This window comes from Nylanderia fulva, unplaced genomic scaffold (assembly GCF_048542155.1).
Source record: "Nylanderia fulva isolate GAGA-0341 unplaced genomic scaffold, ASM4854215v1 Scaffold55, whole genome shotgun sequence".
NCBI classification, from domain to species: Eukaryota; Metazoa; Arthropoda; class Insecta; order Hymenoptera; family Formicidae; genus Nylanderia; species Nylanderia fulva.
In genome coordinates, this window is record NW_028190643.1 from 739,758 (window position 1) to 811,846 (window position 72,089).

Consider the following 72,089-nt stretch of genomic DNA (forward strand, 5'->3'; position numbering starts at 1 on the left):
CGACAACCCGTTTAAGAGTCGTGTTCGACGCTTCTGCCTCACATCAAATGGAACGTCTCTCAACTCTCACATGTACACCGGCCCAAAACTGCAATCCGATCTACAAGCAGTTATATTGCGCTGGAGGCAATATAAATATGTATATTCTGCGGACATCGCTAAAATGTATCGCCAAATATTAATCGATCCTAGAGATAGAGATTACCAACGGATACTGTGGGTCGACCATAACTCAACTATACAGGAATATCAACTCCTTACCGTTACTTACGGCACTGCGTCAGCACCTTTTCTTGCTCTTTGAGTAATCCAACAATTGAACTGTGACGAGGGAGATTCATTTCCGTTAGCCTCTCCTATCCTAAGAGAAAATATCTACGTCGATGATGTCTTATTTGGCGCAAACGATATCACACTGTTAAATCAAGCTCGCACTCAACTCTGTAGTTTGTTGAACCGTGGTGGTTTTGATCTCCGGAAATGGGCCAGTAACAACTCAGAATTGCTTTCAGATATTCAGCCCGACAATCATGGATTGGCTTACCCTAAAAATTTGGAGACTGATGATAGTCTAAAAATCCTCGGTATTGTCTGGAACCCGAAACATGACTGCTTTCAGTTTCAAATTACATTATCTGAAACTGTTCCTAACACCAAACGAGCAATTCTATCAACAATAGCAAGATTGTTTGACCCGCTCGGGTGGGTCACACCTGCGATTTTAAAGGCGAAAACTCTCATGCAGCAATTATGGCGACACCGTATCGGATGGGACGACATTATACCGGACGAAATCTTATCATCCTGGAAGTCTATCTACGAGTCATTACCTTATCTACGAAAAATTCAACTGAGTCGTTGGACAGGTTTTGAGTCCGGCACGGCAACTGTGGAATTACACGGGTTCGCGGACGCATCCACAATCGCTTACGCAGCAGTGGTGTTTTTACGCGTGACATCTTTCTCTGGGAAAATTACGGTCTCGCTCATTGCTGGGCGATCTAAAGTCGCGCCTCTTAAACCAATGACGGTTCCTCGCCTCGAACTTTCTGCTGCAGTTCTGCTAGTTCGCTTGATGGACTTTATCAAGCAGTCACTTCATTTAAGCGACATTGCGATTTATTGCTGGACAGACTCCACTGTAGTTCTCGCATGGCTCAAGAAGCACCCCTCAAATTGGAAAACTTTTGTAGCTCATAGAGTAGCCGAGATCCAGACACGATTACCAACCGGTCGTTGGCATCACGTAAACACTAATGAAAACCCCGCAGACTGTGCTTCGCGCGGATTACTCGGCCGAGATTTGATATCCGTCAACCTATGGTGGCATGGGCCGTCATGGTTGCATCTTCATTCTGATGAGTGGCCTCATCAAATTCTATCAGAGCACCACGAAACTCAGTTGGAACTGAAGGCATGTGAAGCTCATCAAAACAGTACTCGTGAAGATTGGAGTATTGCTGCACGGTATTCATGGTGGCCAAAGTTGATACGCGTCACTGCATATATATACCGATTCATAAACAAATGCCAACGGAAGCCCGCGGCAGATCACAAAGATCACGTCCTGTCTCACGCCATTACAGCATCTGAGTACATGCACTCTCGTAACTTTTGGTTGCATATGATTCAAGCAGAGGTGTTCAAAGAAGAACTTTACTTACTCAAGTCAAACAAGGAGTTATCAAGAAACAGCGCTCTGATATCGTTAAATCCATTCCTAGACGCAGATGGTCTACTCCGCGTTGGCGGAAGATTGGAGCATTCTCATCTACCATTTCAATCCAAACATCCAGTTCTACTAGCTGATCATCCAATCACTACAATGCTCATTCGCTACACGCACATAACCTCTCTGCACGCCGGTCTTCAATCTACCTTGTCTAAAATTCGCCAAGAATTTTAGATTATAAAATCCAGGACGTTAGTTAAATCAGTTATCTACAGGTGCGTTCGATGCACACGAGAAAGAGCTCAGGTAGCCAATCAGTTAATGGGTCAACTCCCATCAACTCGAGTCTCAACGCCAACGAGGGCGTTTTTGCACTGTGGCATCGATTATGCCGGTCCAGTGCTCATTCGAGCCTCTGCTGGTCGAGGAATCACTTCACGAAAGGCTTACATAGCCGTTTTCATATGTTTGGCAACTCGAGCCATTCATCTCGAGTTGGTCAGCGATTATTCAACGCCAGCATTTTTGAACGCATTTCAACGATTTTGCGCCAGACGAGGCTTGCCAGCAGTTATGTATTCAGATAACGGTACAACATTCACAGGAGCCGATAAAGAGCTATCCCGCGCGTATCGGGATGCTCAACGTGATACGGATTTTCTCAATTTAATCGCAACAGATATGATCACTTGGAGCTTCATCAAAAAAACTAGATATTGTTATTAAACCCCGAAAAGACAAATTACCTAAAGCCGATATGACCGAGATAGTTTATAAAGTTGACTGCAACGACTGTGACGCCACATACATTAGACAAACTAAAAGACACCTTAATACTCGGATTAAAGAATACATGAATAATATAAAAATGCGTCAGCAACCCGAATGTTATAAGCAAACATAGAAATGATTTTTCGCAATGACTTTAAATGGACAAACTTAAATATTTTACATCGAGAAACAAACACTAGGAAAAGAGAGATTGCTGAAATGTTTTTTATAAAAAAATTTAATAACACGATCAAAACCTACAGAAAGACACAGAGAATTTGAATCCGATTTATGATAGAATAATCAAAGCTGTTTAACTTATTGTTAGTTCGCCTTTACCATCCATACTAAACGTTTTACTTGACACAGTATTTATATTGAAATGTGTAAAATGAAAAAACTTAATTATATATTGTACTAAAGATTTTGTAAGGTACATTTTAATTTGTTATTACAATCTTGGTTTACGCTTTGCTTTCTTAAAAATCAAAATTCTTGTATGTACATTTATTGTATTTTTTAATTTTTAATTTTAGACTTGATAAGGACCTAAACCTAAGGTTGAAACGTTGTCTTTTCTTGTAACATATATGACATCAAACTAATAATAAGAATCAATTTAAGCCAGTTGGGTCGTCTCACAGTTATTTTTAATTAAAATATTTAGTGTTCGATAATACTTTTATGTATAGAATAATTATAGACAAATAAAAAAAGATACACAGTAAAAAAAAATATACAATTTGCTACATGCAGCTATTGATATTTTTTCGTAAAAACAACATGTTTGTTGTTTATACCAATTGTTTCGTCTAATTATTCTATACATAAAAGCAAGATCATTGAAAACTAAATATTTTACGAGATATTTTGTATTTTATATCAAAAATATGTCAGATTATGTGAAATATCTCGGAAACTATTCAATTCTTGGCTACATTTCCTTATATAAATCTAAATCATAAGGAAGGCGTAAAGAGCCATACGCGGATGTTTTCTACATACATTTCCAACGAAACTAAATTTTCGTTGAAAACAAAGCGTGCGCGAGGCACGTATTATTCTCGGTGTACCAACCAAGACTTTAATATATATATAGAATATATATTACACACACACATGTGAATTCTCAGTAAATATATTCATACACACATGTAAATGATAAGTAATTATATTCATACATACACATGTGAATGATATATATATATATATATATATATATATATATATATATTATATATATAAGAGAATTGAATGTAAATATATAAGCAAAAAACAAATATATATATATATATATATAATATTATTGTGTTCAAACTATGTGATAAAGATAGACACAATTATGTATGTATGTTTTACTGTCATTGACACGCTTAGATAAAAACGCGTGTGCGAGATGATTCAACAGTAAAAATATATTATATTGTCTAAAAAAATATAATATGTTGAACACAATAAAATTGTTTTTTTTGACATGCATGTAAATTATTAATATATGGAAACTGCCGATAATAGCGAAATTAAAATTGTCGATAATTATCGACAATTTTATTTCCGCTTAGATGAGCTAACCCGTCGGAGTTCGGCCAACGCTCCGGCTTCCCCTTAAGAACCTAGATACCGCCATAAAATACTCCTTCTTCCGCAGAGATTCCGGCAAGAGACGGGGATGGCCACACTCTCGCGAGAGGCGAGGGAGCCCCGGACACAAAGGCGCAGGAGATACATTGCCTCGAGCCTCAGCCTATCCGGATATACAAAAAATTGGAGTTCGATCAATCAATCGATCGGGCTGATTTTTGGAAGGGACCGCAGAGACCGTAGGATTCTTCCCGACGAGATGTATAGAGGAACAGCGGAACTTGAGGCGGGAGAACAGAGGAACGGCGAGAGAAATTATCGTCGAGCGAATTCGCAGGGCCCCGCGGGACGCCCAGCGGTCCTGCCAGGATAAGGAGCGCTACGGGTGGAAAATGCCCAAATTCTTATCGGCGTGATCCCGGCAGGCCTCTCGCTCGTCACTGTCTGGCGGAACGTAGCCGAGAGCAGAGGTTCCTGACGGCGGATGCCGAAACATCGACGAACACGCAGAAACCGGTGAGACGAACGGCCCTAGACTTGTAAAGCCGCTAATTTTCGCGTAGGTTGTTCGGGAGAGACACGTGTCGTGCCCGCGGCCGATTAATCATTAGTATTCGTCACATCTTCGTCGTTTCGAGAGATTGAGAGAAAATTTCGAAGTATTGTAAGACTAGCGTGCGCATGTCCGGTACCGTTCGGTGACGGCCCGTCAGCTGCTGCCACCAATACCGGGTGTCCGTGGAGCATGCGCAGCTCCACGAGAGCGAACCACCTCGAGACCGGCGGGAGAGCTGACACTCTCCTTCGGAAAGTATAACGAATCAGACGCGTTCGGTGTACGGGAGTCTTTTGGAATTCTTCTGTTAAATCAGTTACTTATACTTAAATATATCTGTTTTACTTTACTTTAATCCACGGTGTTAAATATTCTACTCCGATCTGTTAATCCCTAATTGGTCCAAATGATCTAAACTGCGCGCCCGCTTGCCACCTTTCCACGTCTCCTTTATTATCACTCGATATTAAATGGAAACGCGTAAAACAATTTCTGAAAGTAATTCTACCTTACATCTCAGAAGTGGGATTCTAGTGGATCATAATGATCAATAGTGAAATTAGTGAACAGTAGTGAACGGTTAATTAGAATTATTAAGAAAACCGAGAATAGAAGTAAGCGAGAAAAAAAAAATCGGAGCAAAGAAAACAAAAAAAAGAGACATTTTTTAGAAGAAAACAAGAACGACCTTTATTCAAGGAACTTCTTTGTTCGGTAACATATGTGCATGGTGAGAACACGTGCTCGTTTAACGATGGAGAGAGACGGCCTGGAGAAACTCAACCTTGAACAGCTAAAAGCAGAAGCGGCGAGATTTGGACTGGCAACCACGGGTTCGTGGAGTGACATGATTGATCGGATTATGTCTCACCTAGAGAAACACGGCCCGGCACTGGAGTTGCGTCAATTAGCGGCAGGCAGTCAGTTGTTGGGGTCCGCTCCAAAAGCCAGTGCTCCATCCGTCGCGACCGGACAACAGGCAGTAGGGATTCCAGAACTGTCCCAAGGACGAAAGACGTCAGTGACAGGTGCTGGGGATCCCTCGACGATCGCGTTGCAGCAGATGCTAGCGGCGATGCAGCAGCAGCAACAGCAACTGTCGCAGATAATGCAATTGTTGATGGACCAGAGAAGTGTAGCAACGAGGCAACCGCATTCGGAGCAGCTTACCGAAAGCAATCGGAGTTCGGTGCGATCATCACCGGCGGGCGAGTCGGAGCGGCGATCGACGGAGTCCTGGTCTTCAGGGTCAGTAGTGCAAGCGTTGGCCCACCAGATACCTGAGTTTGCCGGGGCTGACGACGACAACGTTCAGGCATGGGTCCGTCGGGTGGACAAAGTCGCCCAGGTGCACGGAGCGACAGACGGCGCAACCCTGTTGGCAGCATCCAGTCGGCTGTCCAAATCGGCGCGTCGATGGTTTGACACTCAAGGTGACGTAGCAGTAGAGTCTTGGAGGAGCCTATGGGCTGAAATTTTGAAAATATTTGATAGAAAGGTACTCTTTTATAGATCTATGCAGAAGTTAGAATCAAGGAAGTGGTTTCCGGCGAAGGAGTCCTTCGACGACTATGCCATCGACAAGCTGGCGATGATGCATAGATTGGACCTACCCGAGAGTGACCGGATCCAGCTTCTGATTGGCGGAATCCAGCAGACTCCGCTGAAGGCGACGGCGTTGTCCCTCACGGCCGACACGATGGACGTCTTCCTCGAAAAGATGAGGACCATCGCTTAGGGCACGGCAGAGGCAGACCGCAGGACGTTGCAGTTGCATCCGCAGGTCAAGGATAAGCAGGCCAAGGATACCTGCAAGAACTGTGGGAAAAAGGGTCACACATACAAGGAGTGCAGAGGAGAGCCAAGCTGCTTTTACTGCAAGGAAAAGGGCCACCGCAGATTTGATTGTCCGATCCTGAGGAGGAAGGAACCCAGAGCGGCCCCTAAACCTACCGGTGCGACATTGGCGGCGGCGACCGTGTCAGAAAAGACCCAGGAGTCCACAGGGATAGCAGCTGTCCAGGAAACATCCACAGAGTTAGTGGTAGACGATCCCCTGATCCGAGTAAGTCTACCTGAGATTAAAATAGAATTATTAGCGTTGATAGATACAGGCAGCCCTGTATCTTTCATAAAAGCGAGCGTATTTAATAAATTCGTTAAATCAGACGCGAAATCGGTAATTGCCACTAAATGTAATTTAAGAAATTTGTCAGATCAAAAATTAGATGTTATTGGCATAACTAATATAGCGTTAAATTTTGAATCTCTAAAAAGAAAAGAATTTAGGGCAAATTTGTATGTTTTGGAAAACGAATCATTTCAAAGCGACGTTATCATAGGCCGCGAGTTTTTGCGGGAAAACAAACTCACGTTAGTTTATAATCCTGTGGCGAAAATACAGGAAGAGAAGATCAACTTGTTTGCGATGCTTCCCTTGTGTGTCGACGAGGGGCAAACAGAAACGCTGGAACAAATAATAAAAGATAACAAAATTGACTTTGGTGAAGATACAAAAGTTTGTTTAGAAAAACTAATCTCTAGAGTTCAGACACAAAATGTTTCTAAAGTAAATGATGATTACCGGGGAAGTAAATATAAAGGATCCATCGATATACGCGTATGCCCCTAGGCGATTCGCAATGGTGGAGCGGAAGCAAATCCGAGATATTACCGATGATCTTCTCCGGCGAAGTATAATTAAAACGAGCGTATCACCGTACTGCGCCAGGGTCGTACCGGTGAGAAAAAAAGACGGTCGATTAAGGCTCTGCGTGGACCTCCGACCCCTGAATAGCCGGGTGCACAAACAAAAATATCCTTTCCCTATAATTGAGGAATGTATTTCTAAGTTAAGTAATAAAAGAGTCTTTACTCTACTAGATCTCCGCGATAGTTTTCACCAGATTAAAGTGCACGAGAATTCGTCCAAATATTTTTTATTTGCGACCCCGGATGGTCAATTTGAATTTGTTCGCTTACCGTTTGGTTATTGTGAGGCACCGGCCGAATTTCAGAAAAGGCTTATTCAAATTCTAAACTCTTTGATTAGGCAGGACAAGGTCATTGTTTACATCGACGATGTTTTAATCCCAGCTAAATCAGTAGAAGAAAACTTAGACTCCTTAGAGAAAGTCATGTTGATACTTAGAGAATATGGATTTGAACTTAATTTCAAAAAATGTAAATTTTTGAGAAAAAGTATAGAATTTTTAGGATATATAATCTCTTCAGAAGGAATCACTTTAAGTCCGCGGCACACGGAGGCAGTACACAATTATAGACAGCCGAAAGATAAAATACAATTGCAAAGGTTTTTAGGTCTCTCCAATTATTTTCGTAAATTCATAAAAAATTATGCTTTCAAAGTCAAACCTTTGCAAAACTTGCTAAAAAAAGATGTAAATTTTGAATTTGATGACATGTGTATTGAAGCATTCTCAAATATTAAAAAAGAATTAACGTCTTACCCGGTGTTAAGACTATTTGACCCCGCAGCTGAGACTCAGTTGCGTACCGATGCATGCAGTGGAGGTATAGGAGCGGTCCTCCTCCAACGTCAGAGTGACGGTCCATGGGCCCCTGTGGCTTTCTTTAGTCAGTCAACGAATGCGGCTGAGTCGCGTTACCACAGTTTTGAACTGGAAATGTTGGCGATAGTTAGATTGGTAGAAAGATTCCATTTATATCTATATGGTAATAAATTCAATATAATTACAGATTGTAATGCGTTAGTACACGCAGTCAAGAAAGCTGATTTGAACCCTAGGATAGCTAGGTGGACGTTAGCTTTACAAAATTACACATTCGATATTACTCACCGGCCGGGTAATAGGATGGTACACGCAGATGCCCTCAGTCGTAGTGTTGCACTTGTGGATGAACTTCCACTAGAGCGAAGACTCGAATACCTCCAATTAGCAGACCCTGAAATTTTAAAATTAAGCAACAAATTAGAATTAGAGGAGAATGATAAGTTTGCGCTGATAGATGGGTTGGTTTATAAAAAAATAGATAATGAAATGAGATTTGTCGTGCCTGAGTCAATGGTCACAAATATACTTAGAGCGCACCATGATGACATGGCACATAATGGTTATGAAAAAACATTGATCGGTATTAAACAAAATTATTGGTTTCCGAGGATGAGGAAACGCGTTTTGAACTATATTGAAAATTGCCTAATATGTCTTACCGCGAACAGTTCCTCTAATAGACTGGAGAGCGAGACTCAATTGTATCCGTTGCCAAAGTCTTCCTTGGAATTGATACACATAGACCACTTCGGTCTACTCCAGGAAACTGTAGACGGCTATAAACATATTTTTCTTGTAATAGATGCATTCACTAGATTCACGTGGCTATATGCAACTAAATCTACCGGTGCGAAAGAAGCAATGAGGCTTCTGGACAATCTGTTCTCTATTTTTGGAAAGCCAGTAGAATTGGTTTCAGATCGAGGTTCCGCTTTCACTTCGAATGAGTTCATTAATTACCTATAGAATCAGAATATTAAACATAGAAAAGTAGCTGTAGCGACTCCTTGGGCCAATGGTATGATAGAGAGAGCGAACAGATTTCTAGAAACTTCTTTGACAAAGCACATAGACTCTCAGGTAGAGTGGAAACAAAACTTGAGCAAAATACAGTACGTTATAAACAATACGCACCATTCGACAATTAAGGCCACTCCGTCAAAACTCCTGTTGGGATACGAACAGCGTAACCATAAAGACCATGCAATAGCTCGTCTCACAAAAGCCTTGCACAATGTTGATCATGATCTAGAATCAGATAGGAGTGTTAGTCGCGATACCGCTTTACAAACGACCGATATGATTAGGAATTATAATAAAATGTACAAGGATAAACATAGCATTAAACCAACAAAATATAAAGAAGGTGATTATGTGATGATCAGAAATGACCGGAATAAAGTAGGGGTAAGTTCTAAATTGAAACCTAACTATAAGGGTCCATACTTGGTGGCAAAAAGTTTAGGATCAAATCGATATGTAATAACAGACGTTTCAATTTGAAACAAAAACCCATGAACACCGTCATGTCATCTGACCGCATAAAACCTTGGATAAAAGTTACACCACCTATAAATAATTAATTAATTTTATGATAGTTTGCAATATTTGAATAATTACTAGTAATAAGATATTAGCATAATAAATGTAAATATTGTCGTCTATTAATTTTTGAAAAGAATGTTAGCATTAAGATACCGAGGCGCACGCATACCTGCGTAAGTGCATATATTACTATGTAGAATAATTGCGTTAAAGCGTACGTACCTGAGTTGAACTAGTCACAGTTTAATAACAACGGTGCAAATGCAGCGCGCTCACTTACTTTAAAACATATATATTGTAAGAAATCGAGATTATTAAAAGAAGAATTAAGTAAAGTATTTAATTACGGATGACCGTTAAAAGTTTTAACTGTTCTTAGAAAGCGCGGAAAGTACGAAGGTTCGAGAAAGGTGTTTGAAAGTCACTCAACAAAAATATTCACGTAAAGACAAAGACTGCTATTTATTTTGTAAGACTCCCGTATACAAAAATCAACTATCTTTTAGGTATACTGCTCGAAGGAGAGTGCCGGGTTTCTCAGCTCGCTAGCTTAAATACCCTTTGACTCTCCCGCGCGCGCCGCTTTAGTTTGCGCCCTTTACGCTTATCGCCGAGGGCAGCAGTTATCGGGGACAGTTAGCTGTCGTATCGGCGCGTGCGCAATCAGCCGATCGGTGGCGATTGCTTTCAGCTCGGCCATGCTGCAATCAATTTCGTCTCGAAATTATAATTTTTTTTTTTCTCTAATATTAAGTAGTACCGCTTATTATTTTAACAGGTACGTATTCTATTTATTTTACGCAGGTACGTATTACATTAATAAAAAAATTTTTTTTTCATTACACTTATTAACATTAGACTATAAAATACAGATTATTTACCTTGGCGACTACCTATTAATCGTTCTCTTTTTTCCCTATTTTTATCCAAGGTTTTATTCTATCTGCGGAAAGGATCGTATTCAGGGGTTTCTGCTTAATATTAAAGCCTGGGATGTCCTTAACGACATAGCGACTATTGCCCAGACTTTTTGCAATAAGGTAAGGCCCCTTATAGTTTGGTTTGAGCTTTGAGCTCGTACCTATTTTGGGGGCTGTGTCCCTTATCAAAACGTACTCCCCTGGTTTATATCGCGTTGGCTTGATACTGTGAGTATCCTTGTATTCTTTATTGTATGCTCTCACAAGGTCTGTTGCTCGTGAAGCATTGTCCCTATTAATATCTCTCTCTTTTTCTAGGTCCTCATCGACGGTGACAAGGGCCTTCGTGAAATTGGTTAGAGAGTGATCCGAATGGCTGCGTTGGTCAAAACCTAACATTAGTTTTGCTGGACTTGATTTAGTCACAGCGTGGTACGTATTGTTGATCACGTATTGCATTCTCCCTAAATAATTTTTCCACTCATCTGGCGCATCGATGAGCTTGGTTAGCGATGATTTTAAGAATCTGTTCACCCTTTCAACTGTTCCATATGCCCAGGGTGCTGCTACGGCCACCTTGCGGTGCTTGATACCTTTGTCCGATAATAACTCTATAAATTCTTTAGAGGTAAAGGTGGTTCCTCTATCCGATATCACTTCCATAGGATTGCCAAAACTTGTGAAAATATTTTCTAAGCATGTAATTGATTCTCTACTACTGGTTGTTTTGTTGGGAAACAACCAGGTGAATCTGGTGAAAGCGTCTATCACTACTAAGATATATTTGTATTTTTCTACAGTTTCCTGCAGTGGACCGAAGTGGTCTACATGCAACGTATTTAACGGAACCTTGGGCAAAGGATGCAGTTGAGTTTTCCTTTCGAACCTGTTAAGCGCGTTATTGGCTGTAAGACAGGTAAGACAATTGTCTATGTGTTCTTTTACGCGCTTCCTCATGGTGGGAAACCAATAGTTTTTTAAGATTCCGTTTACTGTTTTTTCTACTCCGCAATGAGCCATCTCGTCATGATAAACTCTCATTATATTGGATATCATTGACTCCGGAATTACAAATTTTAGTTCGTTATCGATTTTCTTATAAACCAATCCGTCTACTAATGCGAATTTATCATTATGCTCTAGTTCTAACGTTTTACTAATTTCTAGGATATTCGAATCCGCAAGCTGAAGGAACTCAAGGCGTCTCTCCAGCGGAAGTTCGTCTATGTGTGCGACACTTCGACTAAGCGCGTCTACATGTGCCATGCGACTACCTGGACGATGTATGATGTCGAACGAGTAATTTTGCAGCGCGAGAGTCCATCGAGCTATTCGCGGGTTTAGGTTTGCTTTATTTACGGCATATACTACTGCGTTACAATCTGTTACAATTGTGAACCGCGTGCCATATAAGTATATGTGAAACCGCTCAACTGATTTAACGATTGCTAACATTTCCAGCTCGTAGCTGTGATACCTGCTCTCTGCTGCGTTCGTGCCTTGACTAAAATACGCAACCGGACCCCAGGAATTATCGCGTCGCTGGAGAAGGATCGCTCCGAACCCTAAGCAACATGCGTCTGTGTGTAACTGGGTTTCGGCCGCCGGATCGTACAGTCTCAGCAACGGAGTGGAGATCAGCTCCTTTTTCAAAGTTTCGAATGCTTGCGCGCAACGTTCGTCAAAATTATATACAACGTCTTTTTTCAAAAGATTCTGTAGTGATTTAGCTTTCAGCGCGAAATCTTTAACAAATTTTCTGAAGTAACTCGCGAGTCCTAGAAAACGTTGTAATTTTAATTTGTCGGACGGTTCTTTATATCCTGTGATCGCGTCCACGTGACGGGGGCTTAATGTAATCCCGTCCGCGTTTATTATGTATCCCAAAAATTCTATCTTCTTTCTTAAAAATTTACATTTTCCGAAATTTAGCTCAAAGCCGTGCGTTTTCAATATAACGAGAACTTCTTTTAGTGTGTCAAGATTTTGCTCTATTGTTACAGACTGTATTAGCACGTCGTCTATATAGACTATTACCTTGTTTTCTCTGATTAACGAATTAAGGATGCTAATTAGTCTTTTCTGAAATTCGGCCGGTGCCTCGCAATAACCGAATGGCAACCGGGTAAACTCGAATTGACCGTCCGGGGTCGCGAATGAAAAGTACTTCATGGAGTCTTCATGGACTCTGATTTGATGAAAACTATCTTTTAAGTCCAATAATAAAAAAACGCGACTTCCACTCAATCGCGATAAGCATTCTTCGATTACCGGAAACGGATACTTTTGCTTGACCACGCGATTGTTCAACGGTCGCAGATCAACACACAAACGCATCTTACCATTTTTCTTTTTCACAGGTACGACCCGCGCGCAATAAGGCGAGACGCTCGGCCTAATAATACCTCGCTCTAGGAGGTCGTCTGTGATTTGCCGGATCTGCGTTCGCTCTACATTTGCGAAGCGCCTGGGTGCGAACGCATAGATCGACGGATCTCTCAAATGTACATGCACTGAGAAGTCGTCGTTTACAGGTGACGTGTCCTGTTCTTGTATCTCTAAAATAATTTTTTGCAACTTTATTTTTGTTTCGCGCCCGAAGTCTATTTTATGTTCCTCAAGTATTTGTTTTAAACTCAAGTCCTCGTCGATATACAAAGGCAAATTCGCAAACATGTTTATTCGGTCATGTTCACCTTGCGCCGCAGGTTCGTATATTAGAGTAATATTGTTTTTCGACAAAAATTCTCTCCCAAGTATAATGTCGCCCTTGAACGCGTCGGAGAGCAAAACATATAACCGTATTGAAAATGTTTTGTCGCTAATTTTTTTCAAAGTTATCTGAACATCCACCGACCCGAGTACTTTCAACGGGACGTTCGATAGATTACGTAAATTTGTTTCAACCGATTTGAGAACGCAAAATGGCGCAATAAATTTTTCATATACGCTATTTTTTACTAGCGAAACCGGGCTACCCGTATCTATAAGTCCTAACAAGTCGCATGAATTTCCTAAAATTTTGTTTATAGAAATCAATGGGTCGTCGACGGTCGACTTGCACGCTTCCTGTGTTGCCGCCACGAAATCGGATGCTACCTCGTCCGCGGTCACGCTGGCTGCAGTGATCCCGATGCAGGCTGCGCCCTGGTCGCCGACTTCGACTCCTTTTTCTTTAATGCGGGGCAATCAAACCGACGATGCCCCTTCTCTTTACAGTAGAAACATGTGGTCTCACCTCGACAGTCCTTGTGCGTATGACTTCTTTTACCGCAATTTCTGCAGGCTGACTCCTTGCCGCCCTTGCTGGACTGACCCTGCTGCGCTGGTTTCCGGTCCCACTCGGAGGCGCCCTGAGTGATACGCCGCATCCTCTCCAGGAAGCCGTCCACCGTGTCCTCCGATAGTGACAGCGCGGTCGCCTTCAAAGTGGTGATGGTGATTCCGCTCACCAGCAGATGCACCTTGTCCGCCTCGGGAAGGTCCACTCGATGCAGCATTGCCAGTTTTTCTATGGCATAATCGTCGAAGGTTTCTTTTGCAGGAAGCCATTTTCGTGCCTCTATTTTTTGCATTACACGAAAGAACGAAATTTTCCGGTCGAAAATCTTAACTAACTCTGTTCGCAGGCCGCTCCAGGATTCCACCGCAGCGTCTCCCTGCACGTCGTACCACCGGCGAGCCGATTTGGTGAGGCGGCTGGAGGCTGCTAAGAGAATCGCCCCGTCTGAAACGCTGTGGACCTGGGCGACTTTGTCCACCCGTCGGACCCACGCGTGCACGTTATCATCCTCTTGGCCCGCGAATTCCGGGATTTGAGAAGCCAGTGCCTGGATTGAACCTGTCGGCGTCCAGGACTCCGCCGTCCGACGGTCCACGTCGTCCGTCGGTGACACTCTCGGGGCCCTAGAAGGACCCGGCGGAGAGACAGACTCCGCATCTAGTGGCAGAACCGGGACAGCGGCGGGCTCTCGTCGCTGCTCCATCACAAAGTTAAGTAGCATGTTCAATTGTTGCTGCTGCTGCTGCTGCTGCTGCTGCTGGATAGTCACCAGCATCTGTCTCATCATTTCTGTCATTTCCAGAGACTCTGTGGCCGTCGCCGAAGTTTCTGACGACCCTGCGGCCCTAGCCGGTGCCACCTTTTTATTCTGGGGCCTACTTGGTGGTGCTGCGAGCTGAGCCAACTCCTGGACCGGCCCGTGCCGCTCTAGATGACTCATAATTGAGTCCACCAAGTGGCTACGGCCTCCCGTTGTCGGGAGAGCGTATTTATCCGCTTCCTTGCGAAGCTCCTCCATCGTGAGGTTCTCCAGAGAGGCCCTGTCCATTGTAATTCGCGCGCGTGTCCGCATACACGAATCTAATCGAGCGAATAAATCGACACTTTGTTTTAAGACAAAAACTGTTCTTATTTATTCAAAAGAAACACCCGTGTCTCGATGGATACTCCGCACGTATCCCACTTCTGATGTTGTAAGAAATCGAGATTATTAAAAGAAGAATTAAGTAAAGTATTTAATTACGGATGACCGTTAAAAGTTTTAACTGTTCTTAGAAAGCGCGGAAAGTACGAAGGTTCGAGAAAGGTGTTTGAAAGTCACTCAACAAAAATATTCACGTAAAGAGAAAGACTGCTATTTATTTCGTAAGACTCCCGTATACAAAAATCAACTATCTTTTAGGTATACTGCTCGAAGGAGAGTGCCGGGTTTCTCAGCTCGCTAGCTTAAATACCCTTTGACTCTCCCGCGCGCGCCGCTTTAGTTTGCGCCCTTTACGCTTATCGCCGAGGGCAGCAGTTATCGGGGACAGTTAGCTGTCGTATCGGCGCGTGCGCAATCAGCCGATCGGTGGCGATTGCTTTCAATATATATAACTTCGAGACGAAGTTAGATGTACAGGATGGCCGAGCTGTAAGACTAGCGTGCGCATGTCCGGTACCGTTCGGTGACGGCCCGTCAGCTGCTGCCACCAATACCGGGTGTCCGTGGAGCATGCGCAGCTCCACGAGAGCGAACCACCTCGAGACCGGCGGGAGAGCTGACACTCTCCTTCGGAAAGTATAACGAATCAGACGCGTTCGGTGTACGGGAGTCTTTTGGAATTCTTTTGTTAAATCAGTTACTTATACTTAAATATATCTGTTTTACTTTACTTTAATCCACGGTGTTAAATATTCTACTCCGATCTGTTAATCCCTAATTGGTCCAATTGATCTAAACTGCGCGCCCGCTTGCCACCTTTCCACGTCTCCTTTATTATCACTCGATATTAAATGGAAACGCGTAAAACAATTTCTGAAAGTAATTCTACCTTACAGTATTTCGCGTAGAATTTTGTCCCGGCGCCCGGCCGACCGCGTGTTCTCTTTCGCGCGCACATTAAGAGGGGCTCTCTCTCCCGCGGATACGCCGATAGTCGCCGCGATTTCTTTATACCGATATCTGAAAATAAATTCGTGTCTTTGTAATTATTGTGCCGTCTCTAGTCTGTTAGAATTTATCCGTCTTATTAAGTATTCGTCTCTACAGTCGCATATGAGAGATAGCGTATTCTTTCTCGCGCTTACGATTATTCGGGTCGTTTAGTTATTTTTGTGTACTTGCGCGGAGGACGTCCCGCGTTATAGATATCAGATGAAAATCGCGCGGAACCTTCTATAGTTTACGGGAGATTTCGTAGGGCCGCGGTTATTAGAATTCCTTATTTCGCACGGACATATGAAGTCTCGTGCGTGAAGAATCAGTTGCCACGCATACGGACCAGTACTCCCGGGTTCCGCGCGTAACGTGATATCTCCGCGTCGGGTCGTCACAAAGTCACGAGACCATAACAATGCGCCGCGTTTCGGTCGTACTTTCGCCGCACATTATCTTGACGAATGTAATATCCGATTTCGATTTCTTTGCGTTCCGACGTCGTATAACACTCTCCGCCCGCCACGAACGAGTGCGCGGATTTCAATTAGTAGCGTATCGACATAATATTATATTAAAATCTTTCTTTTGTACACCAGATTACTCACACTTTTATTTTTTTTTGTCTACTTTTCGTTCATCGTATTGTTAAAATATATTTCATCATTATTACATTGGAGTATTCTAAATAGCCACTCTCGAACTCCGTTCTCTCTCCCGTCCGAACTCCCCCCTCTACCCCCTGACGCTCTGAGCGAGTCGATTATTGCCGTCGCGAAAATTTGCGGGATGATTTACGATTTATGAAGGTTCTCTGCCGATTTGTGAATTTTCAGAATGGCGCGAATCTCGCGCCTGGCGCCCAAGCAAACACAATTTTATGATGTCTTCGCGAATTTCCCGTTTCCGCGCCGAAGGTGTGCCGTCGGTCAATTACATCGGCCCTATTTCTCGGATCATTATCTATCCGACTGTATACCAATAATTAACGGTTACAGTACATAATAGAAATTCGACAAATTAGAATTATGAACGTATAATAAAAATTCACGAATAAAAATTGTGTATATAATAGAAATAAGAGAATTAAAATTTTGGACATAATAGAAATTTGGTGAATTAAAATTATGTACATTACGGAAATTCAGCGAATTAAAATTATGTACATAGTGAAAATATAAGATTAAAATTATGTACATAATAAAATTTCGGCGAATTAAAATAAAAATAACGCTTCCCTGTTGCGATAGCCCACAACAGTGCAAAAAATAATTATATATATTATTATATATATTATTTATTGCCTACAAAATCAATAAATAATATATTATTAATAATATATATATATATGTATATTCTGTTTTTTTGTTTATCTTTTGTTTATAAAGCTGTATAAAGGAGAATTCTAACTGTCAATTAAAAAAAAACTAATTTGGAATAGAGGAATTTTAGTAAATAGAAAAAATCGATAATGATTAAAATATAAGGCTTAATATGCCTAATAATGAATTATAAAGATCAAATGTTTAACTCATATAAGCAATAAATAATATATTATTAATAATCATTTTCTATTTTCTACAATTCCTTTATTCCAAATTAGTTTTTTTTTATTTACAATTAGAATTTCCTTTACACAGCTTCCTAAACAAAAGATAAACAAAAGTAAAACAGAATAACATTTTCGTCCTGCACATTTATGCTATTAATATAAAAATATTAGACAAGGGAAATATTTAGTCTTTAAAAAATAATCCTAAAATGAAGCAATCGACTAATATAATACATAAAATTGGGTATTTAATCATCATATAAATTATAAAGTTCTGCAAGTATTTTACCCGAGAAGCAAGCTTTTGCATCGCCAGATTCAGAATGCAAACTATCATTATTTAATTGTGAACAACTAAAACGTTTAATATTAAGTGTTAGTAAACAGCTTATACGTGATTTTAAAGCCAGGTATTCCCTCAAAGGTCTGTCTACTTTCTTGTCAGTGCACTTATGTTGAATTTTTATTTTGTCTCGACATAATAAAAATTGTAGAATTATTATTATGTCTCGACATAATTTTAATACATCGCATTTTTATTATGTCTCGAAATAATTTTAATTCATCGAATTTTAATTATGTCGCGACATAATTCGCGCGCGCCAAACAAATTTTTGCTCCGCGAGTGTACATACAAATTTTAATTAGCTGAATTTTAATTATATATACATAACTCTAATTCCCGAATTTCTATTATACATATACATAATTTTAATTCGCTAAATTTTTATTATAAACCTAATTTTAATTTGCCTAATTTTTATTATGCACAAAATTTTAATTGTTTATTTCTTATTATGTACATAATTTTAATTTTTGAATTTCTATTATGCACATAATTTTAATTCGCCGTATTTCTATTATGTAAATAACTGAAATTGTACTTAATAGAAATTCGACAAATAAAAATTAAATACATAATAGAAATTTGGAAATTCAAATTATATACATAATGGAAATTTAAGAATTAAAATGAAATGTAAACTAAATAAGAAATTATTAAAATATAATAATATATTGAACATTTAAACAATTTAATAAAAATTTTATTACCTAATATTGTATTCCTCCTTCTCTCTTTTCCTTTGTCTTCTTTTCTGTTCGTTTTTCTTCTCCTCTATTTTAAATTTTAAATAAAACTTTCTACGTTCTTTATCTCTCTCTCTCTCTCTCTCTCTCTCCCTCTCCCCCCCCTCTCTTTGCTCCTTTTTCTTCTCAATAAAAATCTTTTTTTTATCTTCTTTTTTATTCTATTTCTCTTTCTTTATTTTTTGTTGTTTATAATTCTTTCTTTTTATTTTTTAACTATTTATAACCTGAAATATATTATTTATTCATTATTTTTTTCGTAATAATAATATTAAGAATTTGAAAGAAGACATCTGCTTGGCAGCAAAATGTTGTATAAACAATATACTTTTGAAATATGGAAAATATTAATTTATCGCTCGTCTTCGAATATTAATACTAATTTAATAATCAAGTCGGCGCCATAAACATACTTTTTTGTCTGTGTATCTTCTCTCTCTCTCTTTCTCTTTTGCTCTTTCTCTCTCAATATTCAATATTTTACTAACTCCGCTCACGAAATGTCATCAAACTGTCACCAAACTTTTAGCAATTACATTTGCACCTCTTTCTCACAATATCATCGATCGCCAATGACTAAAATTAATTAAAAAATTAAAAAGCGGGCTTTAAAATATGGGAATACGTCCTTGAAATTGTCCTCATTTTGATAATAAAAAATATTGAGAAATGACGTGTCAATATACCTAACATATTGATCTGTACATATTGAGTCATAAAAGTTGGAAAAAATTAATTATAGATTTAAATGACTGGAACTAATTAATAAATAAAAGAGCTGGCCTCAAAACATGGAAATACGTTCTTTAAATAGGTCTCAGTTTGATTATAAAAAATATTAAAATATGACATGTCAATACCCAACATAATGATTCTTATAAAGGGTCCTAAAATTTAGAAAAATTAATTATCGTGTTGAAGGACAGAAACTTATAAAAAAAATGAAACAGCCGGCTTCAAAATATTGGAATACGTTCTTTAAATGGTCCTCAGTTTGATAATAAACAATATTGAAATATGACATGTCAATACCGAACATATAATGATTCGTATATTGGGTTCTAAAATTTGGAAAAATTAATTATTGCCTTAAATGACCGAAACTAATTAAAAAATGAAAAAGTTGGCTTCAAAATATGGGAATATGTCGTTTAAATGGTCCTCAGTTTGATAATAAAAACTACTGCAAAATGAAAAGTCAATACCTAACATAATCAATGATTCGTACATTGAATCCTAAAATTAAATATTGTTTGAAATGATTGAAACAAATTAAAAAATGAAAGAGAGGGCTTCAAAATATGGGAATACGTTCTTAAAATGATCCTTAAATCGATAAAAAAATATTAAAATATGACGTGTCAATACCTAACATAATGATTGTACATTGTGTCCTAAAATTTGGAAAAACTAATTATCACATTAAATGACTGAAACTAATTAAAAAATGAAAGCGCGGGCTTCAAAATATGAGAATACGTTTTTGAAATGATCCTCAGTTTGATAATAAAATATATTGCAAAATAACAAGTTAAAATCTATCATAATGATTCGTACATTGGGCCTAAAATTTGGGAAAATTACAGCTATTATATAAAGTTCCACCTTCCTTTCTCATTTCCTCTTCCTTAATCTTCTTTTTTTTCAATTCTTCGTCTATAATTTTTAGGTTTCCTCTCTATCTCTTCTCTCTCTCTTAAAAAATTTTTTTTTTTTTTATCTAAGTTTGTACTTAAATAAGGTTTCATTAAATTTTTCGACAAAGGAAATGCATCATCTCCAATAAAGGAAAAATTAAAATAGTTAATTCATCATCTCCTGGTAGTTCTTTTTTTTGGCAAATTCAATCTTTCTTCTTTTAATAATGGCGTGGATGATTTTACAAAGGTGTGACGTGTGTATTTGTGTATAAAAATGAATGCGTGTCGGGTTGATTGGCGCGGGTCCTGTTGGCGGTACGTGTGTCGGCGTTGTGTATTGGTGCTGCAACAGATGCGCCGATTATAATTTCCGTGGCATGTAATGCACGGCAGAAATAATATCTTTATTTCGCGTCGCGATCGTAATTCGGGACTTTAAAGGCACGGCCCTTTAAAGTCTCACGGTCGTGTTTATATTCGGTTGCCTGGCGCGGCGTAGTCCGGGGCGCGGTGTAGTCCCGTGTTGTTATGATCGCGTATTCGCCCTCTCTTTCTCGCGCGCGGACGGGTAAGAGAGTTGACGCTCGGTTTTTCCCTTCGGTGAAATCAATGTTTGTTTCGGAGTATCCGCGTCGCGGGGATTCGGTTATGATTTATGTTCGGAGTAGGCAATCGGCCGCGGGAGCTCCCGACAGAAGCGGAGAACGCCCAACCTCTGGTTTTCTTAGCCGATCGTATAGGTGGATAATGTAAGGAGTGGGCTTCAGAGAGGAAACGCTCGGAGTAGCTTAGTAAGTGGGAACGCACCCACACGAGACAGGGTACCCCCGATCTCTTCTTTCTAGCTTGTCTTGGCGTTTTCCGGAGCGGTAGACGTCTTAAGACGATACGGAGCAGAATGTCTCGTTTCGATTTTTCCCGGTCTTTTTATACGGCCGTTCGTGTACGTTCGGGATTTTCCGTCTGTCGTCGTGATCTTTCGATACCTTTTTAATTAGTACGGATCGTGGGGGAAAGTATTATTCGAACGTCCTTCCCCGCGCTATTTATCGGGTCTCTCGGTGTTTTCGTATCGTCGGCGCGGGCTGTATTGTTATAGGTTATATTACATGTTTTTTGTACCACATAATTTGTTTGCGCGAGTTAGTTAGAGTTTTTCAAAGCTCCCAGGATTTGCAAATGAACTATATGAGAATCCACGGTCTCACTGGAGACATCGAAATTAACCAAACGGTAGGATAGAGGAAGGATGAAATATCGGTACTTAAGAGAGATGACAAAAATGAGTTGATTGTTTAAGAGTTCATTTGAGACACATAATTGAGATGGAGACGAAACCGAGCTCGAGACACGCAGCCTTCGCGCGACAACCTCGCTTGATCAGAGCCCAGCTTAACTAAACTTGTTGACGATGTGCCGAGAGAAAAGAATTCCCCGTTGTAGGGGTGAAAGGGGAGAGTAATGACGTATGTTTACTTGAGTGCGAATCAGCTGATCGGAAGCTGATCGCCAGCTGATCGGCAGCAAAAAACAACAAGGAGTGTCACGGTCTCGGCACCGTAACAAAATGAGTCTCGAAAATAATATATTTTTCACGCTGAAATAATTGGCTATACAAAGACGTGAAATATAACTAAAACGATCGAAAACTTTAATGCCGAAATATAAGATTAATTGATAAGCAATAATTTTCACTTTGTCAAACTCCAAACATAATTGTATATAGAAAAATTATATCTTAAAATTTTTTAAATTTGTTTTTTTTCGTCTATCTAAAAATGATTTTTGATTGGTCGATTTTACTTATACTTAGGGAGGATTCAAACCTTGGCAGAAAAGCAGAAATCAGAAAAGCAAAAGCCAATCAGAACTCGCGTTGGCAGTAAGTTTACTACCACCGAGTTTACAATCTAGTAAGCTTACTACCACCGAGTTTACAATCTAGTAAGCTTACAGCCAACCCGAGTTCTGATTGGCTTCTGCTTTTCTATTTTCTGTTTCTCTGCCAAGGTGTGAATCCTCCTTTACAGTTATAATTTTAGCTTATGGATTTATTGCTATTGGCTGACATGTTACGCTACGCTCCTATTAGCTAAATCCTTATGATGTCTTAATGTTACGGCTATGGAATTTGTGTGCTATAGCCTTAACCCCGCACGCTGTTAATATCGTAGAGCACTAACGTCATCTGTTGTAAAACGTGACAATATTACCACTACATGCATTCAAGGTCCGTAGATAAACGACGAGAGGGGAAGGAAAATCCTCGCATGAGCCGCCAATTTGGGGCCGCGAAGTTATGTATGTTATATGTCGATGTGTGTCGTACGAAGTACTAATGAAAAAAAACTGTAGTTGACCAGCTTCCGGATGCGATGGCTGGATTGGCGGCGCCATTTTGGGGCCCAATGCTAAAATATGAATGCGATGACCTTCCTTCCCCTCCCGTCGTTTATCTACGGACTTTGCATTAATTCAAATAAAAATCACATCGGATAAGTAGATATATACAAGACATACGAGGTATTAAATCCAAGAATGTAAAGTTTAAAGGTACATATATTGAATCAATCACAGTATCAACATCAAGGCAGCTCAATTCATCATCCTACTAAACGTTACATAGATATTTGTTAATGACTCCGTAATCAGTACGTTAAAAATTCCATCTGTATTCTACATCCGAGGAAGAAGATCAAACCGATAATAACGGCAGACACCTCAATTGCCGGATGACAACGATCATATGAACAGAGAGATTCCGAGATTATTGTTCCTGCCAAGCCACTCAGTGCAAAGACAACCCCGTACTGCAAGACAGTTCGTAAAAAATGACTATTACTAGAAGGATCTGGTTAAACAATCTCAGAAAATTCATCCATACCGCTCAACGCTGCGTGAGATCGTCGCACATACGTCAGGTTTTTGCCTATGCATGTGAAAGCAGGATATTACGTATTGTGTAATAGTTAGCATGTTAGACTAAAAGCATTATGCATCAATGCCGTCTATGTTAGTAGACAAATAAGCCCATTGTTCTATGCAATGAGGGAATCGAAAGTCGGTTTCATTTAAAAACCGACTCCCTAACACGGGTTTGCACCTCATAAAATCCATAGAATAACAGATTTAAACATACCTATGTCATTTGTGAGCGCCAATGCCCAAAACGTTTGTTCATTAGTCATTACCATGTTTTTGCGCGCGATGGAATCCTTTTTCCCATTTAACTCGTTTTCCGAGCTCATTACATTACAAAAGTCATTGGCATCCTGGAGCTAGTGTAAAAAGTTAAGTTTTTGAAGGGATCTTGGGTGTAATACTCGAAAATCATGTTTCAACCTTAACCATATAAGCTAAGAAGTTCACTCCGTAGATCATATTACATTACACTTAATTATAAACAATACATTACCATATTTTAATATATACGATATTACATCATACATGATACGAAAATACCAGAGTTATCTGGAGGGGAAGCTGGGCCCGGCGTGTGAGCTCGGCCGTTTGGAACTAAACGATCTAAACTTAAAGATCACTAACAGCATTAAATCTGCAGCAAAGCGAACATGCGCACTCAAAAACAGAGCCAACCCTAAGATCACCCAGGCTACGGAGAGACTCATCGAAGAAAGAAGGAACACTGATAGAGACTCTATAAGATACACGCAGCTCAACAAAGAAATAAAGAAGGCGATCCGAAGGGACGTAAGAGCAAATAAAACGAGGGAAATTGAGCAATCGAGGACAACATGAACCTCAAATCTCTCAGATCAAAACTAGCCAGGGAAAGGGCGAGAATCAACTGTATGAGAAACAACGAGGGGGAGATCGTGCATGAGAGAAATGATGTGGTGACCGTTGTCCGCGACTTCTACAAGGAATTGTATAAAGAATCAAACACTAAACCCTTACATCTCAACAGGAAACAAGTAATTAGAAATGTAGGTTCGGAGGAGATCCCGGAAGTATCAAGAGACGAGCTCAGAGTAGTGCTGAAAGAGTTAAAAAATCGCAAAAGCCCGGGTCCGGACCAAATAACTGGTGAAATGCTGAAAGCTGGAGGAACTGGACTGGAGGTAGCACTTTGTGCACTGTTCAATAAATGTTTGAAAGAAGAAAAAATCCCAGAGGCTTGGCATAATCCCGAGGTTATTCTTTTGTTTAAAAAGGGAGACCCTGCCGACATTGCGAATTACAGGCCGATCAGCCTACTTAACATCCTTTATAAAGTGCTGACAAAGATAGTCACGAAGCGCCTCACTTACAAATTGGACTTCCTCCAATCAATTGAACAGGCCGGATTCAGGAAAGGTTATAGTACCATCAATCACCTTCAGGCTATACGCACGCTGGTAAAGAGATGCACAAAATACAATATAATATTCCGCTTAATATGGCATATGTGGACTACCAGAAGGCATTTGACTCAGTGGAGACTTGGGTGATAATGGAGGCAATGGATTTGGCGAGAGTCGACTCAAGATACTCGAACTTATAAAATACATCTATAGACAAGCCACACTGGAAGTCAAAATCAACGATGACATGTGCACCGAAAAGGTTCAAGTGAAGAGAGGAGTTAGGCAGGGTGACACAATTTCCCTGAAACTGTTCACTCTGGCACTTGAATACGTTTTCAAAGAGCTGCAGAGTTGGAAGGGATGTTACAAGAGCTGAATTGTGCATCCAGACAGGTGGGCCTAAGTATGAATTTACAAAAGACCAAGATCATGTCCTCTAAAAACATAAAAGTGACCATCGATAAAGTAACCATCCAAAATGTAGAGGAATATGTGTACTTGGGCCATACCATCAAACTGAGCAAACAAAACCAGACGGCGGAGATTGCAAGACGGGTCAGTTTGAGTTGGGCAGCTTTTGGTAAGTTAAGGTATATTATCATCAGGAGGATGGGACTCAAAGTGGCGCCCCAGAAAACCGAGGCCATCTTTTTACACGATGGCTCTCGCGGGGCGCCGCCGAGAGTCCACATCACAGTGGAGGACACCCCAATAGAGGTGGGGACCTGTATGAAATACTTGGGTCTCCACCTCGACAGTAAGTGGACCTTCAAAGAACACTTCCGCCGCATATCCCCCAAGGTGGAAAGGGCAGCAATGGCACTACAACGCCTGCTGCCCAACCTTGGGGGACCTGGTGGAGGTGTAAGGAGGTTGTACGTCGGGACTATACATGCCATGCTGCTGTACGGAGCCCCAGTGTGGTCAAGATGCCTGGAGGCTGCCCGCGGTCCTAGAAATACACTAAGACAAGTGCAGAAGCGGGTGGCTAACAGGATTAGCAGGGGCTACCGTACGGTCAGCTGGACGGCAACGGGGGTACTCTCCGGAGTGCCCTCCGTCGAGATGCTCGCCCGCATGTATGCGGAAGTGTACACGCGCACACGTGCGTACCAGCGGGCGGGCATCACTTTGACGGATAGTCTCCGGCGTGCTGTGAGGGTCCACTCCCGACGGGCGCTGATCCAAAATTGGAAGGAGTTCCTGGCAGACCCAACACTGCCGGGACAGTGCACCGTCGGGGCAATACGGCCCTGTCTAGAGAACTGGCTAGACAGGGCCAAGGGTGGGGTGTCCTACCACATGACGCAGGTGCTCACCGGGCATGGTTGCTTCGGTGAGTACCTGCAAAGAATCGGGAAGGAGCGCACGACGCGGTGCTATCACTGCGGCCACGAGCGCGATACCGCCCAGCACACACTCGCCGAGTGTGTCGCCTGGGCGGGTGAAAGAGTGGAGCTCGTGGCCGCAGCAGGGATGGATCTGTCATTGCCCTCAATAGTGGGGGCAATGACAGATAACGAAGATGTTTGGAGGGCGTTCTCCTCCTTCTGCAGCAAGGTTATGCTGCAGAAGGAGGAGGCCGAGAGGGAGAGGGAGAGAGAAGGAAGGGCAGAGAAAGGGGACGTGCCCCCTCTTTCCCCGGCACCGGCGGGCCTGCCCGTTTGTGGTGTCGGGGATCGGGGGGGGGGGGCGCGCCCCCAGCGGAGGAGAAAAAGAAGGAGAAAACACGGAGGGGGGAGGTGTGCCCCCTCCCCCTCCCTCGCCCTCGGCGGGCTTGCCCGTCGATAGCGGCGGGGGTCGGGGGGAGTACAACCTCCGAAAAAGGAGAGCAGACGTGGAGGGCGGGGCCGGGCCTTCCCTTTTCGCGCCGTCGGCGAGCTCGCTCGTTTGCGGCGGCGCGGATCGGGGGGGGGGGGTCCGCCCCCAACACACCTGCGTCAACTTTTGACGCAGGATGAGGTTCCCGGGGGGGGGGGGGCGGACACAACTAAGTCCCTAATGCCCCCCCCCTGGAGCTTTACGAGAACCGGGGGCGTGGACGCATCACCCCACCGGGGGGGTGGGTCTACGCACCCGGAAGGGAAATCCCCCGGTTGCGACCGAATCCCAACTCCTAAGGGAGCGGAAGGAGTCGCAGCCGGGGGGACCGAGGGGGGGCCACGTGTCCCCGGCGGGTGGGCATTGCTCTCCCGCTCGGGGCGCCTGGGTCCCCCTCTTTGACGAAGACGTGACGCACGGGGCCCTCTCACCGGAAGCCACATGGCACCGGTGGGAGGGCAACGTCGTCCACGGAGGGGGTTTCTCTCCTTCTGAGAGGGACCCCCTGGTGAGGGCCTTCGGAGTGAATGCCGAATTCCCCTCTCCCTTCGGAAGGGGGAGGAAGCACCACTCTAGAGGCGGGGGGTGGCGGCTCGAGCGGGACACTCGAGCCGTGACCCCGCCCCCCAAACTCTTTGGGAGGGCGCGACGTGGGGTTGATACCGCCCTGCGTCGCAACCGCGAGGACCCCGCACGATGCAATTCGCAGGGGGGAGAGTATTGCCTTCTGCAACACTCTCCCAAGGAGGGATAAGGCGGGGGGGCGGCGAGACGGCATGGGATCCCAGCATCCTCGCCGTCCCCCTTAAACGCCCGAGAAGGTATCCGCAGTGGGTTTAGTGAGGTATGTCTTGAGCCCCCTGACCGATTCATTCGTGGATCGGCCGAGGGGAGCAAGAAGTCCCACATAACCATCCGCTCTCTTCCCGGAGAGCGGTGGTATCCATGAGGATTCCCACTGCGTCAAAAAAAAAAAAAAAAAAAAAAGTTAAGGTATATTATCAAAGACCCTAAAATTCCCATAAACCTCAAGCAAAAAGTATATAGATCATGCATACTGCCGGTGACAACTTACGGCCTGGAAACTATGACACTGACCCAGCGCAGTGCAAATTCACTTAGGGTATGCCAAAGAGCAATGGAAAGATCAATGTTAGGGATCAGTCTTAGAGACAGGGTGAGAAATGATATCATAAGATCGAAGACAGGAGTCCCCGACATCGTCGGACAAATAGCAGCGCTGAAGTGGAGATGGGCGGGCCATGTGGCCAGGTGCAGGGATGAAAGGTGGAATAAGCGTCTGGTGTGTTGGAGAACGAGGGCGTCGACAAGGAGCGTGGGTCGACCGCAATCATTTGTGGTCAACCGCATTTTCTTGCTCGCTTGTCATGCATACTGGCAACGGATTTCGACTCAACGCGTCTACATGCGTCATCGCTTTTCTCGGTCGATGTTGAATGACGTAATCGAACTCCTCTAATTGCAGAGCCCATCTTGCTACTCGGACACACAAGTCTTTCTTACTCATTGCCAGACTGAACGCTTTGCAATCTGTAATAATTTTAAACGAGATACCTATTAAATATACGCGAAACTTTCTCAAAGCTTTTATGATCGCGAGTACCTCGAGTTCGTAGCTGCTGTACTTTTCTTCGGCCGCGGTTGTACGACCGCTCGCATAATACACGAAGCGCAAGGTATTATTGTTCTCACACTGTAATAAAATAGCGCCATAGCCGTACTTCGACGTGTCGGTATGGAGTTCGGTGGTCGTATTGACAGTATATATTTTTAGAACAGGATTGTTCACCAAATTAATACTATTTTGGTGCTTAACTCGTTAAACGCATTTCTCTTTTCCTTCAAAACGAAAAGTTACATTTTTTCTTAATAAATTTGTCAACGGCCGCACGATAAACAAATAATTACAAATGAATTTTCGGAAGTAACCTGACAGTCCCAGAAAACTTTGGAATTGTTTTACATTTTCCGGCTCTGGAAACCGCGTAACCGCATCCGTCTTCGCTTCCGACGGCCGCACACTGCCCGACTCTATTACGTGTCCCAAGAACTCCACCTTCGCTTTCAAAAATTGACACTTTCCCCAGTTTATCGCCAAGCCCGATTCACTCGCTCTGTCAAATACTTGCTTGAGTCTCTCTAGCGCCTCCTCGCAGTTTTCCGACGGCACGATCAAATCATCCATATACGTTAATACGGTCCCGTCGTTAATCCAGTCTTGAAAAACCGCGTTCACGAATCTTTGGAAAACGGCCGGCGAGTTGCACAAGCCGAACGGCATTTTTAAAAATTCGTATTCCCCGTCGGGCGTAATAAATGCCGTATATTTTCGACTTTCTTCGTCTACCTCTACGTGAAAGAATCCGTTCTCAAGGTCTAGCGTAGTAAAAATTTTCGCGCACTGCAGCCGGTTTGATCGTCAATAAGCGGCAAAGGATATCGATCCTACACAATCTTTTGATTTAATTATCGAAAATCGACGCACAGTCGATACGCGCCGTTTTTTTTTTTTTTTTTTTTTTTTTTTTCCACTAAAACTACAGGGCTCGCATACTCCGATAACGATGGTCGCACAATGCCGTCGCGTGTCCATTCATCTACTTGTTTTTTATAATTTGCTTTTCTTGTTTGGAGCATCTCCGCGTACGCTGATATACGGGCTCCTCGTCTTTTAAAATCAATTTTATTTTTACGTCTATATCCCGCGTTCTATTTGGTGTATAATTTTAAATAAAATTTTCTAACGAGTCTCTGTGATTATTATTAAAATGCGCAACGTCTAACTCGTTTGCTTCGAGCACGCAGTCAATTTGAAGTACCTCCGGTAACCCGGTCAATTCCGAAGCCGGACTAGATTTTACGACAACCATTTTGCCGTTCCTTATTATAATTTCAACGGTTCTTAAAAAGTCGATGCCAATAATTAAGTCATACCGCATCAGCCCGTCGGATACTACTCGTATTCTTATCGGATATACGTTCTCGTCGATGCAGACGTCAGCATGAAATTCGCCTAATGTCTCATTTCCGTCCGAACCAATACCGCAAAAATATATTTTATTTTTTTTCAGCGGAATATCTAATTTATTATGACAATCCGCGCGCATCAAGCACATGTCGCTACCCGTATCTATCATGGCTTTAACTTTATACGCACGTCTTTATAATATTTTTTGTCGTAGATTTCACAGTACAGCTGTCTTTGGTGTTCGCTTTGCCGGTGCACCTCGCCGCCACGTGTCTGCGTCCGCCGCAGCAAAAGCATTTTACGCCGCTCTCCTTCGTCGGACAGTTTGCCCCCAGGTGGTTCTGTCCTCCGCAATTGTAGCAGCGACTGGGTTTCTGCTCTCCTCTGTCGCTCCTCCGCTGCTTCGCTCCTCCGTGAGGCCTCGTGTCGTTGCTCGCCTGTGCCGTCGGGGCGACGGCGCCGTCCTTATGTATGTCCCTTTGGCCGGAGGGTCACTCTCTCGAACGCTCGCAACAAGGATGCCGTCGTCTCGAATCCTTGGATTCTTGCCTGATTCTGCAAGTTCAGGTCCGTTATCCCGTCGATAATATAATCGACGAGATCATTCTCTGCTACTTGTTAGCCAGAATAATTTTTTCGTGCATATATGCGCTGAAAACTTTGCCTCTCCTCCAGACTCGTCCTTCGAATTCTCTTTTTCGCACCAATTTGTTCGGACGATGATCGAACATGTCCTTCATCTTTTGCAAAAAAATTATCCATCAACATCTCGATATATTCGGGCCTCGATCAAAACCATTCGGCCGCCTTTCCCTTGAGTCGCGATCCTATTAATATCTTTGTCATCTTATCTCGCAGTCTGTATGTGGTCGCGAAGAGACGCACCTGCTTCTCACATACGTCCCAGGCCTCACTCGCGGCAATAACTGTTATGCCGACCCGCGCCGTCGTTTCCATCGTCTCCGTCGGGTCCATCTCCTAATAAGCTCTCACTTACTGCACCCGCCTGTCAGTTCCCGCGCCACGCTCAGCCTCTCTCTCTCCTCTCATCCCTCGAAGGAGCTCGGTCTCTCGCCGCGTCAACGCGAGCTCTCGCTCCAGAAGCTCCTTTTCTTGCCTTAAATTCTATATATAAATTAATCTCGAACTTACATATGGAAAAATAGGCGAGAAAAATATAGGTCCGCAAAGTCGCTGAAGCGGGAATCGAACCCGCGTCTTTCACTTTCCGGGCGACTGTTCTTACCAACTAAGCTATTCATACCCTTTCGATCCAATATTTTTCATTTGCCTTATAATGGATGATAATAAATAACGCCTTATAATGCCTTCTAATAGATGTTAGTAAATAACGCTCAGTTGGTAAGAGCAGTCGCCCGGAAAGTGAAAGACGCCGGTTCGATTCCCGCTTCAGCGACTTTTCGGACTTATATTTTTCTCGCCTATTTTTCCATATGTAAGTTCGAGGTTAATTAATATATGGTGTGCAATATTCGGTGCTACGCGGAGTGATTATAGTTAGTGCGCGGACGCGAGTGTCAAGTTTAGGACGGCACAGAAAAAAAAAAGAAAATAAAGAAAGTTCACGGCACACAATATATTTTACAAATAATTATACAGTACAAAAGAAATGCTCTAATGCAAGTGAACTGCAATTAGAAGCGTGCAATGATTGCCGGAAGTGCAATCCAACGACAAAATCGATCTCCCGCGAGAAGTGCGACGAAAATCGAGAAGAGAGAAAGTAACGATGTCTGTACGCGCGAACGACTGTACGACGATAGATCCGTTCGACAAGAGAGCGCGTGAACCGACGTGATTGTTTTCTACCGACCTTCGAGAGAGTTCCGAGGTAAGGAACACCGTGTTTGTGTTCCTTCCACATAAAGATAGAATCCTCTCGAATGTCGGAGGACAAAATCACTTGTTGTCGTCGGTTTATATTTATTACGAGACGGTTACCTGTCACCGTTCAAACGACAGATATTGCGAGCGTTAAAGACGCGCGCTGTCTTGCGATATGGCGGGGCGCGTTTGCTCGCGATTGGCGCACGGAGATTTAGCGCGAATCGTCGCGCCAAATTCGAGCGGTTATTTCAGCGCAGTTAGCTGCGCTTGTCGCAAGGCGAAGAATGCACTCCGAGATGCATTCACACACACACATACACACACACACACACACACTTTCTCTCTCTCTCTCTCTCTCCAATCCGCAACATATGGAATTTAGTAATCTCAAACCAAGAGATACAATTGCGAACAATTAATTTTCGCGCTTGGCTCTATTGGCCGATTTAAATATCATAATTATATTATTATTAATTGTTACGTCCTGCGGTCTCCACGATTCTTTTCTTTCGGAGAACGCAATGCGATATCTGAAATATCGCAGGCGCATACGATCTAACAAGCAAAGTAAACATAATCCGAAAGAGAGCTAAATCATCGAAAATAAAAAATATACACACCTCGAGAGCCAAACAGATCAATCCATAAAATTCTAAAACTATTACTCGCGGCACCTTAAAAGATAAGGCAGTTGATCGGATAACTCTAAACAATCCTCGCCTGACAGATCAGCGATATCTGTTTAAGTCACAACTCGAGAAAGTAATAAACATATCACCTCCCTTGATAAGAACAAATTCTCCATTCATCGAAACCTAAGGCTCTAAATAAAAGCCCTAACTAATCGTATTAATTTCCAAAGTCAAAGAGACGTCTCCGGACCTAAAGGGCGTCATTGAAAATTTCCCTATTTGTTGGAAAATACTAACAAACCAATGGGAAGGAGGCGCAAGAATATACATATATACATATATATATATATATATATATATTTTCTTGCGCCTTCTTCTCCATTGGTTTGTATAGTTAGTATTTCCCAACAAATAGGGAAATTTTCAATGACGACACCATACGAGACACAGAGATTCTTTGCTTTCTTTTTCAATCCAAATCATTTGTATTGTAAGTAGTAGTTGTGCCTTATTCGTGGTCTTTTGCATGACACGTGTCTCCAGAGGACCACCGAGCTACCTGCAGCCAACCAAGGTTCCATCGAGCTACAATTCATCAACTAACGCTTACAATAAGTAGTAAGTTACTCCGGGGCAATTGTTATCATTTTGCCTCTTGTAAATAATTCCCGGATTCTAAACAAAGATATTCCCTTTTTTAAACTTGTAACGAGAGCGTCTTTTTTTCCTTACCTCCCTTGAAAATCATAGTGGATTTCCCGCATTAGTGGAAAGATTCGTGGTTTTCTTCATCTTATTCCTTGAGAATCATAGTAGATTTCCCGTACTAGCGGCGAGATTCGTGGTTCTTTTCCTTCCTCGAGAATCATAGTGGATTTCCCGCACTAGTAGAGAGATTTGTGGTTTTCTTCAACCTCCCTTCTTCCCTCTAAGGCGCATATAGAAATATATATATATATATATATATATATATTGCCACCATCTCTCCGTCCTTTCTCACCAAGAGAGAGAGAGAGAGAGAGTGAGAGAGAGACCGATGCGCAACTTCGTCGTGCCGCTCTTCGTTCTCTCGATCGCTACTCGGTATCGAATATTGGGCGCCAGGTACGGTCAGGCCGCACCACTCATGAAAATCGCGACAACTAATTAGCGGACACGACGGCTTAGCCTCGGAAGCTCGGTATCAACAGGAGGTAGAGTGTCGGGGCTCTTTCCGCAAGGAGAGTCGGAATCGCAGTCTCGGAGAGAGAGAGGAAATATCAACATAAACTACAATCAAATATAAGATAAAATAACAATTGTATATTTCCAGTTAGTGGTGTAGAAACAAGGCGTTTATACAATATAATCGTCGAACTCGGAGGAGGTCGCTGGGTTTTTTCTCTAATTATCGTTACTCTCCTCCCTTTTTTGTCCACTCGGGATCGTGAACGCCATACGTTAGTATCCAGCGAAAGTTATTCTCAAAGCTCGGTAATAAAGGACTCGATACAATTTTACAATAATGATACGATAATAAAGTGACTGTCGACTCGTTTTCGGTGCCCCTCGGAGAGGCGAAGAAGGCAAAGGGATGCTTAAATACGTAATTACGCGGAAATCGACGTGAGTCCCGTGCGTATTCCGACAGATTCTCGGTATTCTCTACAATAAATTATAACGTATCGCTAAAGACTCTAGTAGCACACGGGATCTCGGCCGAATCCGCGCTTACCGGAAGATCGAGGAGGTGGCCTTACAGTACTGCGTAGTAGTCGCTAAATGCGGGTCGTTGTCTTCGTACGCTCAGGACACCGGTTCGCGGAACAGTAAATTCGCCTCGGGCCGGCAGGATCTCGGGACAGTGTTGTTAGACGGGCTAGGTTTTTTCGCGCATGCGCATTGAATGTAGTATCAATGAAGTAGTCACTCGCATCAAATGGGGTCCTGATTTCCCCCTCTGTTTAATTTTTCTTAAATTATTGAAAATTTTTTAAAATAATTAATGAATCGTATAATTTTTATTATAAATGTAATAAATTTAATTAAAAATGTTAAATATAAACATACAATAAACAAATAATGAAATTATAAAATATATACATATACGTGTACCTATGTTATAACATACGTAAATTACGAGTTTAGCTTTTATTTATACAATTTATAATTTGAATTATTGATTAATTTTAATATACATAAATTATAATAATATACACATAAAGGAAAATAAAAGGTTAAGAAGTTTTAACACAATTTAAATTAAAATTGAAATTTATTTGGCAGAAATCAAAGAATACCAACATTTGTTGCATGGGTAAGGAAAACTGCCAAAAACCTTACCAGTATTCTTAACAAGTACGTATTATATATTTATATAATAATAAAATACATATTTAATAAAAATAATAATAAACATTTTATTAAATATCTAACAATAAGATAAAATACTATATATGTAATATATTAATACTTTCTCTCTCTCTCTCTCTCTCTCTCTCTCTCTCTCTCTATATATATATATATATATATATATATATATATACAGGGTAGTCAAAAAGTATCGGACCCCCTCAATATTTCCGTTCCCTTGCATTTTACAAAAAAATGTTTCAGACAAAAGTTGTAGGGTTTAAAAAGATCTATTTACTGATCTTATCAGTTTGACCTTGGATGGCGTCGCCAAGGTCAGATCGAAATTACATTAACTTTTTTAAATGGAACACCTAACTTTTTATTGCATATTCTTGTAGCTTATCTCGAGACCTTTCCAAAACACTACAAGAAAGTTTATTTTCGTTGAGTACTTTCCGAGTTGTGAGGCTTGAAAGCTACAGTGTACTGTAGTGTGGGTCCAGCCAGTTAAGGCAAGAGTGGCGTGTGGGTCCGGCCAGCTGGACCCACACGCCACTCTTGCCTTAACTGGCTGGACACACGCCACACTTGCCTTAACTGGCCGGACCCACACGCCACTGTAATTGTATGTAATTTCGTATGTAAAATGTAATTTCGATCTGACCTTGGCGACGCCATCCAAGGTCAAACTGATAAGATCAGTAAATAGATCTTTTTAAACCCTACAACTTTTGTCTGAAACATTTTCTTGTAAAATGCAAGGGAACGGAAATATTGGGGGGGTCCGATACTTTTTGACTACCCTGTATATATATATACTAGCTTTTCGGACCGCGCGAAGCGCGGTCCTCAAAGCCTTTCTATTCGGACCGCGCTTCGCGCGGTCCTCATATAGCCTATATTAAATCCGTTTTAACACAAAAAATTAATTCTTTTTTTGTATTACCTGCGAACTACTTCCACATTTGTTGTCCGATTTTCACGAAATTTATATCAAAATAAATGTTTAAATTTTTTTTGGGTGGGTGCGTGGGTGGATAAATAAAGTGATAAAAATTTGTTAAAATCATATAGTAGCCATCCCGGACAAAATTTGAGTACAAATTTCGAAAAAGTCTGTGAATAAATGTTTGAATGCGTGGGTGGATGCATGGGTGGGATAAAACTTAAAAGAACCACACAGCAGCTTTCTCAGAAAAATTTGCAACATTTTTGTACCAATTTTGTGAAAATTGGTCCATAAATGCGCATGCGTGTGGGTGAATGCGTGGGTGGAGGTGTAACACTTGAAAAAACCACATCGTCGCCATCTCCAAAAAATTTGCAACATTTTGGTACCAATTTTTACAAAAATCCGTTCATAAATATGCGATTGCGTGGGTGGATGCGTGGGTGGGAGCGTAAACTTAAAAAACCCACACAGCAGCTTTCTCAGAAAAATTTGCAACATTTTTGTACCAATTTCGTGAAAATTGGTCCATAAATGCGCATGCGCGTGGGTGGGTGCGTGGGTGGAGGTGTAACACTTGAAAAAACCGCATCGTCGCCATCTCCAAAAAATTTGCAACAATTTGGTACCGATTTAAAAAAAATCGGTTCATAAATATGCGATTGCGCGGGTGGGTGCGTGGGTGAAGGCGTAAACTTAAAAAACCCACACAGCAGTTTCCTCAGAAAAATTTGCAACATTTTGGTACTAATTTCGTGAAAATTGGTCTATAAATGCGTATGCATGTGGGTAAATGCGTGGGTGGGTGAGTGGGTGGAAGTGTAACACTTAAAAAAACCGCATCGTCGCTATCTCCAAAAATTTTGCAACATTTTGATACCATGTGTTCAGAAATATTGCAAAAAAAATTTTTTTTGCAAAAACATACCCTCCTCTGAGGAAAAAAAATAAAAATAAAAAAATTAAAAAAAAAACCCACAGCAGCCACCCCCGAAAAATTTGCAACATTTTGGTACCAATTTCGAGACAATCGGTCCACAAATGCGGAAGTAGTTCGGGTACAGACAGACAGACAGACGGACGGTGCTTATATATATAGATATATATATATATATGATAAAATATATAAATTATTTAATTTATTATTAACAAAAAATATCAAAAACAATCTATATATTTAATTTTACAAATAATAATTAAATAATATAATATTTACTATAAGTGCACATCTGAAAAATAAAAATAATTAGTGCACATGAAAAATGAAAGTAATTATTGCACGATGCACATCTAAAAAATAAAAATAATTAGTGCACATGAAAAATGAAAGTAATTATAGCACGATGCACATCTGAAAAATAAAAATAATTAGTGCACATGAAAAATGAAAGTAATTATTGCACGATGCACATCTGAAAAATAAAAATAATTAGTGCACATAAAAAATAAAAGTAATCATTGCACGTTACACATTTAAAAAATGAAAATAATTAGTGCACATAAAAAATAAAAATAATTATTGCACAACTGAAAAATAAAAATTATTAGTACACATACGAAAAATAAAGATAATCGCAAATCTAAAATATAAAAAAATATAAATAAAATTAATTATTGCACGTCTACTTTTGAATATAAATTTTGTGCATTATGTAATTCCAAATGTCTTGAATCAATAGTAAAATTTGTGCAATTAATATTATCGGATTGGAAACTTGATCGAATTTTACAAATAGCAGAAATGGTATCATTAGCTAATCTATTTCGTTTTTTACATTTAACATCGGTAACTATAGAAAATATCCGTTCTGCTTCAGCATTAGAATGCGGCAAAGAAAGTACTATTTCAACTAATAATTTTAATTGTACAAAAATTTTTTCATTGTTATAATTTTTATAATCTAATATTTTTCTCCACATATCATCAATTTCTAAGGAAGCTAATTCTTCTTTTTCTGAATTATTAAAAATTGTTGGCAATATTCTCCACTCATAAGCTAATTGTGTAATATCAATAATATTTCCAAATTTTAAAGCAATATGAGACAAATCTTTAATTTTATTTCTACTTTCATTATAAAGAGTAATTTTAGTTTCTAAAAAACTCAATTGTTCAAAAAAGAAATCTTTATAAGGTAAACGCTTCATCATTTCTTTAACTGCTATTTTATAAAATTCTAAACAATTTAATTTAATTTCTTTCACACATTCTAAAGACTGTTTTTTTAAAAAATCCTCACACTCTGGTCCCACATATACATCAGTCAGATCTTTAATATTTTTCTCATCGTCTACATTTAAAGTAGCGATGTGCATCAAAGCCTCCGAAGTTACAAAATTTTGAGCTAATTGAAAAATTAATTGATTACTAGTACTAAATAATCTATGAATTAAAATTTTACGAGACTGAAACAGAGCGTTAAAACTATTAAAAAAATTTGAGCAGTATTTTAAAAATAACAAATAAGCTTTAATACAATCATTGTTTAATAATGTTAAAAAAATATTATCGGCAGATTTTAATTTATCTTCAAAAACAGCTAAAGCAAAATAACTACGTAATACATCCCAATTTTCAAGTAATCTAACTACACATTTATGCAAACATAACCATCTGGTATTGGATAATTTTAAGATCTTTTTTTCAACGTTAAAAAAATTTTGAAAAACTTCTAGAATTGCAGATCTCTTTGCACTGTCCAAAATGTAAGTAGCAACTCCTCTAATCAAAGTTTCACAAAGCGAGGGCAATTTTTCACAGGCTTTACTTGCTATAATCGCGGAAGAATGGCAAATACAATTTAACATGATTAAATTCGATATTTCTAATTTTAAATGCGAATAAAAGGAATTATTACATCCGATTATTACTGACGCGTTATCGCTTGCCATTCCAACGATATTCTGTATCGGAATTTTGTTTTTTTCTAAAAATGTTTTAAAAGCTTTAAACATATTTTTTGCGGTACAATTTGTGGCATCTAATGATAATGATTCTAACAATTGTGTTTTTACTTTTTTATTAATAGGACAAACGTATTTTACAAGTACGCACATAAATTTTGTATTTGTGACATCTGTACTTTCGTCTATTAAAATGGAAAATTTACACGTTTTTAAAATTTCTATCAATTTTTCTGTTTCGCGTTTTGCAATTATTTCTTTAACAATTTGAGTGCACTTTATTCGGCCTAATGAAAGATCTCGTACAATTCCAGGCTCAATACAAATATTTTTTAATAAAGGAACTAAATGATCTACATTTCCAAAAGCAATATTATGTTCCGCGAAAAAGGATGCTAATTTAATTTCCGCGCGTTTTACTTTATTAATATATGTTAAAGTATTATCAACATCGGGAGGACTTTGATCATTTTGATGTTGACTTATTTTTGTCATATCCCAATAAGCACAAGTACATCCTATGTACGTACAACGGATGTCCGGTCGGACATTGTGTACATCCATCGGATGTCCAGATTACCTGCAACGGACGTACAAGGGACGTTCATTGTACGTCCGTTTGCAACTGGTCTGGACGTCCATAAGTCGTCCATTATTGGTCATTTATGGATTTTAAATGGATAAATTATGTATCTAACGGACGAATTTTGGATCTCATATAAACTAATTATGGATCTAATGGACCAATTTTGGATCTTTTATGAATAAATTTTAAATCTTTAATAAACATATTTTGGTTCTTTATTATACATGTATATCGTTGAAAATGACATTTAAAATTCATAAAGAAGAAATTTATAAGCAATAATAAATTTGACATGCAAAATTAATTCATGTTTATACTAATCATAAAATATTGCAGAATATTTCTTATTTTCGCATTTTATTTATCCGAATTTTTATTTGTTCAATTTTTTCAATTAATTCAATATCTAAATTTTTTGTGTTGGGATAGTATCAGAAAGGTTAAACTGATCAAAATAATTATAACATATTTAACTGTAATAGCCACTTTTTGCATGCGCTTTATAATTCTCTTAACTAAATTTAATAGCGAGATGAACAGCGAATCTTGCGTCGCATAGCGGCAAATGAAGGAACTATTACAAGATAATATTGCATAGTATATTTTGCAATGTCTCCAATAAAATATTAAATCTATAATATTTGCACAATGTTGCTTCAATATTTATTATGATACAATGAAATAAAATATTTATGCAATATTTTAGCAATATTTCGTGCTGTAAGAGAATTTGATGGACATCCTGTGGACGTCCAAATATTAGTCACTGATGGATGTCCGAAATCGGATGTACAATGGACGTTCATTTCATGTCCATGGACGTACATACGTAAAATGGATATAAAATGTACGTCCATAGGACGTCTTGTGCTATCTGGGATGTTTGACCGATTGTGAGTGAGCTACTAAATTTGTCTTACAACAAGCAATAGTTTTTTTACAAATATTACAAAATGCTTTATTTGGTTCAGAATGGGGAGCCAACCATCCTTTAAAAATTGTTTTGTCTAACCATAAATTTTGAAATGCGCGGATTTTTTAAATAGCTCCTTTACTAACATTTGGATCCATAATGCACTTTTATATTATATAAATTGTAATAATTTATTTATTTTTACGTACGTTCAATTAATCTGCTTCCTGCGATTCCGCCTCCGTGGTCCAGGGTCTGCTTGGTCCGTAGCTGCGCGCGCAAATTTTTTTAATAGCTTCTTTACTAACGTTTGGATCCATAATACACTTTTATATTACATATATTGTAATAATTTATTTATTTTTACGTACGTTCAATTTATCTGTTTCCTGCGATTCCGCCAAAACTCTGTGGTCCAGGGTCTTGGTCCGTAGTTGCGCGCGCAAACATCATACGTTACTGTAGTCATCATGGTTACGTCACGGTAATACGCGCATGCGCGAAAAAACCTAGCCCATCTAACAACACTGCCTCGGGAGGTACGCTCGGGGAGGGGGAGACACTGCGCGCCACCCCGGCCCGGTTGCCATGTCTCGCGGCAGCGTTGCGCCCCGCGCCAGGCCCAGAATCGATCCTCGTATCGATCTCCGTCCCGATGATCGGTCCCGGACGATCTCCGGGTCGTCTTCGACGTGTGGCGGCGGGCCCCTCAGGGGTGATTATCCTTGTGGAGGGATGCAGGCGCCTTTCCGTTCCTGTTCCGGACTGCTTATTGTCGTCTACCCGGGGCTGTAATGATTTCACTTGCAGTATCTTATTCTTATACTCTCGGTACCGCGTATACTTGATTTCTCTTTACTACTCACCGGGCCGGGCGCTCAGCCTCCATTTCTCTCTTTTCGGGGTCGTCCCTCCTCAATTCGCCTGGGTCCTCTTCTCTCTAAAACAATTTAAACTCTCCTGGCTCACCACCTCGACTCCCGCTACCGAGTAAGGACGAGCCAGCGAAAAGGTCGCTGTTCACCCGCAAGATACGCAAAATTCTGAACGCTCTCCGACGCTTCCCGGCCGGGCGCGTCCGCCCTTGTGACGGGCTCCAAAAGGCCACGTCACAATATATTATATATATATATATATATATATATATATACATAAAGATAAGAATATTAGATCGGCTCTTTTAATATAAAACACGATATATACATCTCTTTTTTCTCGGCATAGAGCTAAACGCGATGTTATTGCAAAATTAAGTAAGAAAATTAAGAAATCTGGGAATTTGTATCCTATGGTTGGGATCTCAAAAATTCCCCTTGTTCCTCTTTTAACTTCTCCTGTAAAAAAATAGGCAAGAAAAATATTGGTCGGAAAGTTGGCTAAATCGGGAATCGAACCCGAGACCTTCCGCTTGCCGGGCGAATGCTCTTCCAACTGAGCTATTCAGACACTTACGAAACAGTACTTTTCTCAATGCTTTCACCCCCAAAGCGTCGTAATTAGGCCCAGACGCGAATAAACAATGATAAGAATATTAGTATTTAGATAGTTTTAAACAGATGACGTTAGTGCTTTACGATATTAGCAGCGTGCGGGGTTAAAGCTATAGCACACAAATTCCATAGCCGTAACATTAAGACATCATAAGGATTTAGCCAATAGGAGCGTAGCGTAACATGTCAGCCAACAGCAATAAATCCGTAAGCTGAAATTATAACTGTAAGGGAGGATTCACATCTTGGTAGAGAAACAAAAAACAGAAAAACAGAAGCCAATCAGAACTCGCGTTGGCAGTAAGTTTACTTACCACCGAGGTTACAATCTAGTAAGTTTACAGCCAACGCGAGTTCTGATTGGCTTCTGCTTTTCTGATTTCTGCTTTTCTACCAAGGTGTAAATTCTCCCTAAGCATAATTCGACCAATCAAAAATCATTTTTAGATAGACGAAAAGAAACAAATAAAAAAAATTTTTAGATATAATTTTTCTATATACAATTATGTGGTACAAAAACATGTGATATAACTTAATTGCTTGATTTGATTTATATGGTTTACACGATTTATATTTAGATAAGTGGCTAAAGTTTATTGAAATAAAAATAAAATAAAATAAAAAAAATATAAAATCAAATTAATATTACATAATTATATATTATAATATATATGACATAGTGTTAAGTGTCAAACGTTTCTAATTAAAAATCAATTGATACAAAGTTTCGCTCGTATATTGTAAATACAACTAGTGATAGATAAAGAGGCCAACTCATCGAGCAATTATTAAAGTTGTTCTGTCAAAAAAATGTATTTTATGTATAAACTAAACATAAAACATTATGTGAAAGCTACAAACATTCTATACTTAAACTTAAGCGAAAATTACAATCATTATAAAATAAACGTTTCAACCGCACGCGGTCTTCCTCAGTATTATATTACAGTAATTATTAAAAAATACAAAATCATACAAAAATTACACATAATATCGAAAATTAATGTTAGTTCTTCAATAAGAGTCGAGAATTTATAAGCAGTTAAAGCGTGTTTCAATCCATCATATCCAACAAATGTTCGCCTCAATATGATCTTTGACTTTAATCAAATCTCGAAAAGTTTCATCGTTAATATGCGAGAAATTAATACGTTCCGTAAGCGCTGCGATTAATAAAAAATTGACGATTAACGTATGTCAAAAATTAAAATATATATCCTTAACAATTAGCAATATGCTTACTTGGCATCGTCCTTCCTGACAATTTTAACCACGTTTTTATGAAAAAGTTATTGAAGATGACACAAGACAAGACCAACAATATAAAAAGACACCTCATTTCAAACTCTACTTAATCGACGAATGTGCGTGTTTATATATGATCTAATACCTATGTTTAAACCGTTAATGTCCTATTTGTCTTATTATTATTTATTGTTCGCTAATTTATCCAAAATATCAAAATAAGACTCGCTGAGTAATTCAGTATCTTTGTTTAAATTTAGCCCATTTTTTTGTTCTTTAATATGTAGCATCTCAGAGATGAGCCTTTTATAATAATTATTCTCGTTGTCCAGCATTTTTACGTTATCCCAATTAAATGTATGGTGTTCATTTCTTATGTGTTCAGAAATTACTGAATATTTCGTTGAGTGCAACCTGATATTAGTTTTATGTTCTTTTAATCTCGTCTGTAATTGCCTCCTCGTTTGGCCTACATGCATTACAATTATTGCAATTGATCTTATAAACAACATTCGAATTGCATGGATGTTTAGTTTTATCTTTCTGTGCTTTAATAATGTTATCAAGTTTGTTGAGACATCTGTATCCTACTATACACTCTGTATTTTTTACCGAGGAGACAATTATTTCTGAGATTCTATTTATATACGGAATGACAAAGAATTTTTTATTAATTGATTCCTTTTATATAATTTCTGTTCCTTCTATGTTAGCTTGTCTTTTTATAATGGTTTTTTTAGATATGAGGTATTCTATCCGATGATTAATTTTGTTAAAAATCAGATCAAGAGGGTAACCATTGCTTGTGAGTATATTAATGATTAACTCCAAATTTTTATTAAAAAATTGTGGGTGTGATAACAACAAACATCTGTCCACAAGATTGTATATTATTCCAATTTTATGGCATAATGGGTGGTTAGAAAAAAATGATAAAGTCCTTCCTGAGAAGGTTTCTTTTTGATACCAATCAATGTATATTGTGTTATTAATAATTTTTAGTGATAAATCTAAGAAATTCAAGGTACGGTTAATCTCTTGTTCTACCGTAAATTTAAGTCTATCATGATAGTTATTAAAATTATTAATTATCTGAGTCATATTAATCATAGAAGTGGTTAATATTATGTCGTCTACATAACGGAAGTAAAACAAACATTTTAAATTTAACGCTTTAAGAACTGTATCCTGAAGATCTTGCATAACCAAGTCAGCTATAATTGGTGATAACGGAGACCCCATAGGGGTCCCAAAAGTCTGTTTGTAAATTATGTCCTTAAATGTAAAATAAGTAGTAGTCAATATGAATTTTATACCACATATAAATTCGCTTTTCGGTATTCTAGTATTTGTTTCAATGTAATCCCATCTATCATTAATCCCATTAATCGCAAGATCTAAAAGTACGTTCGTAAATAAAGAAACAACATCTAAAGAAAACATCTTATCGTTCTCATCAATCTTTTTACCAGACAACATGCTGTACAAATCAAAACTATTATTGATATGACTTTTAGGGCTTTAGGTAGGCTAGTTTGTAAGATGTTTTGTAAAAACGAAGTCAGCGAATATAAAGCTGTATCAACCGATGAAACTATGATTCTAACTGGATAGTTTTTCTTATGGATTCTAGGTAATCCGTACGCTTTTGGAAGGAGAGAATTACTAGAACGTAATTTATAATATTCATTTTTTGAGATATAATCTTCCTTAAGCCATTTTTTCAACAAATCATTCAATTCATTCTCTATTTTTTGCACGGATTTTTATTAACAATAGTGTATGTATTAACATATTTTAATACGTTTTTGTTCGAAAATTGAACGTGTAAAACCTGCAAGATAAAAGCATAAGACCATTCATGCAAAATATATCATATTCATGCATCGTTATCATGCCGCATGCATCATGCTATAGATTATAACAATACATTATAAAGGCGCATATTATATACAAATAGCGCTCGGCCGCAAGGGTATACGGATACCCCGCGCCTTCGAAAAATAAGCGCTTAAGTTATCTAACATTAAATTGTAAACACCTCGGTCGCGCGAGAGGAGACAAAAAATAGTTCTTATAATAACAAAAATGAGATCTAGCTTAGGAGTAAATAATTACAATAAACGCCCTTTCGCCCTTAACCTCACGATAGAACATGACAAAATGTTCGCGAATATTCTGGAAAAAAGGGCCTATATAAACCTTCTCTCTCGCGGCCGCAGCGCTCTTTCCGATTGCTTGTCGTCGCGAATAGAGTGTGCTTCTAATCTCAGAAAAAGATCGCTTGTCTTTTTCGCTCTCAATTACCGTCGCTTGCGGAACACTCAGTTATTAATTATCGACTCGGCTATTTCTCTTGGTTTATTCTTATCGGTTATTACGTGTAAATGCTGTTGTGTTAGTATTAAATATATTTTAGTTGTTAACGTTACGCGCGTGTTGATTTTAGTGTATTCCTGTGTTCTCGCTTCCGGATTCCTTATCCTGCATTCCGTCGCGCATAGTTTTCCATTTTATTAATATAATAAGATCTTTCCATTGCAACCGTAGCGTTACCCTTATCCGCGCGTGTGAATATAATATTCGGATTATCTTTACAAAATTTTATTGAATCTCTGTATGAACAAAGTAGTTTTTGTTGAATTAAGTCATTTTTATCATTAGTGTTGAGAAATTGTGCAAATTTTGGAACAGCAATATTTCTAATAGTTGTGAGATTATTAATATTATTCTGTTTATGATTACTCTCTATGTCTTTAATAAATTCATGTATAGCTATTTTTTTATTGATGTTTGGGAGGCAGAAATTATCCCCCATTTGCAAAAGATTAGAAACGTTAAGAGAAATATCTATATTAGAAAGATTGATAAACCATTTTTCATTGGTATTTTCCAAAGGATGAATCATATTATCAAGAAATTTATTGGCTTCTATGTCTATAGAAATAGATATAATAAAATGGAAAACGTATTAAAATATGTTAATACATACACTATTGTTAATAAAAATCCGTGCAAAAAAATAGAGAATGAATTGAATAATTTGTTGAAAAAATGGCTTAAGGAAGATTATATCTCAAAAAATGAATATTATAAATTACGTTCTAGTAATTCTCTCCTTCCAAAAGCGTACGGATTACCTAGAATCCATAAGAAAAACTATCCAGTTAGAATCATAGTTTCATCGGTTGATACAGCTTTATACTCGCTGACTTTGTTTTTACAAAACATCTTACAAACTAGCCTACCTAAAGCCCTAAAAGTCATATCAATAATAGTTTTGATTTGTACAGCATGTTGTCTGGTAAAAAGATTGATGAGAACGATAAGATGTTTTCTTTAGATGTTGTTTCTTTATTTACGAACGTACTTTTAGATCTTGCGATTAATGGGATTAATGATAGATGGGATTACATTGAAACAAATACTAGAATACCGAAAAGCGAATTTATATATGTAGTATAAAATTCATATTGACTTCTACTTATTTTACATTTAAGGACATAATTTACAAACAGACTTTTGGGACCCCTATGGGGTCTCCGTTATCACCAATTATAGCTGACTTGGTTATGCAAGATCTTCAGGATACAGTTCTTAAAGCGTTAAATTTAAAATGTTTGTTTTACTTCCGTTATGTAGACGACATAATATTAGCCACTTCTATGATTAATATGACTCAGATAATTAATAATTTTAATAACTATCATGATAGACTTAAATTCACGGTAGAACAAGAGATTAACCGTACCATGAATTTCTTAGATTTATCACTAAAAATTATTAATAACACAATATACATTGATTGGTATCAAAAAGAAACTTTCTCAGGAAGGACTTTATCATTTTTTTCTAACCACCCATTATGCCATAAAATTGGAATAATATACAATCTTGTGGACAGATGTTTGTTGTTATCACACCCACAATTTTTTAATAAAAATTTGGAGTTAATCATTAATATACTCACAAGCAATGGTTACCCTCTTGAACTAATTTTTAACAAAATTAATCATCGGATAGAATACCTCATATCTAAAAAAACCATTATAAAAAGACAAGCTAACATAGAAGGAACAGAAATTATATAAAAGGAATCAGTTAATAAAAAATTCTTTGTCATTCCGTATATAAATAGAATCTCAGAAATGATTGTCTCCTCGGTAAAAAATACAGAGTGTATAGTAGGATACAGATGTCTCAACGAACTTGATAACATTATTAAAGCACAGAAAGATAAAACTAAACATCCATGCAATTCGAATGTTGTTTATAAGATCAATTGCAATAATTGTAATGCATGTAGGCCAAACGAGGAGGCAATTACAGACGAGATTAAAAGAACATAAAACTAATATCAGGTTGCACTCAACAAAATATTCAGTAATTTCTGAACACATAAGAAATGAACACCATACATTTAATTGGGATAACGTAAAAATTCTGGACAACGAGAATAATTATTATAAAAGGCTCATCTCTGAGATGCTACATATTAAAGAACAAAAAAATGGGCTAAATTTAAACAAAGATACTGAATTACTCAGCGAGTCTTATTTTGATATTTTGGATAAATTAGCGAACAATAAATAATAATAAGACAAATAGGACATTAACGGTTTAAACATAGGTATTAGATCATATATAAACACGCACATTCGTCGATTAAATAGAGTTTGAAATGAGGTGTCTTTTTATATTGTTGGTCTTGTCTTGTGTCATCTTCAGTAACTTTTTCATAAAAACGTGGTTAAAATTGTCAGGAAGGACGATGTCAAGTAAGCATATTGCTAATTGTTAAGGATATATATTTTAATTTTTGACATACGTTAATCGTCAATTTTTTATTAATCGCAGCGCCTACGAAACGTATTAATTTCTCGTATATTAACGATGAAACTTTTCGAGATTTGATTAAAGTCAAAGATCATATCGAGGCGAACATTTGTTGAATATGACGGATTGAAACACGCTTTAACTGCTTATAAATTCTCGACTCTTATGGAAGAACTAACATTAATTTTCGATATTATGTGTAATTTTTGTATGATTTTGTATTTTTTAATAATTACTGTAATATAATACTGAGGAAGACCGCGTGCGGTTAAAACGTTTATTTTATAATGATTGTAATTTTCGCTTAAGTTTAAGTATAGAATGTTTGTAGCTTTCACGTAATGTTTTATGTTTAAATAAAATTAGTAATTAGCTCTGTTAAATTAATAATTGTAAACAAAGAAGGGCTATAAGAGCTATTAAACATAACAAGTTGTCAGTTGATATTAAAAAATATAACAAAACTTCATTTGAACGTAGCAAGAAATAAATAAGAAGTGATCATTTATTCGCATTTTAACGAAATAATATATACCCTGGTAACATTTCCATTGCAGTTCTGCTGTAAAATTGTACGAAAAGTCGTGCATGAACTTTCGGACAGATCATGCGTCTTCTATTTCCAACTTTGACTAGTTTTCTGTTGACAAAAACTTACGCTCGTCATAGTGTAACGGAATTGCAAACGATATGTGGCAGCTTTTACTGCTAATAATTTGTAGTTATATGCATTTACATATAGCAGAATACTACAAGAAATGCAGTAGATGCTTGCGCAAGTCGCAGTGCAACATAATCGCGCCAGATTTGTGGCTGCATCTATTGCTAATAATTTTGCAGAAATGCGCATTTATATACAACATAATTCAACAAGAATTACGGCAGATGCTTGCGTAAAAAATAGAGCAGTAATGCAAAAGATTTTGGCAGAATATACTGTGTAGTAAAATTACACAAATAAAATGCATTAATTATGCAGCAAAATTATAATAATCACTTTAAATTCTTTTAATTATAATTCCACTGTTTTAAAAATTTGATTTCCACGGTTTTAGATAATCCAATGAAAATCAAGTTCAAAATAATGGAATTTTTATCAAAACAATATAATAAAAAGTGTTTACGGCAATTTTACTGCATAATTTATAATTTTATTTGTGCAATAATGCTATCACTACATAAATATTAATTTAACATTTTTTATAAATTTTATTATTTATACTCAGTTAGAGTTTTTTGTAGGATATATAATGAATTTTTATTTATTTTTTAATACAAAACTATTTAATTTCTAATGTTAATGAATTTAAAATATTTAAGAAAAAATAATTTAAAAACCATTCAATAAAAGTTTTTAAACAGTTTCGGAAGTTTAAAAAATCATGAACAACCCTTCGCATAAGTGTATTATTGAAATCTTTTGCAAAACTCAAAATTATATAAAATGAATACATACAATTATAAATATTTATCAATTATTACTTTATTAATTATTATAAATAATTTTGTTCTTGGTAACATATCACAAATGTTGCACTTATATAAAGTATTTTAACTTATATATATTTATTTAGAATAAATAAATGTAATTTTTACTGCAGTTATTTAAAGCCTTTCATTGCTTATAAAATGTTTGTATCTTTTGCAGTGTTTTCTTATAAACTATTAAAAAATGGAAACAAAATATTTGCATTTGTGAATTTAAATACAGAACTGTTTTTTGTTAAGAGAACAAAATATTTTAAACAAAACTAGAACTTGTAATATATATATATATATATATATATTATAATTATAATTTTAAATTTATAATTATTAAACATAACTTTTGGTAACTTAAAGGCATTCAAAACAAAAAAGATATTGAGAATAAAAAATATTTTTCTAACCATTTTCTAAGTACTCTGCCCGGGCCCTAAAACATCAACTTACTGGAATAAGAAAACGTTTTCTATTTGAAACACTAAATATTTTAAACAAAACTAGAACTTGTAATATATATAAATGTATAATATATATATATATATATATATATATATATGTATGTATGTAGTGTATATATATTATTATAATTATTAAACATAACTTTTGGTAATTTAAAGGCATTCAAAACAAAAAGGTATTGAGAACAAAAAATATTTTTCTAACTGTTTTCTAACTATACACTCTGCCCGGGCCCTAAAACATCAACTTACTGGAATAAGAAAACGTTTTCTATTTGAAAACACTAAATATTTTAAACAAAAGTAAAGCTCTTATAATATGCAGGAATTTATATCATGAAATCTTTATATCTATATATAGATATTTTCATCTTTATACCTATAAGTAAAAATTTAAATTGTTTTGTCAATCTTCATTAATCTTCGATCATTTTAATTACTGTATAAATTATTCATATCTTGTAAATGATTTCGTCGGCCATTACGTTCTCGGTTTTCTCTTCGAACTCGATCTCGATGTCTTTGCTTAGCAACTCTTAATGCAGCCTGCATAAGTTGATTAAAACTTTCTATTGAAGTTTTTTCAAACTTATTAATTACTTCTAAAACGTAACAAATACTTATATAATATTTATTAAAACATTAAAAAATTGTATTTTGTAATCTTATTTTATTTTACTGTATCAAAACTCAACATTGTTAAATTTAAAATATTTACGAAAAAATAGTTTTAAAAAAATAGTTATTGTTTATGGAATGTTTTCATAAAAAAAGTATTTTATGTACATGTCTTAAAAAGCTACAAATATATGTATTTCTCGAAATTTTAGAACTTTAAAAAATATTCTAATTCCATTAAATCAATCTATTATGTTTTGAAAAAAAAAACGTTGTCAGCTTCTAGTGTATGTTATATCTAAATTGATATTGGTAATTTGTTTAAAAACTAATTAATAATAAATGCTCGAAAGTTTAAAAAAAAATCACAAATCCTTCGCACGAGGGTTATATATATCATTTTGAAAGGGTCTTTTTCAAAACTCAAAATTATATAATTATATGAAATGAAAATCTATTTTGAAGGAATGCTGATGTTAACGTTTGCAAAATTTTAAGATAGGTCATTGATGAAATATACAGAAATTGTTGAGGAAAAGGATTTATTAAAGCGGAAGAGAAAAATAGATCTAAAGTTTTCCGCTATACCATACAGCAACTCAACAATTGTAATATCAATTACCAATATCAGGAATAACATACACTAGAAGCTGACACGTTTTTTTCGAGACATAATAGATTGATTTAATTAAATTAGAATAACTCTTTAGAGTTCTAAAATTTCGAGAAATACATATATTTGTAGCTTTTCAAGACATGTACTTTTTTTTTAAACGTTCTATAAACAATAACATTTTTTCAATTTTTCTGAATAAAATTTGTTGAGTTTTAAAAATCATTATTTAAGAATATGATTCGCAAATAAGAATACTTACGGAACATCATTTTACTCAGCCGTGTGTCATATAATGTCTTGTGTGATGCAGGTTCATTTTCCGCATTTTCCGGTTCTTCATCATTACTTTCCTTATTATTTTTTTTAGCCCACTTAAATTGGCATGCAAGTTCATCTGAGATAGAATATCTAAGGTACTGTCTCAAAGCAACTTTTGCATTAGGATTTCCCCACCAAATAAAATAATTTCTCTGTAAAATATTTTAAAGAGTCAGTAGTGTTATATTATGCAAGTTATTATTAAAGTAGGAATTTATTAATTATCCATAAAATATATTAAAAATATGACAAACTTTTCGAATCTGAAAAATTTTAATCTTGTGATAAATAATTGTGTAATAGTTAAAGAATTTTAAAAATATTGTATTTTGTATTATCGAAAATAGCAAAACCATTTTAATATTCCGAAAAGCAAAATGCAAATTTAAAAGTATATTTATATTTAATATTTTTATATAATCAAAATATGTATAAGTAAAACATGTTGTTCCACTTACTAGTTCTCCCTGCTTTTCCTTATTTTCCTCGAACTCTTCAAATTCTTGCATATTTTTTAATGGAAAACCTTCTGGAAGCGAATATACTGGGTAAGCTCCATCGTTATTATTTGCGTTTTTGTTTCTAAAAATAATTTAGCTCAGTTTATACTCAAAATTAATATTTAAGAGGATATGAATAAATCTTGATGGATTCTACTTTACATAAACCTAAAAAATCGTTTCTATTATCCATTCAAATTATCTTCTTTTTATTGTACAATTTCTTTTATCTTTTAAGATAAATTTTGATAAAAATTTATAGATTTTTAGAATAGAAAATTACGTTCATGCATACTTACACTTGTAAATTATCTAATTTTGTATTGAAGTAGGTTTTCAGTTCATCTATTTTTTTATCAAAATAGTTTTGCATATTGTTAATTTTGTTCGAAATATTTTGTTCCTGAGTTTCGCAAAACGTATGCATTTTCTCCTGAAATTTTTGGAAGAATATTTCTTGCGATGCGCTCAAGTCTTGCAATGTCTTTAAGTTATTTAAATTGACATTTTCAGGATTTTCATAACTTATATGACCATAATTATGATTGTGAGAATTGTAGAATTGCGGAATATGTCCATGTGTAAAATTATCCGGTGCGGGTTCTGTAAAAATTTGCTATTATGTAGTGTTTTATTTAATTTTATTAATTTTAATACATTGCACGTGTGAAAATATTTTACCTGAGGTATGTAATCCTTGTGTATATGTGTATATGTGGATGAAGCAGTATCATTAGTGTTCCAACTGTCATAATAGCTATAATTTGAAGTAAACAGCTGGAGTAGATTTATTCCACATTTTAATTTGTGGGGAATTGTTTTGAACAGTACCTAGGTAAATTAATGTATAACATAATAATTTTTTTTTTACATAATTGACGAATCTGAAGTTGCATTATTTTAACATATAGTGTCTAAAAATATTTTTTTGGAATACAAAAATAATTACTTGTTTCGGCAATTATTCCTGAGTTGAAATCGTAAATAGAATGATTATTTGAGGAACATATCACATCATCTCTTTGATCATAATTATTTTGTAATGTTTGTGTTGAACAACCAGGTGAGTTCAAATTATTATTTCTATGCTGTTCAAGTAGCTGTTCCGATGTTGTTTTTTTGTTTCCTTTTTTTTGTCAAGCCCGACTGGTTTAACTTGATTTTCTACTTTTTTGGAAGTTGGTCTTATTAATTTGTCTTGATTTCCTTCTTTTTTCCGAGTTAATTGTTCATTTCTTTCATATCTTTTCTTCATTTCAACATCGTTCTCACTGTCAGTAGAAAAATTAGATTCATTATCAGATGATTGACTTGATGCCTCATCTGATTCTTCAGAATTAGAATTTCTGAATACTGTTGTCATTTCTTCTAATATTTTATTTTTAGCCTTTTCCTTATTTGTTGGCTTATCAGAATCTGTAGTACAATACTTTTTAGGCTTTCTTATTGTACGTCTTTGTCGATTACATTTTGAACCTTTGTCAGACATTTTTTATAACGCTGCGGATCAATACGCAAATATATATATATATATATATATATATATTATATACATATAGTTTTTTTAAATTTTTTAGTGGAAATAAATTTAATATAAAGTTGTGGGGATAAGAAAATAAACTATATATTGAAGGATTTACATTGACAGATTTTAAATCTATATGCAAATATGATAAAATATTTGCGATCATAAACGTGCGAATAAAACTAATTAATATAATGTAACAAAGTAGAAACAATATATTCATCAATATTTTTTTCTGATTTCTGAGTTGAAGAGAATGACCCTGACCAACTTGGCATACTATAGCACTTCGCAGTTATATAATTTATGCTGATTAATTGTAAGTCTTCTGATAACTCTTTGCATTTATAAACTCCGACAGTTGAAGATTGAATTGGCAATTTGTAAAAATTTGTAACATTTTTAAAAGTTTGTACTACAAAGAAAACATCTTCATTTATAGTCAAAATATTTTTAATTTTACAAATAAATTTATCCCGAATCTTGCAAAAACTGTTGCAATCATCTATTGTAAAATTAAATTTATTTGACTGATAATTTTTGTATTGTATAAAATTGGTATTAGCAATACATTCAGGAATAACACCATTTGTGTGTATTACTGAAAGGCGATGATTCTCAGGATGACGTTCAGGTATATGTTGTATATAATTTTTTTCTCGTAATCGATTTGCGAATTGCTGAAGTGGACGTGGATGATTTCTAATATTTTTTTTAAAAAACGGCATATTATTTTCATAAACAAATGCTGAACAATTTTCTAAATGTCCTAATTCCTTTACATCATCAACTAAATGTTGCAATCCATGAACATTGTAACTTACAAAGCTCGCTGTATAAAGATATTCTGCATGTTTAACAAACATTTGTAGACATTTCTCAGCCGTTTCTAATTGCCTTTTCGAACATTTAATTGATGTGACTATTCTCATGGCTACATTAAGTAATAGCAAGTGGAAATAAAATTCTTCAGCTAAAATTCCGAACGAAATAATTGGTGCTGCATATAAAAGAAAATGTCTTAATTCAGTTGCTTTGAATTTAGAGAATTTCGCGAGAGATCTAGGACGACGTGCAAATTCGTTTGGGCAAAACTTGTTTAACTCTACATATCGTGAAGACAATTCATTAAGCGCTGAGCTACGTAGTTTCCCTGCATATCCAAATTTGCCATCATACCACGCACTTAATAGTCTCACAGTAACACCAAGGTATACCAGATGCATAATTTCAAAAGGCACTCCTGTGACAATTGGTATTCCAAGATCTTCTAATGGACTTCTTCCTTTTTGATGATCCTCATCCACACAAGATATATATTGTTCATTTGTTCGTTTTTCATGATTGATGCCCAAGTAAACCATTCGATTCTCATGTCGGACGCCATTAACTTTACATTTAGAACACGGATTATACGAATTGTGTCCATAATGATTTAAAACTAAAGCTCTCGCTGGAGCGTCGGCAACAAAACTTTTAAACACTATAGGAATATGACGATTCCGTATTAGTATTCCTCCTAGTCCATTATTAATTTCTTTTACCTCATCAATAAAATTGTTAAAAAAGCTATATACATTGCAAGGTTTTTCAAGTCCTTTATATACACCTATAATCACCGGCTTGAAATAAGGAATATTAATGATCCTATATTGTAAAGGCCAATATTGCATAGGGTTGCTTTTACTCAATGACAAACCGTCAGTGTTAAGTTCTATTTCTAGAACAGGCGGAATTTCATCTGCAACGTAAAACGAAAGGTGCTTTTCTAATGTTTTTACAAAACCAATATGCCAATATACACCTGAGCCAATCGGTACTAAGTTAATGCGATCACGACTTGTTTTTAAAAGAGTTCTGCTATCTTGTGGTAAATTCCGAAAACATTTATGCATACGAAGTACTCTTAAAATTGCTTTACTCTGAACATGATTTATATTGTTTTCCAGGCAGCATTGTCGTAAAAGCTTTTGAAAGTTTTCTAAACAATCAATTTCGATATGAGGTTGTGAATCTTTATGTACTATTTCTTTTACTACATTATCATGAGCATTTGACGTTTCTGATAAAAAGTCTAAAGACGTTTCTTCAAAGTAGGTGGTAGAAGGTAATTCTTTTTCAGTTTCATTACTTTCCAAATTTCTACAAGTCACATAAGAACGATTTTCTTCAAATGAATAAGTTAAGGAATTATTACTTCCATTTTGATCTTGTAAGTGTGTTCTGTCTACAGAAAGATGAAATTCTTTACGAGTGCGTAAACGATTATATTGTTGACGACTTGATAAATTCTGAAAAGATTTGCGATTCGTCCAATTCATGATGTTTCCTTTGATATCAATTAAGACTTTCCAATTTAATTACTCAGGTGCACCACTGTCAAAAAAATTAAGACTGAGTGAGAAATGTAATAAGGCAAAGTCCAATCATATTGAAATCTTAAAAATTCGAATAAGAAAAGCTACAATTTTATTAAACAATGTATAGATAAATTAACAATAAATGATAAATCTTAATATTTTATAGTTTTTCAAAATTACAAAAAAACATCTTTATTAATAACTTAAAAGGATGTTGAAGTCAAGTGGTCACATTTGAGCTTTCAAATTGAATATTTACAGTTTACAAAATATAATTACATGTAAAACAAAATACGTATTATAATTATATATATATTGATATATATTATATTGATTGTGATAGTGTAAACACCTCCAACTTCAATTTTGTGAAATAAATGCAAATTTTCTTTTATATTACGCAAGAGTTACCAAAAACAACTTATAAAAAGTATGCCAACGCAGTTGTAAAAGTTACATAATAATAAAAATATTTATTAATAATATTTGAATAAAATCTATCAATGCATATAGGTTGCTTATTTATCTATGTAATATAAGTAAATATTAATACTACACATTATAGACTTATATCCATATACATACTATTGTGTACCATTATATTACTTATATCTAATATAATTGTCTTATATATTTATAACGCCTACAAGAAGCTTTATATCACTAATTGCAGTATTCATTATTAAAAAATTTAACTTATTCATAGATAGATATACATGCATAAATAATTGCATATGAAAATCTGTCAATTATATAATATATATAATTTATATGTCTACGGAATAAATAATTTTCTTTGTAATTGAATAATAATAAGAAATAATACTGTGTATACACACACATATATATATATATATATATATATATATATATATACTGGCCTTGCACATCATAGAGAAATAATATTAGAAATAGAAATAAATATTAAGCATTAGGTCTATTGTATAATAAAACAAGTATAGATAATAAGAGCAGAGACAAAATTATTCATGCAGATAGATATTATAGGGGATAACAATATATATATAGATATTCCCTGCTTCTATATTGATAAATATTTTCTATTTTCAGTTCAGCTTGTACTTTTGTATTGTGCAATGAGCCTATAATGCTTAATATTTATTCCTAATTCTATAAATGTTTTCTCTATTATGCGCATATGCCTTATTATTATTATAAATACCAATCAATATATGAAGTTATAATAAAATATTGACATTCCAGTATGTATATTCTTGATAAAGATATTTATATAACACTATTTGACACAATTTTACAATGACAATTTAACAACCAATTTGAGAGTTATATGACTTGCATAAAAAAAATTATCAAAAATCCCATATACAGGTTATGTGTGCAACATATATACTACATATAATATACTATTTAATGAAGAGAAATAATACTTACCAATTATGATTTCCAATAAATTCAAATGAATATGACGAAGTATATATATATATACTGACGATTCCACAATAATATAAATTATTTAACAACACTGTACACTGAACCGTCCCTTCGTGGTTCGTGGCGTATAGCTAAGAAGAAACGCCATTTTGGTGTGGCCTAGCGGATATAGCTTATATCTGCTTATATATTTTAAGATTTCAATGACAAAAATACGAAAAGAACGTGCAAGCATCTGTTTGACAGAAAAATAACAGCCAAATGCGCTACAAATATATTTGCAGCAGAGTATAACGAAATTTTTGTCAAAAGCTTTGTCAAATGCTTGCACGTTTCTTTCGGATTCCTGTTATTGGGATCTGTATAGCAAAACGAACAATTTAAGCGACATATATTTATGAAATTTTGCTGCCAATATGTTTAAAGAGTCTAATACACTCAACTACCATTTTTCTGACAGGCAGATGCTTACAAATTCTTTTCGCATTTCTGCCGCTCGGATCTGTACTCAAAACTCAGCATTTTAAATGACAAAAACTTTTGTTACTCTGCTGTAAATATGCGTGAAGAGTCTAACGCGCTTTGCTGCTATTTTTCTGTCGGGCAGATACTTTAGAATTATTTTCACATTTCTGCTGCACGTCTACTTTTAATAAATTATATAAAATTTTATACTAGCTTCTTACAGCAGACTGCTGCAATAGTGCAGTAAGTACTCATTCAATAAGAGATATTATGCAATTCTGTCACAAATTTGGACAGTTTTCTTGTGCACTTCTTTAGGACGTATCTGAGCTGCCAGATTGTGTTACCAGGGTACATAAGAAATACACATTAGAGCGAACGTTTCGGCTGACATTTCGAGCCTTCCTCAGCGCAATACAAATATTATATAAATTGAAATGTAATATTGAACATTAAAGACGGCAATTAACGATGTCAAGATAATAAAAAGTCAGTTTTTTGTCTCATTACATATGTTTCTAAATAAGTCATCGCGTGTGACAAGTGCAAATTTTTGATACATACTGAGATCGAGCGACAGTGCCATGTAATCACTGTGTATAGGCCTCCTGATTTATTGGTCAAGGGAGATATCTTGATTGAATCGTCATATTGAAATGTTGTTAGACATTAAATGGAGATCTAAATAAATAATATTCAATTATTCACTATACTTTTGAAAAATAACATGCACTGTACACTCACTCAAATAAAATTGGCGATTATTTAATAGAAGTTACAAGTATCAGACGCGAGATCTCCTAGACACAGTTTTTTCAAAAACAAAAGTTTACTAAAGACAGAACGTCTTTACCTTCTCAACTCCCAATCCCAAATGAGGCAGTAACTCGGTGTTTCACCTTTATTATACATATCAAGGTCTGTTTACAAACCCTGGCAATTTTGGTAAAGAATCTATAATATTATTGTATATATCAGGCAAAAATTCAGTGTCGTTTTGTAGATTCAATCCATTAGTTTGTCTTTTTATATATAACATTTCTGATATAAGTCTTTTATTGTAAAATGGTTCTTTATCTAAAATTATTACCTCATCCCAATCAAATTTATGAGAGAACTCTAATCTATGATCAGTAACAACTGATTTATTGGAACACTTTCTGTTAATATGTTTTTTATATTCAGTTATCCTAGTATTCAGTTTTCTGCTAGTTTGACCCACATATGAGGCATCACAGTTTTTACAGTTAATTTTATAAACTACATTCGTATTCGCTCCTTTAGGTATTTTGTCTTTGTGTGTTTTAATAAATTTACCTAATTTATTCATGCTCATGTAGGAGAGTCTAGTATCGACTTTTTTTGTAATACCTATCAATTGTTCAGTAGCCTTTGGTAAGTAAGGCACAGTAAAAAACAAATGAGAATCCTTCGACTGATTTTGACTGTTGTTGTTAACATTACTTCTAGTATAAAAAAGAGTTTTGAGTTTATCGTTAATAGTGTCAAAAATGAATTTTACCGGGTAATTATTATTTATTAAGATGTTAATAATCAATTCTATATTATCCTGGTGAAATGAAGGATGAGATAATAAAATTACCCTATCAATCAGACCGATGATCGTTCCTCTTTTTTGACACATAGGGTGTTGTGAAAGAAAATTCAAGTATCTTCCAGAAAACGTCGGCTTTCTAAACCAATCACATGTAATTTTATTGTCTTTTGATATTAACTTGATGTCCAAAAAACTCAAACTATGGTTTTTTTCTTTTTCCATTGTGAATTGAATACGCGGGTGTAGCGAATTGAAAGTGTTTAACGTATGTTCAATATATTTATTAGGTACTGACAAAATAAGGTCGTCGACATATCTGTGGAAAAAAACCGGTTTATAGTTAAGTAGGTTTAGAGCTTTAGATTCCAAATCTTGTAATACTATATCAGCGACTATGGGAGAAAGAGGGGAGCCCATCGGAGTTCCATAGGTTTGTTTATATATGGTGTTATTAAAAGTAAAAAATGTAGAGTTTAATATTAAACTAATGCCATTTAGAAACTCTGATTTATTAAGACTGCAATTGTCAGAGATGAAATGCCATCTCTCAGATAAACCTTCCAATACTAAGTCTATCGGTATATTAGTAAAGAGTGACACAACATCCAATGAAATCAAACTCGAGTTACTTTCTAATTGTAATGTAGAAAATTTTTCTACCAATTTAAAGCCGTTTTCTGTATGGCTACTCGCTTTTGGAATACTTTTTATTAATATTTTGTGTAAAAAACCGCTAAATTATATAATGGTGTATCAATAGACGAGACGATAATCCTATAGGGGCAATTGATTTTATGCACTTTTGGTAATCCGTAGGCTCTAGGAAGATTACCATCACTACATGATAAATATTTATAAGTATTAAATGATATAAAATCTTTCTTTTTCCATCTCACTAAGAGATCACGGAGATTGGAAACTATACTATTCGTAGGGTCTTTTTTTAACAAAATATAAGTATCTCTATCTTTAAAAATGTTTTCAACCTCCTCTATATATTTGTCCCTATCTAATGCCACCGTGATATTTCCCTTGTCAGCTTTTGTTATAAGAAGATTAGGGTTTTCGTCCAAGAATTTTTTAGTGTTTTTACTTAATTCTAATAATATTTTGTTAAAACCATTGTCCGGATATCGGTATAGATTAATCGAATTCACAACATTCCTAGATTTTTCTCTGACAAAAACTCTTTTATCAGGAGGAAGTTTTTTAATATTATTTTCAAAATATTTTATGAAATCCATGGTTAATTGTACTTTGTTATTATTAGGGAGACTGAAGTTTTCACCTAATTGAAGCAGACTAATTATATTGTTCGGTATCGTAGTAGTAGATAAATTAGAAAACCAATTATTATTAATTTTACTAAGATTTGGATTAGAATCTGAAAAAGAGTTAGGATCGACATTTATTTTAAATTCTTCTCCTTTATCCTTAATGTATATATTATTTCGTTAAAATGCGAATAAATGATCACTTCTTATTTATTTCTTGCTACGTTCAAATGAAGTTTTGTTATATTTTTTAATATCAACTGACAACTTGTTATGTTTAATAGCTCTTATAGCCCTTCTTTGTTTACAAGTTTTATGTTTAGTTTATACATGGAATAATTTTTATTTGACAGAATAACTCTAATAATTGCTTGATAAGTTGACCTTTTTATCTATCACTAGTTGTTTTTTTTATCTTTTACAAATAATATTAATTTTTTTTATTTTTTGCTGATGTTTTCACCGCTGATTGCTGAATATAGCGCCGATTGTTAATAAACAACCCTCTTAACGATTATCTCTCCGAGGCCGATTTCGAGAAAATCGGTGAATAAATGTACGAATGCGTAGAAAAATATGCATAAATATGCAATTGCGTGGGTAGGTATGTGGGTTTAAAAATTTTGAAAATTTTAATACGAATTTCAAAAACATCGATCAATAAAGAGTGACTTTAAGAACAGCTGTTTTTTAACCTGTTTTGCAGACCTCGAAATTCAAATCAAATTGTATGCCAAACAATGCTATATGATAAGACATTAATCCCTGAAAAATTTAAAGTTGAGCATAGGGCTAGTTTTGGAGATACGGCGGGTTAAAGTGGCCAAATTCTAATATTGTGTAAAAACAATTGTCGCAATAATTTTTTTCATAGGGCTAACGGTTTAGCCGGAATAATCCGCATCTAAAGATGGTATTTAGAAAGGACCTCTTTTTCTAAGGGGAATCTGTAAGTAACTATGACTGCAAAAATAAATATCAATATTTTAAGCTATAATTACAGAAAGATTTTAATTATTCTAAGTATTAGAAACTGTTATATTTAAAGTATTTTGATATTTAAGAGTGCTAGTTAACAACTGTTGCCAACTTTGACACTTATAATAGAGCCCTTTATAAGTTCCATATCATGTAATAACTGCTAATTATAAGTGTCAAAGTTGGCGACACTTAGTTGTTAACTAGCACTCTTAAATATCAAAATACTTTAAATATAACAGTTTCTAATACTTAGAATAATTAAAATCTTTCTGCAACTATAACTTATAATATTGACATTTATTTTTGCAATCATAGTTCCTTACAGATTCCTCTTAGAAAAGGATGTCCTTTCTAAACCGTTAGCCCTATCAAAAAAATTATTGCGACATTTGTTTTTAGATATTAGAATTTGGCCACTTTGACCCCCCGTATCTCCAAAACTAGCTCTATGCTCAACTTTAAATTTTTCAGGAATTAATATCTTATCATATAGCATTGTTTGGCATACTATTTGATTCGAATTTCGAGATCCGCAAAACAGACTAAATTTGGGGTCACTCTTTGTGAATGCGTGGGTGAGTGAAAACTTGAGAAAAAAACCACATCATCACACTCCTTGAAAAATTTGCAAAATTTTAGTACCAATTTCGAAAAAATCAGTCCATAAATATGTGATTGCGTGGGTGGGTGCATAGGTGATGCATGCGAGAGTAGGGGTGTAAAAATTAAAAAAACCATATGATTACCACAATGATAAATTATTAAATATTATTAGGCCCTGTGTAACGAGCACAAAAATTTTATTAATTCTTAGAAAAAAAAAATTTTTTTAAATTTGACAAAACCAAACGTTTCGACCTGTACTAGGTCTTCTTCAGTGCGCAGTAATCGTTATGATAATTAAATAAATATAAAAATAAAAATTCTAATACTAAGTCGCTATATAATGTCAAGTAAATTAAAAACTAATGTCAAGATTAAAAGGCGAAATACATTGACATTAAATCTAAATCATCAATCATAGCTCGACACGAACAGTCCACACTGAGTGCAAAAATCATATAGCTAATCCGGTGAATCTTTATTATTTTAAAATTATTATTAATAACTCAGAGTGGCGCTTCGAAATTGCTCTAAACCAACCGCTCTTCGTTAGTCGGCGAAAGGCTGTTAGTCCGGCAATGAACTTGTCAATGAACTGTTATGAAAGTTGTGTCCGAATAAAGAAATATGACCATGACTCCAATTTTTGCTGAATGTATTACTTGACTGATGATTACCATCCTTGAAAAATTTGGAAAATTTTACTATCAATTTCTAAAACATTGATCAATAAATTTGTGAATGCGTGGGTGGGTGAAAACTTAAAAAAAACTACATCGTCACATTCCCTGAAAAATTTGCAAAATTTTGGTACCAATTTCGAAAAAATTAGTCCATAAATATGCGATTGCCTTGGTGGATGCGTAGGTAATGCATGGGTAGATGTGTGCGTAGGGGTGTAAAAATTAAAAAACCATATCATCACCATTCTTAAAAAATTTAGAAAATTTTATTATCAATTTCTAAAACATCGATCAATAAATTTGTGAATACGTGGATAGGTGCGTGGGTCGGTGGAAACAAAAAATCCACATCGTCACACCCCGAAAAATTTGCAACATTTTGGTACCTGTTTCACGAAAATCGGTCCATAACGCGGTCAGACAGACGCTGCTTATATATATATATTTTCCTTTAAAAAACGTCATCTGTGATTGCTGTCACCGTTGTTTTACACGTGCTATATACATACATAATATTGTAATAGCTTTTCGCGAGCGGCGCACTGCTCAGTCGGGATCAGGGCTCGAGAAAGAGTCGACAGAACACCGCGGTTTTTAATACTGATATAAATAAAATTTATTCAGACAAAACAAAATAAAGTATAATACATAAGAAATCAAGTTAAGAGTTTAACAAGGGTCTGTCATATAAATATAAATTTAAAGTGTAAAACAGGCAATAAGAGCCAATCGCGGAAGACAATGCGTTATCCCAACAAAACTAAATTTTTTCGTTAGAATTAAATATCTGTGCACAAGGCACCAATTTTTACTTGGTCACTGCCAATATTTTAAAATTGAAATTAAAATATGAAAAGTAAAATTTGGTGCCTTGTGCACAGATATTTAATTCTAACAAAAAAATTTAGTTTTGTTGGGATAACTATCTTCCGCGATTGGCTCTTATTGCCTGTCTTACACTTTAAATTTATATTTATATGACAGAGCCTTGTTAAACTCTTAACTTATACACGCTGGCTTAAAGGCGTTTGTTTGTCAACATTATTATATATATCAGAGAAAAGTATAAAATCGAAAGGATCTGAATAGCTCAGTTGGAAGAGCAGTCGCCCGGCAAGCGAAAGGTCTCGGGTTCGATTCCCGATTCAGCGACTTTCGGATCTATATTTTTCTCTTGCATTTATTTATTTCCGTAGGGGGGTTAAAGGATTATTGAAATTAAATCTCAAATATGAGATTATTTCATATTTTAAAATCTTGGCAGTGACCAAGTAAAATTTGGTGCCTTGTGCACAGATATTTAATTCTAACGAAAAAATTTAGTTTCGTTGGGATAACGCACTGTCTTCTGCGATTGGCTCTTATTGCTTGTCTTACACTTTAAATAAGAAATCAAATCCGCACGTGAGTAAAATAATGCACATGACATAAAATCAGAATGCAGGTAACATAATATATAAAAGTAATGCAATTAGAACGCGAGTAATATATTTAGACCACGAGTAACGAATAACATATAATAAAAAATTATTATCAGTACGCGAATACAAAAAGAAATATAGTCGGTCCGCGGATAATATATAATGCAACAGAAATATAATCAGAACGCGAATGCAAAAGACATATAATCCGAGCACAAATAACATATAATACACAAGTGCTCGAGGGGTACGCCGTGTTGTGGGCTTCAAGAAAGCAACACGTTGTAATATAATGGGCTGAGGGTTAAACACCCAAAAAGACCCAGTTAAAGGACCCAAGCAAGCTTCGCAAAAGTAACGAACCACAAAAGTGGAGGCCCTTGGGACGCACGCTGGTGTCACCCCCGGGGGCTCGTTACGTTATGGGCTTTGAAAAAGCAACACGCCGCGATCGAACGTGCAGTTGCTTAATGGGCTGACGGTTAGATACTAAAAGGACCCAACTGAAGAACCCAGGCAGGCTTTGCAGAAGTGACGGGCCCCAGAGGGAACACGCTGATGTCACTGCGGGGGCCTGTTGCGTTGTGGGCTTCAGAAAAGCAACACGTCGCAGCTGGACTTGTGGCGGCTTCCAACGGGCTGATGGTCAAGTACTTAAAGGACCCAACTAGAAAACCCAGGCAGGCTTTGCAGAAGTAACTAGCCGAGAAGGCAGAAGCCCTGGGAGTGCACGTTGGTGTCACTCTTGGGGCTGGTTACGTTATGGGCTTCAGAAAAGCGACGCGCTGCGATGCGGTCTGCCGTTGCTTAAGGGACTGCAGGTAAATACCTAAAGAACTCAGCTGGAGAACCCAGGCAAGCTTTGCAAAAGTAATAAGCCGCGAAAGCGGTGGCCCCTAGAGATGCACGCCGGTGGCCCCGGGAGCCGATTACGTTATGGTCTCCAGAAAACGAAAGCAACACGCCGTGATGCGACATGCCATTGCCAAATAGGCTGAGAGTAACACACTCCAAAGGACCCAGATGGAGGACCCAAGAAAGCACTAGAGAGCGGCACACCGCGCTATGACCCTGTGGATGTGCTCGGGAAGAAGCGGGGCTGAAGGTAGAGAATACGAAATCTGATGACTCGCAAGGGGACCAAAGCGTAAAGCGCAAGGGATCATCCGAGCGGTGGTAGCGAATACCCAAGACCTGCAAAAGTACAAATTTCCAAAACGGCATGACATTGCAAGAGTAGAGTGCCAGAGGAGAGTCTAAGCAAAAGGAACGTTGATGAGGAACAGCCAGAAATGCCCACTTATCGTGCACAGCTCAAGGCCGATGTTCTAATTAGAGCAGACACCGGGGCGAGGGCTCACTATCCTCAGAAGAGAGCCTATCTCACGTATACACACTGTAGCGAGGAAGGGGCTTACTACCCTTAAGGGGGGTGTACCCAATGTACCCGGCCACTGGGGCAGTCAACATATGCAAGGGAGAGGAGGGCTTCCCGTAAATGCCCGCTCGTCGGACTGGCTTCTAGTTCGGCGTTTTAATGTTTGGAGCGAGAGTAGCACCGGAACCTCCATACTGCATAGCCACGAATCGGTGTCAAAAGACCAAATGGCTCAAATGTGGCAAGCACAGATCTGTGTTGGACGGGCAGTCAGTGCCAGCAATCAGCTGACATGATTACAGGCTACTCGCGGCTTAGCATCTACTCCAACAAGCTGGAAACAGCCTCGCAAATAAGATTAATACCGCGTGCGTCCCACAACCTCCAGCGCAAACCACTCCCCCTAGGTCGTCATCGTTTTCTCCGGCCGTGAGACAACCGCAAGCCACGGCAAACCCTACAGGTAACTTCTTACTAGCAACCATGGGAGTGAGAATTTTACAGCTGAACATGAGGCGTTCGGCTATGATGACGGGAGAGGTGCGTCAGCTCGTGGTCAAAAAGCGACTTGACGTCCTGTTATTGCAGGAACCATGCGTCACGAAGCGGGACCAGAGTCACACCCTAGTCGGATTAGGAAGCGGAATGAGGGTGGCTGCCGAGCGCTCGCAGCGTCCGTGGGCGGCGGTAGCGGTCAGTAGCTTTCAATTTCAAATATTGTTTATCTCGCTTCTTAGCACGTCCCACTGCGTCTGTGTGGAAGTGCAAGCCCCCAACTTAGACGAGATAGAGAAGCACCTCGAGATGGTGTTTCATTCGCTGAGGGTGAAGAGACTAATTATCGCAGTAGACGCCAATGCCGATTGTCACTCTGGGGACCCCAAGAGACAGACAAAAGAAGTGCAAAGTTTGAAGATCTCATTCGAGCACATGGCATAATCGTGGTCAATTATGCTGGACAAAAGCCTACCTTTTGGACGACAAGAGGATCGTCATACATCGACGTTACCTTGGTGTCGCCCTCCATGAACCAGTTTATCGGCGATTGGAAGGTAAGGAATAACTAGACGACCAGCGACCACAATTCTGTCGACGTCAGACTGAGAATACCGAAGGAGCAAGGAGTGGTGAGAGCCGGGAACACACGGTTCGACACACGTCGGGCCGATTGGGAACGGTTCTCTGGGAGCCTCGCTGATCTCTCGAGATCCAAGCTGGAGGCTCTTGACCTGGAGTCGGCGGAAGAAATCGAAGAGATGGCCAAGACCTTCACAACTGTCCTCTGTGAAGCGTGCGCGTCCTTAATGCCTAAAAAACTGCAATTCCGAAAGTTCAACTTATGGTGGACTATGGAGCTCACGATTACCAAGAAGGAGATATATAGACTCAGACGTGCCCTCAAGAACGGGCAGAAGAACCAATTTTATCTTGAAAAACTAGCAAAATATCGCTTTTCTTTGCGATTATATAGTAAAAAGGTGAAGAAGGCAAAAATCGTAAGCTGGCGGGAATTCGTTTCTTCTGAAGAAAACTTGGATCCTTGGGGCTTTGTTTACAAGCAACAGGCGGCGGATCCTCTACACTAACCATAGAGGAAACTGCCAGCCGATTGCTCGAGGTCCACATCCCGGATGACAGAATCGCGGACGATACTCCCCGGCAAAGTGCATAAAGGGAAGATGTGTCACCCGATGCGATTGATGCGCCAGCGTTCGCGGAAAGAGAACTGGTCAAGGCGGCAAAGACCATGAAGAATAATAAGACACCGGGTCCCGACCTAATCGAGATTAGATTACTGAAAATCGCGTTGAAGGTGATCCCCGGGCAGATCACATAACTCATAAACGGGTGCCTTCAGTGGGGCGTCTTTCCCTCGATCTGGAAGACGGGCTCGCTCCGGGCCCTTCTGAAAGGAGAGGACAAGGACGCGAAGGACCCGAAATCGTATAGACCTATATGTCTCCTCTCCGTGCAAGTTCTTCGAGAAGCTCATAATATCTCGCCTATCAGGCACGTCGATGGCGCCGGGTAAGGTATCTGCCTGGCAGTCTCAGTTCGGCTTTACGGCCGGAAAGTCAACAGAGGACGCTATCGTGGAGTTGCGTCGGATGGTCTCTGCCTCCGAAGGGAGATATGCCGTCGCGCTGCTTTTCGATATCTCGGGCGCCTTTGACAACGTCTGGTGGCCGCTCGTACTGGACTCATTTAAGTCCCGGGACTGTCCGCAAAACATATATAAAGTTATGCAAAATTACTTCGACAATCAAATGGTAAAAATCTCGATCGATAATCCTGAAGTATCCAAGTGGGCAACGAGGGGCTGTCCGCAAGGCTCCGTCCTCGGGCCGGCCTGCTGGAACTTAATGTTTGACGGCCTCCTACGGCGATTGGAAGGCCAGGATACATAATTCGTGACTTACGCGGACGACCTTGTGGTCGTCGTAGACGGAAATTCGCGGAAAAAAATAGAGATAAAAGGCCAACGCGCGGTAGATGGCATAATGGAATGGTGCGAGTTCGCGAGGCTTCGGATATCGTAACGTAAGACCGAAGCAATTTTATTAAAAAGTAACGCAATACCGCGAACGGTAAACGAAAGACGAGAAAGAGACAGACCATCGACTTCGAAAACTCTTGTAAAGTTCCAACTATTTTAAGAAATCTTTTTGAAAATAATTCTTTGAATTTGAAAGAAATTTTTGCGAACTTCTTAAATGATTTCTCTAATGTATTTTCTGAAAACATTGTGGCTGGCAACTATAGTGTTGTAGAACATGTCATTTACATAAAAGACTCTCTCCCCATTAACCAGGCACCTCGTCGAATTCCCATTCATTTAAGAAAGAAAGTAGATAAAATTATTGAGGACATGAAGAAACAAGGAGCAATAGAGGAATCGCAAAGTTCATGAGTCTCTCCGGCCGTTATGGTGAAAAAGAAAGACGGCAGTATAAGATTTTGCATTGATTATCGGAAATTAAATAATGTGACGGTAAAAGATTCATACCCTCTTCCCAGGATTGACGATATTTTAGATCAACTCTCAGGTAACTCTTGGTTTTCCACATTAGATTTAAAGAGCGGTTATTGGCAACTAAAAGTCCGTTCCGAGGACAAAGAAAAGAGGGCTTTCTCGATCGGCAGGGGTCTGTAACAATTTACAGTAATGCTGTTTGGTTTATGTAATGCTTCCGCGACTTTCGGACGATTAATGGAAAAAGTCTTACATGACCTTTTATTGAAAAAATGTGTAGTATATTTAGATGATGTAATAATTTTCGGAAAAACTTTTGATGAAATGTTAGAGAATTTGAATTTAGTATTTTTGCGATTGAGAGAAACTAATTTAAAAATGAATCCAAAAAAATGTATTTCTTTTCAAAGAAATACGAAATATTTGGGACATATTATTTCAGAAGAAGGCATTACGACGGATCCCGAAAAGATTATAGCCGTGAAAGATTGGCCGGTCTTCCATACTAGAAAACAGTTACGAAGCTTTCTCGGTTTTTGTTCGTATTATCGTAAATTTGTGAAAGGATTTTCTTCTTTGGCAAAACCCCTTTACGTATTAACAGAGAATCAAGTAAAATTTGTTTGGGAAAAATAATGCCAAGATGCTTTTGAGAAATTAAAATCAATGTTATCATTTTCTCCGATATTATCTTTTCCTAAGGGAGAAGATGAATTTATTTTAGATACTGACGCGTCTAATATTGGTATCGGTGCAGTGTTATCCCAGAGACAGATGGGAAAAGAGAAAGTGATCGCTTATTTTAGTAAAACGCTTAGCAAGACTGAGCGGAATTATTGTGTGACTAGAAGAGAATTGTTAGCACTAATAGATTCTTTGAAATTTTTCCGTCATTATCTTTTAGGTAGAAAATTTGTAATTCGTACAGATCATGTATCGTTAAAATGATTGATGTCTTTTAAGGATCTAGAAAGACAATTGGCTCGTTGGCTCGAAAGACTTCAAGAATTTGAGTTCGAAATTATTCATCGAAAAGGACAATCTCACGAGAATGCCGATGGATTATCTAGGCGGTCATGTGAGGCTTTCAGATGCGAATACTACGCTAAAGTCAAAACGAAAAGCGCAGAAGAAACAGAGAAAATGGTCGCTCGCATTATGCTTGCGGGAGAAGATCTTGAAGAGTGGCGTCGTGCACAGCAAAAAGATCCGAGCATTTCATTTATTATACGAGGAAAAGAAACAGGAAAAAGACCATTGCATTCGGAAGTTCTTACCAAGAATGTTTTGGCTCAGATTTATTGGTCGTATAGGGATTCTCTCGTTCTAAAAAATGAGAGTCTGGCTATATAATCCCATGAAAAGTAAAGGAAAGGCCCAGAAATTGCAGAATAATTGGGAGAGTCCTTATTCGATTATTAAAAGATTTAACGACGTGATATATTGTATTCAAAAGACTCTTAGGCATATAATCCCATGGCTATATAATCCCATAAAAAGTAAAGGAAAGGCCCAGAAATTGCAGAATAATTGGGAGAGTCCTTATTCGATTATTAAAAGATTTAATGACGTGATATATTGTATTCAAAAGACTCCTAGGCATAGGAAAAAGGTCGTACATGCGGATAGGATAGCTTCTTTTCTGGAAAGGGATTAGAATTGTTAGAATAGATTGAAGTCCGGAGAATGTCTATTTTATGGAAAATTTAGAGAAAAATTGAACAGATAGAAGTAGGGTAAATTAATTATTGCGTAATATTTTTTTTATAGAATCTCCGAAGAAGAGAAGTTTCACTCGAGGGAGAGGTTTTAATTGAAGGAGTATTTACGGTTTTGTTTCGGGGAGAAACAGAGTTTCCTGGATATGGCGGAGAGGCCGATTTTCGAGCTGAGCTTTCCAGGAAAAAGGGTTTTCGTCTTCAATTCATTCTAAGAAGACTGCCTCTTCCGCGGTTTTTGATCTGTGGTTTTCTCGCGGGACTTCGAGCTAATGCCGAGGCAGAGACAAGGAGTCTATAAGGGACGATGGGTCCATGGAAGTTACCCCCCCCTTGTCTGAAGTTCTTCACAAGGTCGCAGGTAAATCAGGACGTGGAAGACAATACATCGAAAGTCGATTGGGTTTGAGTTAGCGAATCGCCCGGTAACCTGAGGCAGCAGCCCGGGATAAGGCAGGATGATTTGTTAGAGCCCTGGAGTCGACGTTGGACTGTCAGTCGATTGGGACCAGAATGACGAAGTCGCTTGGTAACTTGTGGCAGCAGCCCAGGGTAGAGCAGGAAGGCTCGTCGGTATCCTGGAGTTGACGATAACTTGTGTGAATATGCGACGGAATCCAGAATGACAGATTGTTCGGTAAGGTCTGTGGCAGGAGCCCAGAGTAGAACAGGAAAATTTGTCAGAGTCCTGAGGTCGGCATCAGAATACAGAGTTATTGAACAGCGTTGGATAACTCTCTGTTTCTGATTGTCGGGATGACAATCTTGAAGGGGAGCAGTGTTACGTCTCTGGTTTACATCCCCTGAGCACCTTCATCCCTTTTCATCCCCTGAGCATCATCGCTAGGAGGGTTGTTTATAGACAACCGGCATTCGGATGTTTTTCCGGCGCCATGACTAGATTTGGTCTAGCTGTCGCACCGTGCGGACGCTTACGAGACCGATGAGCATTCTGGCCTATTACATATTGTATTTCTTCACTTTATTGTATTGGGTCGTTTCAAAACTCCTTTCCACATTACGAGAGTTTGTTCATTCCGGGCGCGAGTGAGAGTGTGTGTGACACCTTTCGTGAGACAGCGCAAGAGACGTTCCGAGGACGTAACAATATATATAGTAAAGTATGTGTATGTATAGTGCAAAATAAGTTATTATTATCAAAGTAATTAAATATAAATTAAATTACATTTTTTTCTTTTTTTTTATTTATCTGTACAAAAATATAATTCGAGTTACAATAATAAAAAGAAATGATCGATTAATATGAGACTATGATCTTTTACTATATATATTTGAAGGAGATAAAAAATTACAAATCCTTTTAAAAATCTTTGATTTTGTATTTATTTGGCTCAATCTAGCTCTAATTTTTTAAAGCTACCGTCCACACCGAACAAGCTATCCGCATTTGGAAATTTCTCAACTCATAGGGATTTATTTACCTGTCCAATATGTTCATCGTACTGAAACCTCGATAGATCCCGCTTTCCCGCCATATTCGTTTGGCAAAATGTCGATGGACAAAAACTTTTGCACAGTCTCCAAGTTGGAATGACAGTGTATCTCAAATAATAAATATATATTTACATCTCGCTTTCTTTTTCATTCTTCTCAAACTAATATCGAATAACATGTTGTGTTAACTTATAAGCTTTAGCAATTCTGCTTTCGCGAAAGTCTTTATCATATTTAGCATCGTGTCTATTACAGGCGCAGTGTTGAGTATGTGTATGGATTTTAATCAAACTGGGATAGCTTCTTATATATAGAACAATATCTTATTCAAATTCATTAAATTTATACGAGCGATGACCAAAGGTTGTACCCGATGCGTCAATGACGATAACGATTACAGTACTGTTTTACCGTAAGCACCAAGGCTCAAGTGTATGGGATCGTCTCCAACCCTTCACGATTCTTACAAACATGTCAACAAATAAATAGGGGTGCCCACATTCGCATTACATTGATGTACGCCCGCGCAAAAAAAATAAATAAAAAAAATCAACGGTAACTTCGAAACGACGCGTCAAAAGACATAGATTGTTTAACAAAAAAGGTTCCTCATTGTTAGATCTATCAACCCTCAAAGTTTGTCGCAGAGGTTTTAAATTACCCTGTATATTATTTGCATTAAATAATGGCTACGATACTAAATTTTCCTCCCAAGACTATTTTCACAATTATGGAAAACAAGAATATTTGCTTGAAAGACATTGTAAATGTACGTTCCACATGCACGAAATTTCGAAATATAACTAACGACACATTCTAAAAGAAAAAATTTGGTCAAAGGTATTAGGAGACGCGGTAGTGTCTCCGGCCATGTTCAAACCCTAAAAGACCTTAATTCAAACCCTAAAAGACCTTAAAAGACACTACAAGTCTCCTTATCCTGCACCATCAAAGTCCATTTTTTGGGGGTGTAGAACTACTAAAATATGAAAAATTTTGAATTGCACGTAATATAACCTGAAAGGCGGCATCGCCACGAGTAATTTGAGCCAAGAAGGAATAAAATCGGTCAAGCCGTTCTGGAGATACAAGCGGTCAAAAAGTGACGTTTTTTTCATGAAAAATGAAGTAACGTCGTCTTCTCTGTCCG

General features: G+C 37.4%; 4 protein-coding genes, 1 long non-coding RNA gene and 1 other non-coding gene across 6 annotated transcripts in view; 1 reads left to right on the top strand and 5 right to left on the bottom strand.

Annotated features, from left to right (window-relative positions):
- Positions 1-1,906, top strand: part of LOC114941381 (uncharacterized) — a 4,205-nt gene extending 2,299 nt beyond the window's left edge. The window contains exons 1-2 of the mRNA XM_085487433.1: positions 1-126; positions 429-1,906. The exon at positions 1-126 is cut by the window's left edge and continues 2,299 nt beyond it. Coding sequence (XP_085343559.1) covers positions 1-126; positions 429-1,906 — 1,604 coding nt within the window. The remainder of the gene's footprint in view (positions 127-428) is intronic.
- A 3,552-nt stretch (positions 1,907-5,458) lies between these two features.
- Positions 5,459-6,392, bottom strand: LOC146721105 (uncharacterized). The gene is made up of 3 exons (XM_085487454.1): positions 6,194-6,392; positions 5,751-6,049; positions 5,459-5,676 (listed from the first exon to the last, which is right to left on the bottom strand). The coding sequence occupies exons 2-3, from the start codon at positions 5,966-5,968 to the stop codon at positions 5,502-5,504; spliced, it is 393 nt and encodes a 130-aa protein (XP_085343580.1). The 5' UTR covers positions 5,969-6,049; positions 6,194-6,392; the 3' UTR covers positions 5,459-5,501.
- Positions 6,393-27,761: 21,369 nt separating this feature from the next.
- LOC146721106 (zinc finger BED domain-containing protein 5-like) lies at positions 27,762-39,723 on the bottom strand. Its single transcript, XM_085487434.1, is given in 4 exon segments — positions 27,762-27,961; positions 28,361-28,780; positions 37,721-38,556; positions 39,527-39,723. Coding segments are annotated over 4 exon segments (1,653 nt in total).
- A 1,215-nt stretch (positions 39,724-40,938) lies between these two features.
- TRNAA-GGC (transfer RNA alanine (anticodon GGC)) lies at positions 40,939-41,011 on the bottom strand. Its single transcript has one exon. It is a non-coding gene; the product is annotated as a tRNA-Ala (tRNA).
- Positions 41,012-49,486: 8,475 nt separating this feature from the next.
- On the bottom strand, positions 49,487-51,879 carry LOC114939504 (uncharacterized). Its single transcript, XM_085487441.1, has 5 exons — positions 51,813-51,879; positions 51,431-51,734; positions 51,090-51,213; positions 50,573-50,783; positions 49,487-49,681 (listed from the first exon to the last, which is right to left on the bottom strand). Exons 2-5 carry the CDS (start codon positions 51,556-51,558, stop codon positions 49,512-49,514), a joined length of 633 nt encoding a protein of 210 aa, XP_085343567.1. The 5' UTR covers positions 51,559-51,734; positions 51,813-51,879; the 3' UTR covers positions 49,487-49,511.
- A 26-nt stretch (positions 51,880-51,905) lies between these two features.
- On the bottom strand, positions 51,906-56,489 carry LOC146721107 (uncharacterized). The gene is made up of 3 exons (XR_014925798.1): positions 56,430-56,489; positions 52,081-52,631; positions 51,906-51,962 (listed from the first exon to the last, which is right to left on the bottom strand). It is a non-coding gene; the product is annotated as an uncharacterized LOC146721107 (long non-coding RNA).
- Between the last annotated feature and the right edge of the window lie 15,600 nt (positions 56,490-72,089).

Excerpts from the sequence above, each read along its gene's own strand:
- LOC146721105 (XM_085487454.1), bottom strand. The coding sequence starts at position 5,968 with ATGCTGCCAACAGGGTTGCGCCGTCTGTCGCTCCGTGCACCTGGGCGA. Across the intron at positions 5,677-5,750 it reads CCGAACTCCGATTGCTTTCG|TTGCTGTTGCTGCTGCTGCA; the intron begins GTAAGCTGCTCC and ends TATCTGCGACAG.
- LOC114939504 (XM_085487441.1), bottom strand. The coding sequence starts at position 51,558 with ATGCATACGTTTTGCGAAACTCAGGAACAAAATATTTCGAACAAAATT. Across the intron at positions 51,214-51,430 it reads AAATTAGATAATTTACAAGT|AAACAAAAACGCAAATAATA; the intron begins GTAAGTATGCAT and ends AATTATTTTTAG. Across the intron at positions 50,784-51,089 it reads AGGAAAAGCAGGGAGAACTA|AGAAATTATTTTATTTGGTG; the intron begins GTAAGTGGAACA and ends AATATTTTACAG.